The following is a 72,089-nucleotide window of genomic DNA, read 5'->3' on the forward strand; positions in this document are numbered from 1 at the left end:
CCAGCTTTATCTAAGCTCCCTGATAGCCTCCACTATGGTAGTACTTGAGTGCTATCTGCCTGTGTATGTGTGCTAAGGGAAGGCTTGAGAGTCAGTAGTCATCAGTATTTACAGGTAAGTAGCAACATTCAAGTTTATACAAAAAGCGCTGTAGGAAAGGAACGTTTAAGGAAGTCTCCTCGGATTGCATCAAAAGTCACTAGCAATTGGTAGTGAATAAAACCACTGCCTCATGGCTTCTCAATTATCACCCAAATCAGCCGCATCAAGTCTTCCTCTAGGTTGGAATTTTGCTGTCATTCAATTTGAGGTAACATAGTGGGAGTAAGAAAAGCAACTCATACTGTATTAGATGTTTCTTAAGTAGATTTTAAAGGAATACAGAATTCCTTTTGTAAAAGAAGGATGGGTCTTAGCACAGTGCTACCGTGATTTAGCAGGGTCAGTGCAGCACCTGAACCAGGATGTCCTGTTGCAAGACAGTGGTGCTAGGTTTTCGTGAAAATTTCTTAACCCTGTTTCAATAGATGAGCAGTGCCCCTATTCAGTATCTGCGCTCTGTGCATCCCCCTTTGTGTTCGAGCCAGAGGATTTGGAAGCTGAACATAGAAGTCTGTCTCAGAAGTAATGTTATTAGCTTCTTCTTAATTTTATAGGTGTTAAATCTTCTGCCAGTGGGCTGAATTAGAAAGATGTGACCCTCCTTGGAGTATTTGCTTACAATGCCAGAAGAAGATGAAGGCTTTGGTGCAGGATTCCCAAACCTACTGTTCCCATCTCTGTGGCATAAAGACCTTAGCTCCCAGGCAGCATCCGTGTATCTGAGAGTGGTGCAGCCAAGAACACAGGTGAAGATATGTTGGTCTTTTGGTAGGTGATGCACTCAAACTGGGTACACGCAGTCTGCATTCAAATCCCTGTTCTATTTGATTTGAAACAGGAACTTGAACCAAGTGTTTTACTTGCTGGGGTTCATAATCTAGTATATCTAGCATCTCAGGTAAGAAACCAGGGTGAACTGGGTTAGGTGCCCAACTCCAAGTGTATGGTTGAAAATCCCAAGCAGAGGTGAAAGATAGTTTAAACTTCAAGTTTGGTACTTTGGTACTTGCTGGTATACTACTCTTAAGTCCAACTATAGTTCAGTTTGTAGACACCTGGGCCCTTGGCTGTGAACATCACAAGTTTAAGCCTATAGAATGACTAAAGTAGTATGTATTATGAACACAGGAAAGATCAGACCCCAACTTGTGATCATCTGGATGCAATTACGAACCTCCAGAATGACTTTTCAGATGTGGATTTCTTCTGCACAATAAGGAAAGATATGAAGCAGCCACATCCTCCAGAATACAAAGACAACATTTCACGTAATTGCATCTTCAGCTGTGCTTCATTTAGAAGAGCAGAAGAAACAGACTGTTATAATACCAACTACTAGCAGTTTTCTGAGTAACAGCTATCCAACTAGCAACAGGGTTAACACAGGGTTTGTAATTCAGGAGTCAGTCTTCATATCATGTATGCATTCTATGCTAACTTTTCAGTATTTGGGTTGCTTTGTTCTTTATTTCTCCACTTTCATTCTGCACCTCAAAATGCATCACTTATGAGCTATATTTGATTTCAGGAGACATGGGTACCAATCTTGCCTTGAAAACTTTGGGAAATATGATTCTCCCCACTTTCCTCCTCCTGCTCACAGTCATTTTTTAACACATCCTGGCTAAATACTTTGCTGAGAGCACAAAGCCAGGTTAGTTACATGCAGTTGGTAGCATAAACCTAGGATTAAAAAGGTCGAGTGTAATTTTCATACAGTGCAGTCAAACTCTGTAACTACCACGTGTTTCTGTGACACTGACATTCAATTATGAGCAATGTGTGTTCCACATCTACAAGTAAACAGAATAATTCTTGGTGATTTCCTGTTCACTGTAGGTTGTGAAATGTCAGCGTGCCAGAAACAAGTAAATCTTGAGACACGTAGCACGGAGTATTTGAAGTAACAAAGCCACAAGAAACACACATTTCTGTCTCCTTCCTCTTTAATATTCCAGATATAGAAATGAAAATAACACCTCATGGCGGGTTGCGTTGAATCAGAACAGAGCTGTCTGCCTCTACTGAGCAGGACTGCTCCATGGACTTTCTGCAGAGCAGGGATGGATACCCTTCTAGATGCAACAGAATAAAGAATAACCAAGTTTTGGACATTTTTAGCATAGAAATGTGCATCCTTGGGCTCCTGAGACAAGCACCTTGTGCCAAAATTCAATTCTGTGTACATGTATCACCAAGCATCTAATCAAAGTATGCCAGGTTTTGAACAAAGGAGAGAAAACAGTAAACAGTTAAAAAGAGAGGAAGATAGCATCATCACCAGAAGAGAAGGCAAGGACGTGTACAATGAATCATTCCTTCGCACGCAATCAGCAAGATGTGTGTATATTTTCTTTAGAGGTTTCACTACCATTCCTACACTCACGTGTACAAGGTAGTAAATGCACAAAGCCTCTCAGATGACCTCAAAGCAGTCTTCAAAGGAGCTTCGGTGTTCATTTTCAGTGACACATCTAGGAATTGTTGTGCAATTGTAATAATCACTTTCTCTTTGCAACTTGCTAATCCCAGCAAGTAAAGGCTTGTTCACACATAGGTTGTATTTTCATAATTGTAAGAGCATCGTTAGTGTGTTATGTGTGTTTTCTGTCCCAGTATCTTGCATGGATTCAGCTATAGTGCTGTGAAGGTACCTAGTGCTGGCAGACATGTTCCTCTGGATAATGAGAGAAATAAGTTACTGCGGTGTATGACACACAGCTACTTGCATCTGTATCCACAGGGGGACAGTGCAGTTCTACCAGACAGCCTAAGCAACTGCTTCATCCTAGAAAGGGTGGAAGATCTTCCCTGCCTTGTCCCTCTAAGCCTCACTGTAACCTACCATACAGACCTAGCTCTTTCTGGACATCCTCCCATGCATCAGTTCAACTCATGGAGCAGAAAATCTTTGACTGGTTTTGATAGATTATTTTTCTGACAAGGTATTTAATTTAACAGGGTTATTGAGAGGTGCAACAAGACCTCAGACTGGAGGAAAGTGCAGCAGCTTGTGCTGTTAGTTATTTTAGATCAGTTCATCCCACCTTGTCTTGCTTTGCATAAGAGAAATTTACTCCCTACTCCTTTGGGAGTTTTGTTTGTGCATGTAGGGAGGAGCTCAGTATTTAAATTCAAAAGTTAAATCAGTGCCAATCGGAAAAGAGCTGTTGAAAAGCATGGGGACTGTGTAAAGGCAAATCTCCACAAGTATTTTGGAGGTTAAATGGGTGACATGTTGAGAATTTTGTGAAACAAATTGGAAACTTGTCTATTCCTTGCTCTCACATGTTTAGCCTTTTCTTTTGCATTAGACATAGTATTCACCCCTCAAATCTTTATGCCCCCCAGCAGGGAGTTTTCAATCAAAGAAAAAAAATCCATGAAAAAGCTTTTTGTTAAACTTTTAAGGAGCTCTATTGTCCTGAATAGCATGTAGTGTTCTACAGGAAGGCATTCTCAATTGGACTGTAAGACTAGATCTATGTTAAACACAGAGAAGTGTTTGCCTCTATTCAAGCAAATATAAGAGACTCTTGCTTTCCTTGATAGTTTTAGAAGATAATGTGTTGTTGTTCTCTTCTCTTGAAGCTGATAGGCTTGCTCATGAGGCAGCGTTAGCCATTAGTGCAATAGATATTAGGGCTAAACTTCTGCAAAAAGTGGAAGAACAGCTCTGTAAAATAGTTCAGTGGTTTCTCTTTTCGAGAAATGTAACTCAATACAGAACTGACTGACTTCTTTCCCACTGTTTGCTATGAGAATACCAATCCAAACAAGAACCAGAAACTTTGCCCTCCTTTTCTTGTCTTCTTTGGTACCTTAAGGCTTAAATGACCCGTAGCATCTGAAGAGTCAGGCTGGGATGCCATCAATATGAGAGCTGCAAGAAACCTTTAAGAGCACTTCTGTGCCTGATGCACCCTGTGAACTTTTCTCTTAGAAGACAGAAGGCTCTACTGGGAATAAAGTACTTCAGTCCTCAGAATATTGCAGGGTAAGCCTTGTGCAGAATCAGGAGAAACTAATATACCACAGATACCATGTATCTGTTCCCCCCAGGGCAAAATATGCTGCAGTATCTTAGCCACATCATGTTGCTGGTTCTTTTTACACTCACTTCCAAGGTGACCCAGGGAAAACTTCTCCTCACCCCAGATCTGTTGTCAATACAGCCCTGAGCAAAACTCCCCAAGAGTTTTTCATGCTGCTTCCAAGCGAAGCTGCAGGGCAGCTACAGACAGGCTGTCCTCTGTTCTCCTCCTGGCCGGAGGAAAGGGAGGGGTGTCTTGTTATACACCAGAGACGTCATTTCCTTTCTCACCACCACTGACCTGAAAGGGAGCAGTAAGCTTGGGAAGATGAGTGTGAACCATGGCCCCCACCAAACAGCTATGAGATCTCAGAGAATAAATGAGGAAATAAGAAGTCCTGGCCCACTCTCTTCAGCACATTGCGCAGGGTGTCAGTCACTGACTTGGGTCCTTCCACCTCACTAGGTCCCAATGGACTTCTCCTTGGCAGGTAGACACCATCCCCAGAGAGCTGAATCACCTCCACATTATAATCTTCAAGCAAACAGGAGGAGTTAGAAGCCACTGTGCTGCTTGAAAGCTATGACCCAGTTGCCATTACTGAAACTTCGTGGGATGAATCCCATGACTGAATTGTGGTTATGAGTGGCTACAGGCTGTTCATAAGGGACAGATGAGGAAGAAGGGTAAAAGGGGTTGCCCTCTATGTCAAGAAATTTATAGATTGTGAACAGCTGTCTCTGAAGAATAGCCATGAGTGGGTTGAAAGCTTATGGGTAAGAATTAGAGATGGAGGCAACACAAGGAATCCTGTGGTTGATGTTTACTATAGGTCACTTGATCAAGGGGAGCCTAATGATGAAGCCTTCTTACTCCAGCTATAGGAAGCATCACGCTTGCAGGCTATTGTCCTTCTGGGGGACTTCAACCACCCCAACATCTGCTGGAAAAGTGGCACAGCGAGCTGTATGCAATCCAAGAGACTGCTGGAGATCATTTAGGATAACTTCCTAAGTCAGGAAATAGACAGCTCTACCAGAGAGGATGTGTTACTGGGACCTGCAGGTCACTGATGCAAGTGAGCTAATTGGTGACGTCAAGTTTGGAGGCAGCCTGGGCTACAGTGATCATGCACGGGTGGAGCTTGCAATCCTGAAGGATATGGCACAGGTGAAGTGTAAAGTCAGGACCTTGAATTTTAGGAAAGCAAATTTCGAGCTGTTCAAGGAATTAGTCAATAGGACCACTAGGAAACTGCCTTCAGGGACAAGGGAGCAGAACAGAGCTGGCAATCTGTTAGGACACTTTTCATAGAGCGCAAGACCCCTTCATCCTCAGATGTAAGAAATCAGGAAAGGATGGCAAGAGACTGGCATGGCTGAGTCAAGATCTGCTGGTCAAACTAAAAGGCAAGAAGAAAATGCACAGGCAGTGGAAGCAGGGACAGGTATCCTAGGAAGAGTATAGGGACAATGCCCGGTTGTGTAAGGATGGGACCAAGAAGGCCAAGGTGCAAATGGAGCTGAATTTGGCAAGGGATATGAAGAATAATAAGAAGGGCTTCTATAGGTATGTCAGCTAGTAGAGGAAGGTCAAAGAAAGTGGTACTCAACAACTTTTTTTGCCTCAGTCTTCACTGGCAGTCTCTCTCCCCACACCTCGACTGGATGGACAGCAAGACAGGGAATGGAGAAGCAAAGTCCCTCCCACAGTAAGAGAAGATCAAGTTTGTGACCACCTGAGGAACCTGAACATATGCAAGTCTATAGGACCTATCAAGATGCATCCCAGAGTCCGGAGGGAACAGGCTGATGTAGTTGCCAAACCATCCTCCATGATATTTGAAAGGCCATGGCAGTCAGCTGAAGTCACTGGTGGCTGGAAAAAGGGAAACACTGCACCCACTTTTAGAAAGGATAGAAAGGAGGACTGTGGGAACTACTGACTTATCAGCATCACCTGTGCGCCTGTGAAGATGATGGAATAGATCCTCCTAGAAGCTATGCTGAGGTACCTGGAGGACAGGGAGGTGATTTGAGACAGCCAGCATAGCTTCACCAAGGGCAAGTTCTGCCTGATCAACCTAATGGCCTTCTATGATGCAGTGACTGCATCAGTAGACAAGGGAAGAGCTGGGACCAGTACAGTTTAATATCTTCATCAATGACACAGACAATGGGATCGAGTGCACCTTCAGCAGCTTTGCAGATGACACCAAGCTGAATGATGTGGTTGACATGCCTAAGGGAAGGGATGCCATTCAGAGGGACCTGGACAATTTTGAGAATTGGGCCCATGTGAACATCATGAGGTTCAACAAGGCCAAGTGCAAGGTCCTGCACATGGATCGGGGCAGCCCCCAGTATCAATACATGCTGAGGAATGAGAGGATTGAGAGCAGCTCTGTGGGTACTGGTGGATGAAAAGCTGGACATGAGCTGGCAATGTGTGCTTGCAGCTCAGAAGGCCAACCGCATCCTGGGCTGCATCAAGAGGAGCGTGGCCAGCAGGTTGAGGGAGGTGATTCTCTCCCTCTACTCTGCTCTGGTGAGACCCCAGCTGGAGTACTGCAATTACAGGAAAGACATGGACCTGTTGGAATGAGTGCAGAGGAGGGCCACAAAAATGATCAGAGGCCTGAAACACCTCTCCTGCGAGGAAAAATGGAGAGAATTCGAGTTGTTCAGCCTGGAGAAGAGGAGAGTTCAGGGAAACCTTATTGTGGCCTTTTAATATTTTAAGGGGCCTTATAAGAAAGATGAGGACAAACATTTTAGCAGGACCTGTTGCAATAGGGCAAGGGGTAATAGTTTTAAGTTAAAAGAGGGTAGATTCACACTAGATATGAGGAAGAAATTTTTTTTTACCATGAGGGTGGTGAAACACTGAAACAGGTTGCCCAGAGAGGTGGTGGATGCCCCATCCTTGGAAACACTCAAGGTCAGGTTGAATGGGGCTCTGAGCAACTGTATCTGGTTGGAGATGTCCCTGCTCCTTGCAAAGGTGTTGAACTAGGTGAACTTTAAAGGTCCTTTCCAACCTAAGCTATTCTATGATTCTGTTCTCTGATTTTGTCATACTAGCAGTTTGAAGAGAGAAAACTGGGAGGTTTGATTTCATTAGGATGCTTTTAAGTTTTTTTTTTTGTCCTATGTGACCAGGACTTTTGTCAGCTGTCCTGAGTGAAACATGTGGCCTCTATAACCAGTGCAGTCCATGCAAATACCCAAAGTTAGTGGGGCAGTTACCCAAGTAGACACTAAATACAAATTACTATGATGGGTAGCTGGTGCATTAGCTTTGCTGATGGCTTCAGGAGGCCTCACTTAGGCAGTCACCGTGCACTGTAACCATGTCCCAAAAGAAGCATCAGGACCCCATGCAATGCTGCAGATAGGACCCGGGAGGGCAGATTTGAAGTTATTTTCATGATTAGGGTCTCAGTGAACATCACCCTAACAGACAGCGCTGAGTTCAGTCTTTTGCTGGAAACAGAAATGTACACTTGACCCTTCAATGCCTGTATAGACTCTCCCTGAAGCAACAGTGATGTCTAGGACACTATTTTTTTTGCGTAAGTGGATTATGATTAGTAAAACTAATTATGCAAATAGCTAATCACTGTTGAAGTCATCACAGTCACCTGCCTTTTAGATTTTCAAGTGCTTGTTGAAGTGTTTTCCTATAGACTGCAGAAGTAAGTTTGTTTCAGATGTGCTGTTCCACATCTGCCTGTACAAAAGTGCTGTTTCTGGATGTAAAATATAGAAAGTTCTAGTACTGTCTGGCATGGATGCAACAGGAACTTACATTTAATAGGAGTGGAATGTTTGTTTTTTTTTTTTTGCTTAATTGCAGAGTTTAATTTCAGCCCAAACAAGGTTTTGTATGGTGGGGAGCTAGCCCAGACTATTTTATGTTCCTGTAAAGCAGGACTCTGATGGACTGTTTTCCACCACCACTGCAGAAAAGGAACTCTGATTAAATTTGAGCTCTTTGATTGCTTTAAAAGGAGCTCTGATTTAAAAGAATGCCACTGCTGTAAGAAAGAGCATGCTACTCTTTAAGTAGATCAAAACTTTATGATTGGAGAGCTGCCTGCTATTCTTAAATAAATAAGAGCTATTTTAATTGCTCATCTTAAGCTTACAGCTACACATTTATGCAGCGAGTGGTTAATGAGTACTACGTGATAACAGATACCAACATTAGAACAAAACGATTTAATTGACTCTATCTTTTCTGCTTTATGAAAAACATGTACTCAAACACACTGTAAATTGCTAATTTACAATAAATTACAACTTACAAGGACCAAAGGATCCTTACAACATTAAGAGAGGGAGTTTCCAAAGTACACAAGTAATAGTAGTAGTATACTAAAAAGTATACTTACTAATATACTGGTATTAGCCAAATTTGGCCTATTCATATTGCTAGTGTACAGAGTTTCATAGAGAAAAAGCTTCCACTGGCTCTGTTACACTCCCCTGTCTTCCCTGGACACTTAGCCTAGAAAGAAATTTAAAGTGCTTTCCTCTTCCTTTAACAGGAGCAGGTTTTTTTTCAGTTGTTGAAGTCAAATATCAGATTTCATTACAAAGCAAATGTAACTGTGGGAGAACAAGACCCTGTTGAACCCAAACAGAGCCAGTGGAGTTTCTGAAGAGACCCCAAATACGCTGGAAATTCCGAAACACTCTCTAAGAAACTGTTTGGTGGGCTTTACAAGTTAGATCTTGTTACCAGACACATTTTGAAACATGCCCTGAGACAGGTAATTTAAAGGAGGTGTCTTTTAACCATATGTATAGATCGTAGACTCTACTTTTGCAGGAAGAGATTTTGCATATCCCTGACCAGGACATTACATGAGGAGGAAAGCAAAGAAAGTGAGTCTTACATGAGTAATTACTATTTTTCTACCAGTAGGAATATTGCTCTTAAGGAGGTAAGTGTAGTTGGATGCACTATGTACTTTAATCATACGATAGTTAGCATGAAAGTCCCTTCAGAATTGTCTTTTTATGTGCAATATAGGAACCAGATTTATCATACATACTGTAGTTTGCTAAACCAGTTTGCTGGAAAGTGGAAGAGGTGCTAGAATGGAGATGTCAGACTAGATCAAATACTTCTGATAAGGTGGGGAAACTAATTGGATGCTTATGGGACTTGGTGTCAAAGGCGGAATCTGTGAAGTCTGCAGGTATGGCTGAATCAGCACGGCCCTCATATAGCTCCTTGCTTCTAGGTAAGTCCTTGCAGGTGCTTGTGCTGCACTTCATGGTGAAATTGCGGTTGTGTCGTGGATGCTACAGGGCTCACTGGTGAGACCAAACCTTGGGGAAGCAGATTCTGCTCACTTCTGTGAGGAAACCTGTAGTTCTGCATGGAGGTAGTGGCAGCAGTGCCATTGTCTTGCTCAGAATCCAGTGCAGCAGGTTTTGTATCACATACCAGTCTCTTCCACATATGTTGTGGCACAGCCACACTCATAACAACTTTTAACCAAGACTTTCAAAATATAATGAAAGAATAACATAAGGAAACCCAAGGGCTGTGAAGTTGACTCTGTAGCCAGAGACCATCATGCTACCAACATGATTACTATGTCCAAAATGATATATCAGACTCAGGACATGTCTCCTGCTTTTGGATCTTGGCCCTAAAACTTGGAAGACTTTTGGGAAGGGCACAGAAAAGAGACAAAAGTACTTGCTTGCAGTAAGTGAATAAAGATTGAGAAGTAAGAACCCCTGCAGTACTAGAGAGGGTAAGTGTATCCAAATACCATGTTCTCAGAGGCAACGTGAACCTTGACCACTAAACGCGCCAGCTGTTGGACGCATCTCTGACAGAAGCCAGCAAGGGCAACCAAACTCCTACATCCACCCACTTCTCTCCTTACCTGTAGTACAGTTTATTGCCCAAGCTGCATGTGGTGATTAGCCAAGGAGAAGAGGCAGATAGCCCTGCTGAACTTGTGACCCTGAAAATGTTTTATTCACTCCCTTGAAAGTCTGATTGCTTGGAAAATTGTGAAAGTGAGATATGGGGACTATTTTTGTTATGTTGACTTAGAAAAGAAAACATTGCAAGAGGAGGAACAGTAACTTTAAGTGATTTATTTACTCTTGTCCTATGAAAAATTATGCTGGTATCTCCAGCAATGGCCATTTTGTGATGTTCAGCTGATATCTGCATTTGGATGTAGGCTTTTTTGTTTCCCAGTGCTCAGGTGATATTGTGTTTATAAATAGCCGAGGACTAAGGGCTCTTTCTTGGTTAGCGTTGTCTGTGTTCTTGCTGCTGTGGTGTTTTCTGGTTTTAGTTGTGTTTTAAAAGGTGCAAGGAAATTAAAGCTGCATGTAATTTCCCTCTTAAGTGATACTTAAGAATGTGTTTGTGTTGGCACTGCAATGATATGAACAAAATGTACTCTGACATAAAAAGAGAAAATGCATTCTTCTTTAAATTCAGATCAAGTGAAAAACACATGTTCAGCTGATTAACAGTCTTACACTTGGCTTTTTCTGCGATTGTTTCGGGTCTTCAAGTGTGACTAAAATACAGGAGAAGTGAAAAGATGGTTTATTTTTTTCCTTATTAAATAAAACGTGTTCTAAAATGTTTTAAGATAAATTTTAATTTAGGCTGTAAAAAATTTTACACTTTTCAAGAAGTCTGTTTTTTTTTTTGTTGCAGAAAAATATTTTTGCTTTTTGTGTGAACACTATGCTAAGGCACATGGAAAATAGGGAGGTGATTGGCAACAGGCAACATGGCTTCACCAAGGGCAAATTGTGGCTGAGAAATTTGATAGCCTCCTACAGCGAGGTCATAGCTTTGGTAGATAAGGGATGGCCAGCTGACGTAATCTACCTATACTTGTGCAAAGCATTTGAAACTGTCCTGCACGACACCATTCTCTCTAAACTGAATGGTCAGACCGCTCAGTGGATAAGGAATTGGCTGAATGGCCACACTCAAAGAGTTGCAGTCAATGGTGCAATATCCAGACCAGTGACGAGTGGCATTCCGCAGGTGTCCATATTGGGACTAGTGCTGTTTAATGTCTTTGTTGACAACGCGGACAGTGGCATAGAGTACACCCTCAGCAAGTTTGCTGACGACACCAAGCTCTGTGGTGTGGTCAACAGTTTGGAGGGAAGAGATGCTATCCAGAGGGACCTTGAGAGGCTGGAGAGGTGGGCTTGTGCAAACCTCATGAAGTTCAACCAGGCCAAGTGCAAGATCCTGCACATGGGTTGGGGCAATCCCAAGCACAAATACAGGCTGGGCGGAGAATGGATTGAGAGTAGTCCTGAGGAGAAGGACTTGGGAGTGCTGGTGGATGAGAAGCTCAACGTGAGCTGGCAATGTGCTCTTGCAGCCCAGAAAGCCAACTGCATCCTGGGCTGCATCAAAAGGAGCATGGCCAGCAGGTTGAGGGAGGTGATTCTCCCCCTCTACTCTGCTCTGGTGAGACCCCTCCTGGAGTACTGTGTCCAGTTCTGGAGCCCCCAACATAAGAAGGATGTGGACCAGTTGGACAAGGTCCAGAGGAGGGCCATGAAGATGATCAGAGGGCTGGAGCACCTCTGCTGTGAGGACAGGCTGAGAGTGTTGGGGCTGTTCAGCCTGGACAAAAGAAGGTTCCAGGGAGACATTATTGTGGTCTTCCAGTACCTGAAGGAGACTGATAGGAAAGATGGGGAGAAACTCTTCAGCAGGGCCTGTTGTTATAGGATAAGGGGTAGTGGTTTTAAAATAGAAGGAGGTGGAGTTAGACTAGATATAAGGAGGAATTTTTTTACAATGAGGGTGGTGGAACACCAGGTTGCTGAAAGAGGTGGTGGATGCCCCATCCCTATAAACATTCAAGGCCAGACTGGACTGGGCTCAGAGCAACCTGATCTAGTTGGAGATGTCTCTGCTCCTTGAAGAGGGGTTGGACTAGATGACCTTTAAAGGTCCCTTCCAACCCAAACTATTCTATAATTCTGTGATTCTAAAGCTTACTATGCTATCTTTTGGATGGCAGCACATCTATTTTTCAGGGATTTATATGCCTTTTTACTGGCAATTGCCATGACTGCATGAGTTTTAACTCTTTGTGCTGAAATGCTGTGCGCTGGATGTCTGCCTCAATCTGGCTTTTTTTTTTTTTTTTTTGTCAGGGATTGGTGAAGAGAGAATTTTGAAATGAAAGAATAAAGCTATTTCAAAGTAAGAATCAGAGGAAAAAGCTGTCCTTGACACTATAGCAATTTTTATTTTAAAACAACTTTAAGGTTTCCAGGTTTCCAGGAAGAAGCTTTGCAATCTGGCAGTGGAGAGATTTTTTTTTTATACAGGACTTGTGCTTCTGTGTTTTCAGGACAATTTTTCTTACCTGGGTCAAGCTTATCATATTAAATTTATACTAAAATTTTATGCCTAGGATAGGGAACAGAAAAAAACCTGGACCCTGTTCCTAATGAATGCACCTAAACCTGAGGGAAAGAGGGGTACTGTGAATAAACACAGTACCAAAACCCAGAACTGCAAGGCATACTGCTTGTGTATGTTAATGTTGAAGTGCTTGACAGAAGTTCCCATTGTGTGAGGGCTACATTTTACAGCTTTTTTTTTTTTTTTTTTCTTTTAAGGAGAAATTAAACCTTATTCTTGGTAGAAAGATTATCTACCATTATGTTTCAAGCCTTTTACCCACCCGACCTCTAAAGTGAATATAAAGACATGTATAAGCAGAAGTAAAGGAGAGATGTCAAATGAGTTGCTGAAGGCCGTGCAGTAATTAAGTGGCAAGCTGGAATGAGACTCACAATGCTGTAGCTGCAGCTTAATGATTTGCGTGGGAGACTGTGCCACTTCTCACTGAAGTCTATTGCAATGCGTCGTCCCGTTTGGTGAGTAGATTTGAAACACTGAGAACGAGTTCCCTAAGCAGATGCAGTATTCATGAAACATCGTTTGCTGTACACCTCTGTAAAACATAAATCACAAGGCAGATAGTTCAGATATTGCTTTCTACTACCTGGAAGACTTTTTTTCTTTTTGCTAGTGTAGGAAGCTGGAAAAAAAACTTGTGTTTGAAGGGATTTTTGTCTTCCTTCTCCTGATAAGACAAAATGGAATAAGGGAGTCTGATGTTATCCGGAGCAGTTCATTTACATAAACAATTTCTCCCTCACCAATAAGTATTAACAGATGGCACCTTGTTGCGTTATCTACCCAGCTTCCAGCATCTAAGGAGAATGCCTCTCCTGTCATGAAGTTCAATTATTTGTATAATGGATATTTTAATGTGACCTTTGTTCTCCTTTTCTTAGCGAATGCACATGAAATAGAAAAGCACTGCATGCATTCAGTGAGCATTCAAAATAACACAGTTTAATACTTGGAATTATTATGCACGTTCAAAAGAAATGGAAATACCGTTCCCCTATAGTCCGGACAAAAGATAAATGACACTGGATGTAAGCATAAATGCGAAGTCTCGGTGGCTTCTTGGTAAACAGAAACATCCTGATTAACACTACAGAGAAGCTTTGCATTTCAAATTGTTGATTTTGATAGGGTTGATGGGTCAACACAAGTTTTTCAAGTGGGAGAAAGGCTGAAGAGAAAAGGTTTGAGGTCTGATGATAAGCAAGGTTATCTTTATGTGACCTCTCTTCAGCATTTAAGATGTGTTTTAGCTTCAACTGCAACAGTTAAAGAAAATGCATCCCACTTTTCCTGGTCGTCTGTTTGTTTTGACATATCTTTCAAAACAGGTGTATGAAAATAAAGCAAACTAGGGGAATATTAGCAGTATCTGTTCACGGCTTTCCCTTGGCGAGGTCATATAACTTTGTGCCAGCTTTAACCGGCTCTTGTGATGTCTTCACAGTGTCATTTCATGTAGTGAAATTTCACCCAGGCCAGGGCCAGCTTTGGGCAGTGTGAGGCTGTTTCTGCAAGATGTGAAATTGTTGGAAACTGGTGTAGCATCACGACCTGAATGGGGCCTTCTCTTTTGTCTTGTTAGCGCCTGATCAGTGATCTTCATAGGGCATGTTGGTCCAACAGCTTGTAAACTACTATTAGTTTATAATAGTATAAACTATTATAAGTTTGTAATTCTATTACAAGATCTGCATATTAAGTGCATTTTTAAGCAGCTTCTGAGATGACAATAGTGAGCATAGACTTGGCTTAATTTGACAGGGCTTTTCTGGGTGAGATCTTGGATACTCTCTGGCCCTTTGCTGAGAGCTTCTCCTGGATTGCAGCATTTGTTTCCCTCTCTAACATACATTTCTGTATATGTGATGCAGGGATGGCCCAGGTTGCCTGCTCTTGACTACGTGCCTGCAGTGTAATTAGAACCATACTACGCCCCTGTGTTTGAGTGCAGATATCGGGCAGTGGCCCACCTCCCCAGCTTGGGAGCTGCAGCATGCTTTTGGGGATTTGTGTACAAACCCACTGGGTCCCCTTTGCATGTCCAAAATGGGAATTATAAAGATGAGTCTCTTTTTCAACTGTTTTCTGCTGTTCTTGTATCCAGCCACCTGAAGACCAACAGCCCTGGGCAGCACCTGTGGCCACCAGTGGCACCAGTGTTGTGGCCCCGCCTGCCTAGCAGCAGTAGGGGAAAATGCCAAAATGCCTGAAAACAGTGATTACTTGTCAGTGTGCCTGCGTGCAAGTTTCAGCTAATGTGCAGTGTGATGTACCTAACTGCTTTGGTGTGGCTTTGGTCTCTTCCCTACAAGAAGAAGTGTTTGACTGCTCAGCTTGTGCAGCTCCTTGCTCTTGGGCTTCATGATGGGTGTTCTGGTTTTGTTAGTGAGGGGAGGCCTAAGGTGGCAGCTTCTGTAGGAAACTGCTAGAAGTTGCTCCCTTTTGTTCAGTGGACTCGGACGGGCCTGGGGCGGACCCGCTGCTGGCCAAGGCCAAGCCAATTGGTAGCAGAATGTCCCGTGATAACGCCTCTGCGATAACGTATTTAAGAAGGGGAAAACAGAAAAAGAGGAGGAGAAGATGTGAAGCAGCTGAACGGGGGGCAGAGAGGGGGAGGCGCGAGCCTTGTGGGCCTTGCAGGCCTCACCCTCTGGCCTCCTGCCGGGCAGCAGACTGGGCCCAACTCGGCCCGGCCCAGCTGCAAGAAGTGGAGAGGAGAGGAGAAGTTGAAGTGAATAAGATGTAAAAAGGATCCTGAGAGGCGTCTTCCAGCCTGTTGTGAGGAACGGCTGCAGACGCCAAGGTCAGTGAAGAAGGAGGGGGAGGAGTAACACGGGTCCTGGCCAAGATTCCTCTGCAACTCGTGGTGAAGACCATGGTGGAGCAGGTTGTCCCCCTGCAGCCCATGGAGGTCCACGGAGGGGCAAAGATCCACCTGCAGCCCGGGGAGGACCCCACGCCAGAGCAGGTGGATGCCTGAAGGAGGCTGTGGCCTGTGGAGGGCCTGCTGGGACAGCTGTTCTAGAGGGACTGCACCCCATGGAAGAGATGACCCACGCCGGAGCAGTTTCACGGAGGACTGTGGCCTGTGGGAGGGACCCCACGCTGGAGCAGGGGAGGAATGTGAGGAGTTCTTCCCCCGACCATGAAGCAGCGGCGTAAAACAATGCGTGATGAACTGACCGCGACCCCCACTCCCTCTTCCCCCCTGTGCCACTCGGAGGGGGGAAGGTAGTAGAGATAATGTTAAGCCCGGGAAGAGGGAGGGGTGGGGGGAGGTTATCTTCTTCCCTGAATCATTCTCCTGCTAGTTTTAGAATTAAATGAGTGTTTTTCCCCAAGTTGAGTCTGTTTTGCCCGTAACGGTAACTTCAAGAATTTCTCCCCGTCCTTATCTCAAACCTCGAGCCGTTTTCCTTATATCATCTCCCCCTATTCTCTCGGGGGCGGGGGGGCGGGGAGCGAGAGAGAGACTGCGTAGGCTGGTCCCGATCGGGGCTGAACTACGACAATGGGGCAACTCTGCACAGAGGTAAGCTAGGGCTGGTGGGAGGCAGAAAGGGGTGTCAACATATCATAGAATCATAGAATCATAGAATCATAGAATGATAGAATGGTTAGGGTTGGAAGGGATCTTCAAAGGTCATCTAGTCCAACCCCCCTGCAAGGAGCAGGGACATCCCTGACTAGGTCAGGTTGCTCAGAGTCTCATCCAGCCTGGCCTTGACCGTTTCCAGAGATGGGGCCTCCACCACCTTTCTGGGCAATCTGTTCCAGTGTTCTATAACTCGCATCATAAAAAATTTTTTCCTAATTTCTAATCTAAATCTACCCCCCTCTATTTTAAAACCATTACCTCTCGTCCTATCGCAACAGGCCCTACTAAACAGCCTTTCCCCATCTTTCTTGTAGGCCCCCTTGAGGTATTGGAAAGACCGCTATCAGGTCTCCCCGGAGCCTCCTCTTCTGCAGGCTGAACAGCCCCAACTCTCTCAGCCTGTCCTCATAGGACAGGTGCTCCAGCCCTTTTATCATCTTCGTGGCCCTCCTCTGGACCTTGTCCAACTGGTCCATGTCCTTGTGCTGGGGGCTCCAGAACTGGACCCAGTACTCCAGGTGGGGGCTCACCAGGGCAGAGTAGAGGGGCAGAATCACCTCCCTCGACCTGCTGGCCACGCTTCTCTTGGCCTTCGGGGCCGCAAGGGCGCATTGCCTGCTCATGTTAAGCTCCTCATCCACCATCACTCCCAAGTCCTTCTCCTCAGGGCTGCTCTCAATCCATTCCCCGCCCAGCCTGTATTTGTGCCTGGGATTGCCATGACCCAGGTGCAGGACCTTGCACTTGGCCTGGTTGAACTTCATGAGGTTGGCACAGGCCCACCTCTCCAGCCTCTCAAGGTCCCTCTGGATGGCATCCCTCCCTTCCAGCGTGTTGACGGCACCACACAACTTGGTGTCGTCGGCGAACTTGCTGAGGGTGCACTCTATCCCACTGTCCATGTTGTCGACAAAGATGTTGAACAGGGCCGGGCCCAGCACGGACCCCTGAGGGACACCACTCGTGACCGGTCTCCACATGGACATTGAGCCGTTATGGACCTACCCAGCACAGAGACATCTGAGAGTCTCAGCAAAATTACATTTTTTTTTTTAAATAATGAAATTAGCAGACAGATTTGTACCCAGCCCAGGAGCCTTTTGCCGTTGTGTGTTTCTCCAGCCTGCTTCTCCAACGTAAGTTAGGATGTCACTCAGTGTTTTCATGTCACCGGTGCCAAACGGGTGAGAGTGCTCAGGTCCTCCAGCTGTGCCACCAGCCGCTCATTTAGCCAGGTTGCTGAGTTGATTTGGATTAATCTTTCCCATCTCTTTCTTTTTTGGGAAAGGAACAAGTGTGCATGTGTGGTTTTTCTTTTTCTTTCTTTTTTTAATTTGACCTAGCTGGTTTCATTGGCTGTGCTTACAAATTGGTTGTATAAACCCAACTTGGGTGTCAGGGATAAGCAGCAGAGGAACGTAGCAATGCCATAAACTGGTTTAGTTGCCAGAGATATTGTGACACAAAAAGATTAATCTTTTGTTGCTGATTAATTGAAATAAACCTCTGCTCTTTAACCCTGTCAAATGTCTCCATGCAACAGCTGGACCCAGACTGTATTTCTATGTACCTGCTTTTAAAAGAAAAAAGAAACATTAAAATCTGCAGAAGGCACACAAAAATAACACATAGATGTGATTGTAACATGATGATAACTGTTGTGCGTGCACTTTTACCTGTTTTTCATATTATATAAGAATCTGCCCAGGGACTTTAATCTCTGAAGTGCTGCTTAGATTTAACACTCTGCTTCTTTCAGGTAGATACATGAGTTTTATGGGTGGGGGAACTGAGATACAAGACAGATTTCGTCATTTGCCCAAACAAATCAATGCTGTAACAAATGTTTCTCAACTGAACTGTAATTTGAACCTTCTCCTCTGGAGAAGAACCCCATTCCTGTGCCAGGACCCTCTTCAGCCACATGTGGGAAATGTGGGCTGTGTTTTCCCTGCAGCGCCCTGAGGAGTGGTGGGTAGCTCCAGCACCGAGAAAAAAAACCTGTCCTGTTCAGAAACAAGGAGCATTTGAGGCTGTGTCTGTGCTGGCAGGTGTGAGCTCCTCCATTGTGTGGTGCATCACAGTGGGGCTCTGGGATGACCGGTGCTGGTGTCCTCCCGTGGTGTGTGGCCAGGTCTGGGCTGCCCTCCAGGTCGATGCTGAATGCCTGCGCAGGCAGGTGTGCCCATAAAAATCCTGGGCTTTGATGCTAACTCTGCTTTTAGTTGTTGGTGATATTTTCTGTCCTGTGATTGAGAGTGTGATTACAGCACATATGGTTTGTATGTGAGCTAGCTTTACTTTAACTAATCTGGATATTAATAGCTACAAAATTGCACTCTAAGTTATAGACATCCTCCAGGGAACCTGTCAGATTGCACAGTATTGACATTTAGGTAGGTGTGTATCTTTGCTGCTAACTCCACTGACAATAGCTTCAGTACAGACAGCTACAGGTGCTGCAGCTGTATCTCCAGTTAGGGAATAAATATTACGTTAGTCTGAGGAGAGTTTTCTGAGCCTTAGCAGTAACCCATTGGTTATCCTAATTTCTGAAGTGAGATACAGTATATTTGTTCTGGGTAGGGTTTTATACAGCAGTAAGGAGCATAGGATCTTGAGTATCTTCTGGTTGTGGCTACAGTAACTGGCTCATCAAGGATGAAGTGTGCTGTGGAGAGCTGCTGAAATGTGCACTAGGCTGTCCTGAACCTGAAAAAAGGGAGATCAAAGAGATGTGCCTTCAACATGAAGCAGAGATGACAAGGTTGTGATGATAGTTAAATACCTGGAAAGTTTGTGTCGCTTACTTGAACTAATTCCTGGGGAAGTTGGTTCTTGACCTATGTTTAATGTTTATGCTAGAAAAGCTATAAGCCCTTGTGAAAAAATCTGTAAAGTATGAGCTTTTAGATATTGTCTAGAACCTTTGCACCTTGATAGTTAAGATTTTGAATCCGATAAACAATTGTCCCTCTTTATGGAACTGAGCAGAGGACAAGCTTGATGTGTTGGTGATGGCCAGTGATACCAAGGGTCACTGGTATCACAAAATTTAGGCCTTACCACTAACATTTTTGTGCTCTGGGTATTTGCCATTACTATTTTTGAGAGGGGCCTGGAGGTACAAATAACCGATGACTGATTGTGATTTGCAAGGATGAAAAAGGATGACCCCTTTCTCAGGCAGGCAAGCATAATTTGCTAAATCCAGTAAGAGGGAACATGGCATCCCAAGAAGTACAAAAGCACTCTTAAATGATAAACTGCATTGATCTATGTTAGACACATGCTTCTAGCAAGAAGAGACTGATCTCTTGGTTTAAAAAATTTGCTGTAATCCTTTTCTGTGGCTTCGAGCTTGAACTTCATTTTTCTCATCCCACTCCTCTGCTTTTGCCTTTGTAAATTAAATGTCATAGCCAAATAATGAGAAGCAATGGTACTGATATTCTAAGCCATCTGTTTCTCCTCTTTTATATGGCAGGTTTTTTTTTTTTTTCCTCAATGTCCTGATTACAGTTGGGTTAGAGTTAGTTTTTACCTGAACTGGCAGAGGAGCTGGAGTTTGTGGCACCTGTGGCTGGGGGACACAGCTGGGATTGTTTACTAACTGGCCAACAGCTGGGATAGTTTACCCAAATGAGCCAAAGGGCTCTTCCATACCATGGGGCATCATGCTCAATATATAAAGTGGGGACGGTGCTAAGGGGCTGGTTTTGCTACAGAGGAGGGAGCTGGACATTAGAATCAACCATGAGCAATTGTACTGTAAATTATGTGCTTAAATATATTCTGTTAAATTGTTTTTAATCGCTGTTTTCTCTTCCTCTGCTCTTCTGTTAAATTGTTTTTAACCCAACCCATGAGTTTTGCCTTTCTTTCTTTTCTGATACTCCTCCCCATCCCACTGGAGGGACTGGTGAAGGGGAGAGCGAGTGAGTGACTGTGTGGTATTTTAGCTGCTGAGTGGAGCTAAACCATGACACTAAATTTTTAGGATTAATACTTATGATACAGTTGCCTAACACCAAATTTCTAGCATGTAGAAAGGAAGAAAAAGTAAATATAAAATCTGAAGTTGTAGGTGTCAAAGACCATGCCTACAGAAGCATTTCTGGGCCCACATGAACATCCTTCATAACTATGTTTTCAAGCTAAGTGATCTGATAAAAACAATAATAATTTTGAAGTAAAAGCAATATGCTTAAGGTATTTATGTTGCAAACTATGACAGAATTTACTCAAGTAGGAAAGTGGTTGGTGCATAAATTTATGTAGTAGATAGGACACCTCACTCCAGAAATCAGAGAAGCGATCTGCAGAAACATGGCAACATCTATGCTCCCTATGCTAAGAATGTTCCTTCCCTTCCAAGAAAGGCACCACCAGCTCTCCCTGCTTTATTTTCTCGATGTCTAACCTAAACGGAAGAGGATACCTCTGATCATCTCTACTGTGTGCTGTGCACTGTGTTGCTCTTTCCATGGGATGGAGCAGGAGGAAGGGACCCAGGGACAGAGCCATGAGGGAGCTGACTGAGAACGCGATCTGGATTTCTGTTCAGGGCACATGAATACAGAAATAGGACCTAATGAATGAAGCAGACTATTTGCAGGGTCTATAAAACATTGCAGCAGAAAGGACCTCTTTTTATTAGTGTGGAATAACTCTACTGGTAAAATTTAGGGCAAGAAATTAAAGCTGAGAGCCCAAGGTAGTTTTCCTAAATAAAAACACACGGTACTACTAATTAGATAACTAAATATATATATATACACGTGGATATAAAATTGACTTTTAAAAATACTTGCTGGAGTCAGTTCTTTCTTTAATGTACTTTCCTCTTCCATCTCCATCTGATGTCATCTGTTGTAAGGAAAATGGGTCAGTCACAAGGTCTTCAGAAGAAAAGTAATGACTATCACTTTTACCAGTGCATTAACATTACTTTTTGGAGACCTTAATGTGAACAACTACTCTTAAGTTTATAGCCAATATTTATCAGTTTACTTGTATAACATTAGTTTCTGTTTGTGGGCTCTCTAAAACGGCCTGAGGTGACTCTTACACTCTTCAGTTTTAGGCCTTCACTTATTATTGCCTGGTGTGTGAGGTTTTTTTTTGTGCTTTCTTTATTATTTTTTCCCAGGTCATCTCCTTCTCTTTAAACTCTGTGACTAATTACTGCAATTTTATGTGTACTGCTCCTTGGACTCTTGCTCCTCATTACAAATATTACTGTCTCACTCAAATTGGCAGCCTGTGACTGAGTGTCCTTAATGAACAGCAAATCCTACTGGAGGCCTTTCAGTTTCCTTCAGATTGGAGCTAATGAAGACCTACACCTCTCATCTTTTTCAGCTGGTGCAAGTCCCCATTAATGTTGCAGAAGGTGTATGTTTTACATAAAAACTCATAACCTTTAACCCTCAGCTCTCATAGCCTACTTGTGTGTTTGTCATCATCAATCTCCTTCCTGCATGTGCTTCTGCAGCGAGGTTGAAGTGGCCAAATGAGAAACGCAACAGCCAGCTTGCAGTCTCAGGTTGGCGTTCAACAACTGAGTGTGGAAAACACAGTCATGCCCAGGAGTGGTTATTGTGAGGTCTGGGTAGCCTGATATTTGATTGATGCAGAGCACCATTGGTCTCCACATATGTGTGTTCTCATGTGTGATGCCTGGATACCCAACAGGCCCTACTCTTGTCACAGCCCAGTAAAATCTGAGTGCTGTGTTACTGGCGTGAAGCTGAGTTCAAAGTTAGGCAAAAATGCCTTTTCCAAAGCCTTGAGCTGTGGTCACCTGGGTTTCAATGTGTTGTCTCATAGATTGTCACTGTATCTCCAACACCACGCTGTGTTATATTTTGAAAGAAAACTAAGGTGAGGACTAATATTTAGGAAAAAAAAAGGCTAGATTTTTCAAATTATTTAGTGAGGTAAAGCTGAAATCAAACACGCCAACTGAGGTGTACCTTCTTATCAGACAGACTGAAAACCCCAGGAGCCATGTTCGCCCTGAAGGTACTATGGGTGTCACTGTGGGTGTGACTGAGTATGACTGAGTAGGTTGCTCTTTTTTAAAACTTGCTTTCATTAATTGCTTGGGCTTTTCAGTTCAGACCAAGGGCCTATTAGTTTTTGTGTCTATTTGCATATATGCTTCTAGGCTTTTCTCCTAAACTTGAGCTGCCTTCTCTTGAGTCAGCCCATGTCACCTGTATGAGTTTTTTGAATGGAAAACCATGGACTGGTGCAAGCCTTTTGTGTCTGCCAGCTCCCTGTTTAGGGTTTGCCACAGTCACAGAGGCACCGGCAATGTCAATGGATTTAAAGAAGGGTTAGCACTTGCATTGTGTAGCATCAGGCAAAATGAAATAGTTGTCTTTACCCCATGGCCCTGGTGCTGGAATTGTGCAGAGGGTCTGGGCACTGTGTGACAGAAGGAGGAGTTAGCTAGAAAGCACAGACAGATGCATAAAGCTGGACAAGAAAATGAGGGAAGGGTTCCTTGCTAAGGAAACCTTGCTCTGAGGTCATTGCAGATGAGGAATTGTATCATTACCACATGCGATTGCTTCCACTTTAAGTAAGGCAAGTAATTTTGCTTCTTTGTAAGATTTCACTTCTTTTGAAACGTGACATTTCCACATCCCTTTCTTTTTCAGATGAACCTTTGTGAAGGAGTTTCTGCTGAATGTAACTGAAGCAAACACAGCCCAGTACCATCCCACAAAAACTCCAGAGCCACGTGATGACTATTGCTAGAGGTAGTTCCTTTCCTTGAAGAGGAGGTGGAGAGAGACAGGCGGAAAAATTGCTATCTATTTCAGTTTTCATTATTTTTCTTCAATCTCAGGGAAAGGGGAAAACCCAGAGCAACCCCTTTTCTTTGTGTTCTTGCCCATGTTACATTAAATTCAGATTCTTTGTTTTAAACAAGAAACAAAAGGTCAAAATTAAGCTGTTACTGCATCAAAGACCTGGCTAGTTGACAATTTATTTATTAATAAGCTCTATTTATTTTAATCATGACCCAAGTTCTAACTGTGTATGCCACATTACTAATTACTACTCTGGTTTGTAGCTATGGTAAATTTCACAAGGAATTTTAATTAAAAAGATATTTGAAAAGTGAGTAGATTTGTTTGCTTCTTATTTCAGATAACTAACACTGCAATGTGGCCTGATGATGTTTATTAGTCTATTGTTTGAGAAAGATGGTCCCACTGGAACTCTGGGGTTTCAGCTCCTCAGGTGCAAAAGTCAAGACAATTGTAGCTCTTCATGCTCACAAGATGACAGTGGTAGCAGCATGAATATTTACGTTTTAGTGAATTATTGTATCTTCCTGACCATTCAAGACTTGGCACACTTGACAAGTACAAGAGGTTTCAGATTTTACTTAATAGATTTTCTGAAAAAATAAAATAAGTTATAAGATCACCTGGAATTACTGCTATACGAAAACTTACAAGAACCCCCTTTCAGAAGAGAAAATAAAACAGGAGTAATGTAGATAAAATGATTCACTAAGCAATAGGTGATGAAAGATAAGTGCAAACCACTACCAGCCAAGGCAAGATGAGCTTTCTAGAAAAGACATGGAACAAGGACTGAAGTCTGTGGAATTCTGCTTTTTCTGGCTTTCTTTGCATTCTGATATCCCATATGGAAATAACTAATGCAATTATGAGAATAGAACACTATAGAACTGCTCATTATCCCTCCATTTACTAATGATTTACCTTTCTTTCTCCCTCTCCCCTCTCCAGCGCTGTTTGGTCTCTCTGCCTTTCTCAGGGGACATCCACCACCTCTTCCAGGACAGCCCAAGGACAGCTTGCTCAGCAGGCTGGGCTGGGCTGGGCTGGGCTGGTCACCATCCGAGGGATGACGGTCCATGGCTGTATCCACCAGTGCTTGAAGTGGTAATTGACAGGTGAGTTGGTGCTGTGGACACAAGGAAACACCTCTGAGAAACATGTGGTGGCGCTGGTCTTGACTTTCTGGTTAGAAACTGCAGTCTTGGGGCATTGTTCTTTAGCGGGTTTGATCTACTTCCAACATCAATGTTGCTCAGCTACTCCATCTGCCCCGGCACTGGGGATAGTCCATAAATTGTAAATAAGGTGATATTATTTACAAGAATCCTAGCACACTCCTTTGTCTGGCTAGGCTGCACATGTGGAGATTGCTTTGGGCTCAGTGGAGCAGTTAGGTGGCTCCAAGAGCCTGCACACCAATGGCTGAGTGATGAGTCAGGTGATGCCATTGGCTGCACTACTCATGGAGAAGGGCAGTGGAGCGAGTGGCAGTGTGGCGTGAAGGGGTGACTTCAGCTTATCCGGGGGAGGACTGCTATGAGGAAGGTCTCTTTGGCACTGCACCCATGGCGCACCTCACCAGGACCTGCCCTGGGGTTTACAGCAGGGAGATGTGTTTCCTGTGTTTTTGCTTTGTCCACCAAGCTTGATGAAATACGTTCTCCTGTGGGGCCTCTGGGGGTTCTTGCCCTCTTAATGCTCCTATCAAGAGTGTGGGATGCAGACTCAGGTAAAATATCTCAGGCAGGTATTTTGGAGTTTTTTAATAGACATTTTAGAAAGAAAACTTTCTCCTGAGAGTGCTTTTCCCCTTCATCTTTTAAAGCTAGAAGCAGCCATGTTCACTTGACTAGAGCTAGTCATAGAAGAAAATACTTACATTAATAAAGTGATTACACTACATATACATCTAATTATACATTCAGATGATGACACATTTGCAAATTTTAGGCTTTGTGGAGGTCACTGTGTTTATCCGCAAAAGAGGACAGAACTAAACTTAGAGTTTGTTTCCCATGTGTAGTTAGAGCCATAGACATGTTTGAAGTTCTACTAAACTGTGTGTTCTGGGCACTCTGAAATAACTCTGAGGATAAAGAATGCTGCCTGAATTGTACAATGCTGCAAAATGAAGAAGATGAAGTGGAGCAAAACTTACAGTTTGTCTTTGCTTTCATGGTATTTGTTAGCCTTTCTGGATGGGAAATGAGAAATTCACTAAGTAAGGGCAATTGTATGATGCTCCATAATCTTTAAATTAGACTTCATCTAGTAGATCCTTTTTCTTGGATTGAAAGAAGAGCTGGACTCTACTAGAAAACCACACAGCTCTGTCTTCTGGGGTAAAATAGGTGGGATGTTGAGAACTGGGGGAAATTCTCAAAGATGAGAGGAGATGCTTTATACAGCTTACTTAGAGAAAAAAAAAAGATGGTTTCAAAGAAACACAGTGAGTAAATTTACCCTTTATTTTTATTCTTACTGGAACTGGAAATCTCCAGATTTGTTGAGAATGCCAGTTTCTCCTTAGGGCACTCCAAGACAATTTTATAGCAACAGTTCATAAAATGCTATAAGAAAGTACTGTATTGGTCCAATCCAATTCTCTTTTGTGATCTCTCCTGCAAGCTGTTTATTTTTTTTTATTTCCTTTGAGGCTGTCTTCCTAGATGATTTTATTGGAGTAAGTTTTTATGGTTTCCTGGGCTGGAGGCAGACTGCATACTGTTTCATGACAAATAATGAACTTCACCAGCTGCAAAGGAGATCCCTTGAGGACGTGTAAATGATGACCCTCCTCAGAGCTCCTCAGGACAGTTTGTTTTGTTTAGTTTTTTTTTCATTTGAGATTTTTTTTTTCAGACATTTCTGCTTTTACCCTTGTTGAAGGAGACATTTTTCTTCTGAGCTGATTTCTGAAAGTACTGACCTGCCCTGAAGTCCCAGTTCATTACTAAAACATGTGAATTTGCTGTTACACGGAGAGGAAAACCATGGTCTATGGCCATCTGGACTGGAGAGAGTATAGAGGAAGTGCATTAAACCTGATACATGTGTAGGGGGGAGGGTAGATGTGAGGAAGGAGAAAATGTGGGGTGCAGCTCTCCTCAACAAGAAGTCTCCCAACTTATCTGAGAGAACAAGTGTACAGTCAGTCTTCTCTGTTCTTTAAGGTCCTGGATGTGTATAACCTCTGTGGCTGGATAGAAGTGTTGGTCTTGGTTTTAATATTGATTACCATTACACTAGTTAGAAATCCAGCAAAGTCTATTAGTGGCTGACACAGAGCCCTCTCCTTTTTGCTCAGTGGTCTGCATAAAGCAGTCCCCCTGCCCCACTTCTTGTTTCAGTGCAGTTAGTTCATAGTTAGTTCATCAGCAGCACCATTAGGCAAAAGCATCACCACGCCTGTTATTGACCGGCCTCTGTGTTGCCTGTTTCATGGCGTGCCCGTAAGCCATGCTGCCTTCACACGATTGAGGGCAGAGCAGGCAGAGTCACACTTACTCTGCTGATAAGCAAAGGACTTAATTTCCCCAGCACATTGGCCCTCAACACTAAATGCAGCTGGCCATTACAAGCATTTGTCACAGGTCTGCTTGGAAACAAAGCTTTTGCCAGCTTTCAGCTCTGGCAAAATTATTAATTACATCAGTAGGGCAACTTGGCATAGTCTGTGCAACTAGTATTTTGTCTGAAGTTAACTTTGAATTTTGTGATCCTAGCTTTGTGTTATGTATATTCAAACTTGCAGTTTGTTGATTTCAGCAACTGCTTAAAGGTATTAGTGGAATTAAATGTCCTTAGCAGAAGAGACAACTCAGAGGGCATTCTATTGGCTTTTGCTGACTGTTTTTGTCATACCATGCCAGCTCTCATCAAATCTTTCCGCTGTTTGGACAGAATCCTTATAGCTATATTCCTTAGCACCCAGCATCCTTCTAAATTAACAGATCCAGTATCTTGGCATAACACTTTAGAGATTATCTTGCAGTAGCTGTGCATTTTTACCTATAGAATATATCTGAATTCTGTTGATAAATCCCATTCAACTAACTGCTGAAGTTTTGTTACTGGTTGCAATACATGAATCATACAGTTCCCCCGTAGCAGTCTTTGGATAAAGAACCCCACAGTGCCTTAAAATAATTTTATGTCTTTTTTTGGAAGCTAAATCAATCAAACAGAGAAGGCTCCTGTCAAACTTGGAGACAATCTGTTATCTCATAGGAGCTCAGCTTGTTTATTTTCCAAGCCATAGTATTTTTCCCTCAAAATCAGATTATTTCACAGTGAGGCGGACGGGGGTTAATAATCTCATGTTAATAGCCAGTATGATTCAGATAGCAGCTTGGAATAACTACAGGACCATGCATAAACTGTACACAGGTTCCCTACAAAGCATCCTTGGCTGCCTTATGGCAATGCATACAATGATCTACTGCTGTAGCTGTGCATCACTTCAGCTCCACAGATCTCTAAATTAGTTGGGTGGACATTGGTGTGTGCCCTAATCTTTACTCTCTCTGAATAATGAAAAGGATACCTGAGTCAGAAATTTCCTATGCAGAAAGATAGGTTTCACAATATAGCAGAGTTGGTAACTAGTCTGGATGACAGATCATTCCCATTCAGCCAAGTTTTGTTAAATAAGTGAATGAGCACTTATAATAGCTGAGAGCATGTGACAGCATTACCTGTTTGCTTGCACTGATGATTGCAGTTAGAATCATTCTGGATAATGTTTTTACACTAGTTATTACTATCCTTTAGAAAAAAAAAAAGTTTATATTTACTTATATAAACTTATTTCCAAGTTCCATAATCCTTTTAATGAGTCTTTGGGAATTACAGACGAAAATTTGGTCAAACTTTGCAGAACGGATTTTCCACACCCAGTGAAAACATAGACTGGGCTGCGAAATATTGATAGAGGGAAATATAAATTTCCAAAAGAAACCTGAACAACATGTAAAATGAAGCCTCTCTTCCAAGCAGCATCCTAAAAACTTCCATCTAGACATATGTGGGAGGCAGATGTCTTTTCTTCTAGATAAATGGTTAAAGAGATCATGGTTTCTTGTCTTATTTTGCGGTGGGGTTTTTTTGTGTGTTTTTGTCATTTTGGTTTTTTTTTTTTTTTTTTTTTTAAACACATACACCTTGACAGTGCTTTGCAATGTGCTTTGTCATTTAAGAAAGCTGGACCCTCCTTAGCTGCACAGTGCTGATCATTATGGCTGTGATCAGCAAGGACAGTGAACAATACAGGACACAATGCCCTCTGTTGATCATTACTCTATGTGGGTCACAGCCCTTTTTTTTTTGTCTTGTTTTTTTAATCTTATGCTGTCTGAGTTCATTCATGCTTGATTACCCTTCTTGCTATTGACCTATAACCTTGAAAAATGACAATAAAAAGAAAAAACCCTCAAGCAAATCACCAATAAAGAGCAAATCATCAATAAAGTGCAATCTTCTTTTTTTTTATAAAGAAAAAAACCTATGGGAAACCAAGTTTGCATGCGTGACCTTGGACAACAACCAGTCCATCTTGCTTGAGTAGCTGTCAGCTGTGTTTCTTTCACTCCAGATAGGCACTAGGCTGCAAGCTGAAACAGTTCAGAGGTGCTTTCCATCATGTGTGGACTTACCCCTCCTGTTATGAAATATTCCAGCTTCTTTGTGTTGATGTATGGGGGTGAGGGGAGAGGTGGCCTTTTGGCAGCTGGGTGGGCAGAGGCTGTGGGGGTGCCTGGGGCTGTCCTCTGCAGCTCTGAACCCCTCTGCTCTCAGTCAGGGCTGCAAGGGCGGAAGAGGGGTATGATGCAAGGTGCAGTTTTCACATAGGATTCAAATTCCTGTCCATTTACTAAAAAACCGAAGCTATGTGTGTTGATTGCACACGAACAGCCAGCCCTCTCCAAGAACTGATGCTGCTGCAGGCAACCCTCTGCCTGAAGAACCTTGAGGGGAAATGTGCAGGCAGCTTATCTTGGCAGAGTATGTGTGTGAATGTGTGAGTGAGTGTGTGTGCTCCCTCCTTGGGGCCCTCACTACCCAGCACTACCAACTGTCTGTGCTTTCTCCATCCTCTGGAGTCCCATTTGTGGGTGACCCCTCTCTCCTTTCACGGATGTTAAAACATCCTGGTGCAACATAATGTTATCAGAGAGGAGAACCCAGTTTTGAAAGGGACAGTTAGCTAGTTTAATCCAGTCAGACACGTTAGCATGATGCTTTTGGACTGATTTAGCCTACTTTTAATACCTGAGCTCTATCAAAGGTTGCAAAGTGCTGCTTTCAGTTGTGTGGACTTTGCACTGACAAGCTCAAGGTGATTTTGTCAGAGAGCAACAAGAAATGTTTCTCCCTGCAGGATTGTGCCTGTGTGAAGGAGATTAATGGAGACCAAACCCAGACACCTGAGAGCTTCGGCTCTGCATTTGTATGGAGCCATGTGGCTTGAGCGCAGTGGGTCCTGCTGTCCCTGGGTTGCCCTCATGGGTACCAGCTCTGCACCACCAGCCTCAGGCGAAGTGGTGTGCTGCACCATGCCAAATGTAACACACTCCTGCTCTGTGGGGCAAGAGGCCACCTGGTGGTTTTCGCTGTCTCCCTCTCTGTTTGTAAGCACTCGTGGCCATCTCTACCTGCCCTGGGAAGCAGGCTGTAATCCTGCCTGCATGTCCAGACACACCTATGTGCTGAACCACTCAACCACTATGTGCTTTCCCCTCTCAAAAAATTGTTTGTGAGCATGTAGTGTCTCTTTAGCTTTGCACAGGAGTGTTGTGGTGTTGTGGTTTAGCCCGAGTCACCACATAGTTTCTCTCTCACCCTCACCCTTCACAGTGGGATGGGGGAGAGAATCGGGAAGAAAGGAAAACTCATGGGTTGAGCTGAAGATCCTTCACTAGAATAGCAAAGGAAAATTGCAATAATACCAAAATATAAAGATACTAAAATATACAAAATGAACAATGCATGATTTCTTACCATCCAATGTCCCAGTGACCAGAACAACCTGTCCTGAGCAGTGATCACGGAAATGAAACTGAGCAGCAAGCAAAGGAGCAAGAGGGAGAAAGAAAGAGATGCCCACTTCGGGGACCCCCCACTTATATACTGACTGTGATGTTTATGGCATGGAACACACTCTTTGGCCAGTTTGGGTCAACTGTTCTGGCTATATCCCTCCCAGCTTCCTGCACGAGTGGGACCTGAAAAGCCGGACAGTGTCCTTTGTCCCGTTAGCAACAACTCCCAACAGCACTGTTTATCAACATTCTTCATGTACAAAATCCAAAACACACTGGCTACTGAGAGGAAAATTAACTCCATCCCTGCTGAAACCAGGACACGTGGGAAGGAAGGTGGACACTGGGGTGGAAGTGTGTCCCCTCTGTGCTAGCTGTAACAGTGAGAGGTCTGTGTGTATGTTTGTGAACTTCAAAATGTTGGAAAAAAAAATCCTGTGGTGCACTTGGGTTTCAAAGTAAATTCTTCTGATAGTATTAGGCTGACTTATGCCTGAGCATAGCTGAAAGGGCTCACCCTTAGTGCTGGCAGGAGAGCTTTTGGAACTGCGAGTTCGACTGGTCCAGCCTCCTGACGGAGCTGAACACTCATCTCTAGCCCATGGTCAGCTCAGCCAACAAAGGAGCAAGGGCTGAGGGTAGAAACACTCTCTGGAGACAGCACTGTCTTAGAGAGGCTTATGCTGCCCTGAGAATAGCACTGCAGCCTTTCCTTGTTAATCTTTGCTGAAGCAGTAATGAAATCTCAACCTGATGACTGTTACACCAGGCAGAAAGAGACTCACTAGCTGCTCAATGCTCTGCCATTCCTAAGGGTCCAGTATTGTACGGATGCAGCATTAGTAACCCGTACCTGTTTGCCTGTCTCCACCTCTCTATGACTAGAATTGAAGAGTAGGGACTGAGAGGGAGAGCCACAGGCAGCCATCATTGTGTTGCACCAACCTCCAGCCAAGCCATGCTGTCAGGAAACAGGTCTGCTTCCGCTTGTTGGAGGGTCATTCTCAACGAGACAACGCAGTATCTAGGAGAGTGCCTTTTCTGGTGGAGAAAGCTGATGTTTTAACCCAGCATAGGTGTTACACTGCCCAAAAAACTACTCTGCCCTCTTGCTCATGCTGTTAGTAAAAGCACGTGTGGGGCTGGGCTGGTGCCCCGTCGCTGTTGGAGGACCGGGGTTGTGCTCTGCGTTGCTCAGGGCTCAGCAGTGCTGCTTTAAACAGGGAGCAGTAAAAATTAAGATGGAATGAGGGTCACAATGAGCACAGAGGAGAAAACTGATGAAGTAAGCCTCTGCTGTCTGAACATTAGCCAGTGTGGTATCCTCTGAAAAGCACTGTCTTTTCTTTAGGTCTTTTTGTAAGCCTGTGACAGTGAGATAACTGCCTTATCACCTGCCTCCTTCCCCCTGCTCCAGTAAAGGAAAGCTACTTTTAGTTTCAAAGATGATCAAATTGATACATATCTAATGAAACTGTGATAGTTTGCTCTCAGCTTATGCCTGCATTTGCAATCTTCTATTTCAGATACCAAAAGGAGCTTGTCTACTCTTTGAGCTGTACAACTTAGTCTAATAAGAGATACCACTGCTACCGCGATGCTTTACCGAGAGCCTCATTCATCCGAAGTCCTCTGGGGCTGAGCCTTGTTCTGTCTTCTTTTGGGTCACAGCTAGAGTAAGGCCTGTGTTTGAGCAACGTACATCAAAACAGAAAGAAATGAGTCAAGCATAACCCGCTGCAAACCACTTAACTCTATTGGCAGTTTGAAATGACGAGGCTGCAGCCCTTTCAGTTCTTGTGCTTAGTGCTTGGTAGCAATGCGTTGGCAGCCTGAATAATTGCTATGAGCATTGAACGTTTTTTTCAGAAAAATCCATTGCAACTTAAGTGAGCTTCGTCTGATGCCTTTAACTACTTGCCGCCCTGCTATGGTTCCTAGGGCCCTGGTGGGAATTTCTGTGAGCTGAATAGAAAAATATAGAGTAGATGAGATGATTGCTTTGCGTCAATGTGGGGGTGTGTGTATAAATATACGTAATCACAAAGTGGGAAGAAAAAAGTGACAGAGAAGGTTTTCTTTCTCCAGTGGGTGGCCATAGTATGCATCCCATGTCACACATACTGTCTGGTGCTTGAGGATAGCAGTAAAGATGACAGTTGTTTTAGGACCCTGGCTGCAAATGGAGGCCAGGGCTCTGTTCAGACCCCTGTTCCAGCCTGTGGGCTCACAGCTGCCTGGGTCTCAGAAAACTGCAGCCAGTAGCTAAAATGTCACAGATAATGGGATCAACCTACAAGATGCTTTTTCCTGAGGTGTCCAAGATGGCATCTGGCACAGACGGTCAAGCATTACGCCAGCTCTGTTTTGGAAGCTGCCTACCACGCTGACATAGCTTTGCATCTGGGCCAGCAAGCTGCTCCACAGGGCTGTTTTCCAATGGGCTGTGCTCCATTTTGGTGTCGGGCTGGCTTACGTTTGTCTTTCCAGCAAACAGTACATGATCTGCATTCAGATCTGTCTGCACTTGTTGGAGTAGATGGACATGCCCCAAGGCTGTGACTAAGCAGGAGACTGCTTTTTCCCTGTAAGCCTTGCTCTATCAGATTTTAAAAAATTGCTTTCTCACATGGAGCTCTGCTTCATTCTTCTTTTAGCTTAAGATAAAATCTGTTTTTGGAGTAGGCTAGCTGAGAGTCTTTCTAGCTGTAGAGCCAGTTCCTCTGCTTGATCCCCTCTTCATGTCCTGTGCTAATCTATAAATGAAATTACAGTATACTCAACACTACACTGACACAAGGCTTCCTAAGTAAGAAAAGCTGCATTAGCGCTTAGCTCTGTCCAAATGGTATATGAGTTGTGAGGCAGCTCTTGTAAAAGCCATGTTTCTGGTTTCAGTTTCAGTGAATCCACAGAGCTCTTTTTAATTTCTGTTTCATAACCTTTCACCTTCCCCAGAGTCTCAGTAGCGTAGCTCTGGGAGGGCCGACTGGGCTAGATCTGCCTGCTAAGTAACCTACATAAAGCTTTTGACAGATTGCTTATGTTAAACGTCAGGGATATATTAGAATAGGGATCAATGGCTTTAAAGTTGTAGGGTGATGTGGTGTGTGGCCTGGCTGTGGTGTCAGGAGTCACATACTGGATGGATCCTCTGCTGCGGATAAAGACTGCAGGCCAATGATGAGTGCAACTGCTTCATGTCCTTGGGCGAAACCTTCCCAGGTGGCTCCTGAAACATTTGCTCCAATATCTAGCTGCTAAATGGGATCCTTGAGCCTGACTGCCCTGTATGCATTTCCAAACACAAACCAGTGTCTCTGTTGCTTTTCTCAGTTTCGTAGAGCTGAGCAAACTCCAAGGTTGCAGTTTGTGACATTTCCTTTGCCATTGAAATACAGCTGCCTCTGACAAGTTCATTTTTTATGCACAACTGAAGTGTGAAGGTGTAGTGCTGCTTTCTGTTGATTTCATATTTGTAAACTTATCTTGTATTCATTGTGTGTCAGGGGTACCAAGGACTCTGAATGGGCACCAGCTCAAGGAGATTTTTAGTATGGAAACCTCATAAGTCAATGTATTTGGAGTGGCAAAGAAGGATAAATTTAAACTGAGATTATAGGGAAGATGTTCAACAGGAAAGCCAAGGCGTGAATACTTAGGAATTTTGCTGGGATAGGATTACCTCCACTCTCTTGTAGATAAGACAGTTGAAGGGCTGCAAGAAGTCAGTTCTTCAGTTTCACACTCTTATTTTAAAATCTCCAGCTCTGGTGGTTTCTTTTCCTCTCTTCAGCGTGTTACTGGAGGGACCAGTTTTGCCTACTCAGTTCATGTGCCTGTAAAGGATGTTTACTTTGACTACTTTTTACCCAGTCCGAGAAAACTACACATTCCTTCAATTCATAGCATGTTTCTCTTCTCTTAGCAGACTGTCACTGTGGCAGGATATTTTGTGAAGTGACGTGAGTGGAAGGAAGATTCAGGTCCAGGGAAAGACTCCGCAGGTTCTAAATACGAAGTCACAGCAAAGCTGCTTGTTGTGACATGTGTGTCACAGAATGGTTTTGTGTACATAATAGCGATCCTCCCTCCAAATGAGTCTTCCCTGAGAACAAATTTCCTGTAGTTTTGTATTCTACAAGGTTAAAAGACAATTAATTCATCAGTATGTGTAAGTGATCTCTGGGAAGGCAGAATTATATCGTAGCTTCACAGACTTAAAGCCTGCCAGCATTATGATCAATTTATCTGACTGCTGTAAAGGAGGGGCCACATTTATCCAGAGCTTCCCAGTTTGGGCCCATAGCTTCCAACTGGACTGAGAAGTGTCACCAAGTGTTAGTGCAGCACTGTGAGAAGTGTTGAAGTGGCAGGAGAATGCCAGCTTGCTGCAGTGTTGCTTTCCACTTGTTGCTCTCATTTCAGTACTAAAGCTGCCCAATGCTTTGGCATGACCACTGCTGAGCTGCATTTGGTGTTTGGCTTCCAAGCTTTGCCCAGAAGCCAAGCTGATAGAGAGGCAGAGAAGCCTTGGTGCGTCCTTAGAGTTGAGATTGAAAGGCAAGGTATGCATGTTGCTTCAGCCCATGGGGTGAAGCCAGCTCCTCAAAGAGATGACAGTGCCTGCTGGGCGTGCAGACAACTTCATGTCAGAAGTGATGAAAGAGGAACTTAGCAACCTGCTCTCTCCCTGCTGGTGGGGGAGTACCTAGAGGAGAACATCCTTCTCCAAAGCATATCAAACACAGGGCAGGTCTTCAGCAGGATTTACTCAAACAGCTCATTTCACTCTGGTGAGGTTTTCTTCACCAAAGTATTAGTTGTCATTTTTTTTTCTCTGTCAAGGTGCAGAAAGGCTGAGTCTTGGCATCCCCTCTGCTGGGGGCTATGGGCCATCAGCATGGCCTCACACTGCCCTGCTACGGTCCAGTTAAGCGCCCCTCTCTGGCTAATTGCCAAAGCTCTTGGAAGAGGACGTCTGTCCTTGCTGATGCTGCCCTGCTTTCCCATTCCTCCTTATGCCAATTTTGAAGCTGCCTGGGTTCTGTAGGGAAAGGGTGTGCTTTGACACCTTTGCTTTTGATTGATCCAGTTCTGTGATGGTCCCAGAGGGTCCCACCACCAGTCATGGCTGCTGCAGCTCAAGGCTTTGTGTGAACACGGGTTGAATTTTGTTCTCTGTTCTCATCTGCTTAAGTTTGAAGAGTGTAGGAGTCTCCAGCCTGCAAGCGAGCAGTGGTGTGTACCAACAGCCACCATGACAGTAGCAAGGATGTGCTAAATAATACCTGTGTGCACTTTTGTAGGGCTATTTGACCTACTATAAGTTAAAGCATCTTGCCAAGCGTAGGCCAGTAAAAACACTCTTGTATGAGCAGATACCGAGTAGCACACATTTAACATTTTGGTGGAAAACATGCTCTTTTTTGAACTCCCTAAGACACTACCACTTGTGAATTGTTGTGTCCATGTACGTTTTTTTTAATGTAAATCAGACAAGTTCCTATTCAGAAGAGTGAACTAGTCCAATGGCTGCATTTGCCCAAGGCTGCTGCTCTTCGATCTTTTGCAATGCAAAGTGGAGGCTGCAGGGAGAACCCCTTTGGCAGCACATTTGTTCTCGCTCTTCCTTCGGCTATTGATTTTAAAGCTTTACTATTAATTGCTCCTATCACAGTCTGCATCCTTTTGTGGTTATAGTAGGACCTTTCAACCACTTAAATGAAGCAAACTGATATTGAGGGAGCAGATTTCAGATTTGCTAGATGATACAATAATGGCACATTTCAGAGCAGATCAAACAACAGGACACTTCCTGTTACTGACATGGGAGTGTTTTTCCAGGAAAAGCACATGAAATAGTGTCTCTGCAGTAGAGAGGTGCGTCACCTCAACTTGACCTCAGGTGCTGACGGGGGGCTGGAAATTTGATGTCTGCTATGTCTCTGAACATAGGCGAAACAGTGACGAATTAAAAGAGATTAAATAATGTATGTCTTTTATAGCAAGGGCCCTTGTAAAGTGCAGTCTAGACTGAAAAAAAAAAAAAAAGAAGATGACTTGTGGGATTGATGTAGGAGTCACAGGCCGGCGCTGTAAGGATTTGTGGCTGGGTGGTCTCCAGCCGGCAGAGGGAAAAGCTGTGTGTGCTAATCAAAAGCCTGTCTTGTCCTGTCTTTACATTTTCCATTATTTCTGTCTGCAGCTTCCCCTTTTCCTCTCCTCTTGTTGTATACATATTTCTTGGGAGAGAAAGCAAATGGATTGTAATACTCTCTGCCTCTAGCTAACTCTTAATTGCCCTAATTGCTACTGGAGGGCCAGGCATGGAAAGTTTGAAAACAATTGTGAAGAAATGAAGGGAAAGAAAAAACACTCTTCTGAGGCTGAGGTGTCTTGTGGGGAGAAGCTGCTGGGTAAAACAAATGGGATAGCAATGGGCTTGTGTATTTTACTTCTGGTAGTGTTGCTGCTTTCTTTTGACTGCTTATAAGACATGCTTATTTTGGGACTTTTCCCCTTAGATGGCAAACATAAAGACAGTCTTTATACCTAGAGAAGAGAAACCCACATGTAGAGAAGCGAAACCCTGACCCTGAGAAAGCCAAACTCAGCCCTGCACTGCAAGGCAGATCTGGATGCATCCTCAGAGTAGTTTTTCCTGATTCTGACATCAAAACTATTTCTTTGGCTGTACTCCTTGCAGGAGGTGTATTGGTGGCTTTGTACCTGACACAACATGCTTAATAAAACTGGCTTTTCAACACTTCTTCAGGCAATAGTGTCTCCTTGGAATACTACAGCAGCTGGAGTTCCCGTCTTCTTTCCTACCTTGAAAGAAGAAACCTTGGTAGCTTCCACAGTACCTATCTCACTTCACTGAGAATGAAATTTTAACATTGACTTGCCTTTGAAACTGAAGCTAGAAGAGGTGGTGGAGCAAAGATTTTCTTAGAAGAGGGAAGGGAGAAGTGAATGAGCCAGCACTGTTAACACAATGTTTACAAGATTAGCAGTGACTTAAAATGGAGAAAATCACCCTGAGAGTTAACTAGGTTCAGGTATTAAGCAGGGATGTGTCTTACTGGTAAGACAGTAGTAGATCAAAATTATAATAAACAGAAGATTTTTCTGAATGCTTAGGACAACCTATTTAGGACTTTTCAGGATTAAAGAAAAAAGAAAATGAGTATTTTTAAGGAGGAGGGATGATTGAAAATTGTGGGCATTTGAAGAATCCATAGCTGGCAATTTATTCCATTACACTATTGGCAGTATATAAAAAGAAAGATAAAAACAATCTGGATGTAATGATATCTCTGTGCAGCCATTATAAGGATGGAGTCTACAAGTATTATCAGCAATTTGCTACCAGACATGTGGTGAGCAAATTAAGCCTTAGCTCATCCTTATAATCTTCAGTTTGTTGTTATTCTATGGCTACTGCAATTTGGGGTTACTAGTGAAATATAAAGTTGTTTCAATCTATTAATTTTCTGTTTAGATAATTCAGTCTTGACGCATCTCTGCGGAAACTTGTAAGCAGACTGACCAATGTTTGTTAAATATATAAGAAATCAAGATAAAAAACTGCACTGTACTTTTTAATGTCCTGTTTGTGTGGCTGAATCCAGGCAGGCAGATGACCAGGAGAGAAAACTGTTTAATCCTGCTAGAGAAAGTGAAACTACTGGGTTTTGTTTAGTACACAGAGCATTTTATGTTAAGAGTATCAGATGTCTGTGGTATAATCAGCTGTTCTTCCTCATGCAATACCTCCAAAAGAAGAAAACATTCAAGCTCTAAGTTCCCTGAAAGGTGAAGTTCATATGAGGTTATTTAATATTTGATTGGGATGCTAATTTTTTTTTAATCTTAAGGAGACAAAAGCTCTGTTTTTATTAGAATGTGCTTTTTCTTTTAAGCAATCTGTTTTCATCCAAGATACCATAGATAAGACTATAACTGTTCCAGAGGAAACAATACTGTGCTCTGGAGGTTCATCTGACTGATAAATGTGGCTAGAAATGAGACTATAGCACCCTGGGAACTGTAAGGCAGAGGAGAAAGCTGTAACGAGGCACTCGCATATGCTGGAGTGCCTAATTATTCTATCTGAATGCAGCTAAAGGATTTGATTAGGATATAGGAGGCAGCATAACAGTGGAGCCTGCCTGATGACTATTGATTTTTAATAAGCCCAGAATAATGAATTGTCTTCGGGAAAATATTATCATAAAATTATTTCCTGTGAAGAATTAAGAAATTAAGACAGCGTAACCCTGGGGCTTTCATTTTAACATGTTTTTACTCCCTTGAGCCAGAGTTCCTTCAAAGTCTTGCTATTTATGGATATTTTTTCTTTTTTTTTTTTTTTTTTTAAAAAAAAGAAGTTTCTTTGCTGTCATTAGCAAGATTACTCAGTATTTTCACAGACATTCCTCAATTGGCCTTTTTTATTTCATTTGTACCTGTGGAGCTCTTCTACTGTGGATGCAAAAGTGTACATTCATGTCTTGTGAAGAGTAACGTGCTGCTCTTTCTGGGAAAATGCCTCCTCCTTTCCCAGGGAGTGAGAGTACAGTTTTATTTTTGTATTGGTTCAGCCTCATTCCAAGAGCGTGTGGCTGCTGGAAGAGAGGAGGAGCTGGTCTATGTTGACTCTTAATGGCCACAGCAGTGGGAACTGGTAGTCCCCTTGAGACTGTTGCAGTTTGGGTGTCATGGGAAGCACTGGCTCCTCTGAAGACAGTAAGTTTTGTCCCTGAAATCTGATTTCTAGTGGAAACGCTGTCATGGTCTTCCAGAGGAGCTCCGGAAAGGTTCCAGCACTCCCCAGATCAGCTCTCAACAGCAACAAGACAAGGCTATGTGAACACATTTGCATAAAGATAAAAATAAATATCAGGTACACAGGAGGAGTCTGAAATTTATCAGGAACAAAATTCCTGGCTGTCTGGTTGCGAGAGCAATAGCCACAGGGAAAAATCTTTGGGAAGGTGAGATTGAGATTGTTCAGAGGTTTCTGAAGGGATGGGGAACACAAGTCTTCATTTAAACACCAAGAGAAAAAGAAAATAGATAATCTAGTTTCAAAATTTGTAGAGGATAGAGCAAGAAGTAGTGGGACTCTTGCACTGGGTTGGAGATGCTGTGGAACAAAATGCCTGGGAATGTGGTGGAGGTTTTAGGAACTGGTTGGACAAGCACTTACCAGGAGCATCATCAGCATCCTGCCCTGGGCAGGCAGAAAGATAATCTGAGCTCTTGCAATCCCTCCTAGACAGAGAGATGAGATGAGATGACCTCTTGCAGTCTCTCCCAGGCTGTTACTGTGTCACTATGGGGGGATGCGTGTTGTGGTGGTGGGGAGTGCAAGAGTGTCTTGGAGTCAGCTCCTTTGCCCTGTGAGGTTGGGTGCTCTGTCACTCTGTGCGGGATCTGGCAGTCCCATCCTGCAGCTATAGGTCCCCTCAGAGTCTTCCTTGAAGCCTGTGGGACTCCCTGAGCTCCCTGCTGTGGAGGAAATGCGGCACGAGGTACATCCTTCATGTTGCTGGCGAGTAACGTGGCCTTTGAGACTGTAGGGTGGAAATCCTGTAAATACAGAATGTCCAGCAACAGTGGGGAGGGAAGGGAGCTATAGGGGGAAAAAGTAGCTTGTAGCTATTGTACCCCATTTGCTACTGTTTTGAGCACTTTAGTTGAACAGGACTGGTAAAAAGGCTGTGCTGGTGAGCAGGCTCTCAGTGGTGATGGAGCTGAGAAGATGCACATGCTTTCTTATTGCTCTGCAGAGACTTAGTTCAGTTCCTTCATGTCTCAGTATGGGGTTTTGTTACTGTGGTCCTTATGAAGGTACAGGAAGGAATGTCCTTTTAAAAATATTTATATTTTCAGGCAAGTAAACTGATGTTATCTGTGTGCAAAAAGACCACTTACCACTTCATATGCTTCTTTTAAAACTTTGGCATTTCCTATTGTTTGGCATTCATAGACCGTTATGCCAAAGAGTAACTGCTCTGAGGAAATAGCTCACAGCCACCCTCATGGTAGAAAATGGCTCCTTGGAGCCATTCAAAGGCCGATATTTAGATAACTTGTGGAACACAGGATCAATTTATGAAATAATTAACTGAAATAATCCCCATGACAGACACTGAGCACCAAGTCATATTTCATGGCTATCTTGATGCACCTGTTTTAGTTTGTTAAGCACTTGTTAACCTGAAAATAATTTGGTTTTGGCTGATACTTATGACAGGGAGGAAATCTGTGTAGTGTTACGTTGTCCGTGGCTGCTCTTTAGACCTACACAGCTCCTGCTAACAGTAACAGCAAGGTGCCTGCTGCCTATAAAGGCAGAAAGTTCTAGTTCTTGTAAGCCTAATTTTTTTTTTTTCTCTTTTCTTCAGGAAATAGTTACAAAACAGCTCAACTGAAAACACTAATAATTTCTCAAGAGGCTTCCTGTCAGTTTGGCCAGCCAGGTAGCTGTATGCCGTCTCTGGCTTTTAGCATCTCTTCTCTCTATTTGCTTTCCTAGGAAGCAATTTGACACAATGGGACCTCTTAAAAGAGCCACAGCCTGTAAAAACCTATCTTACTGTTTGGAGAGCAGAGTTCTACTTTACCTCCTGCTCCTCCCAAGGGCTCCGGGGGGTGTATGTGTCAGTGTGAAGTTGAATACTGACTAATATAAATTTTCTTGTTGAAGGATGGCACTAGTACTTGGCTTGCTCACTTTTAATCCAAACAAGCAAAATGTAAGCAGCAGGCACAGGAAAATTTGTTTTATTTTCTTGCAGTGGATTTGCAAAATCACCAACTCCAGGTGGGCACACGTGGTTTTTCTTTTTGTGTTCTGCATATGGGAATGCAGGATCATGCTCCTCTGGACTGTCTGAATTGCCGTCAGGGTGTTACCAACAGGTACAGTCAACAATGAAGGTCTCATCTGACAGCAGTTCCCTGCTTGCTTCTGGAGATAAAGTGGTTTCTTAAGGCTGAGATGCAGCACATGAGAACAGGTATGAGTTGGGCCACTCATGTTCTTTGGGGAAGATACGGTGTTTCCAGAGAGAGACAGTTTAAATAGAATTTGGACAATATATACTAATTATCTATCCTAGGAAGCTAAGTTATGACAAAGGCCCATTCACCACCGCCAGCCGGAGCAGCCTCGCAGCCCTCAGCTCACGGCACGTGCATAGGGACCTTCCTCTGTGTGCCACTTGGCCCTCTGCTTTCATCCAGGCCTCTGCCCGTCAGGACTGCCTGCTCATGCTCTCAGATTCATTTCATTCCTTCCAGGCTTTCTTTACTTTCCCCTGTTTCTCTTGGCAGCACACAGAAGCATGCTGTTGTGTATCAGCCCACTCTGAAAACCTTGTATTTACAGCTGGTTCCCAGAAAAAGACCTAAATCTTTAGTTTGATTTGAGGGCTTTTTTTTTCCTTACTAGTCTTTTCTTGCTCAAGTCTTGAGTGGTTGGTGATTTGAGTGGAGGATTCCCTTGTTTAAACAACCTTGTTGCACAAAGGAGATTGTTCTCCCTAAATGGATGAAGGAAGCATGATGAAGAGGGCCCTTGAGCTCTCGCAAGGTCTTCTGGTTCTCACGGCTGGAATGATGCTTGCAGGTAGTTACTTTCTATCATAGTACAAGTATAATTAGATTCTCCAACTAATCTTAAATGAAATGCTAAATTAATTCTTGCTGCTGTATTTTCTCTGCTGCATCAAATATTTATTTAATATTCCTTTTAAAATAACTTAAGATATTCCAAGTATAAAAGATCTGAGATATTTTTATTCTTCCATGAAGGAAAAATCCTGACTATGATGTTGCTACTACTGTACATGGAGTTCAAGAACAGGGCATGTATGTTTGATGAGTGGTTTAGATTTAGATGAAGTTTGCTAAATATACAAACATGTGAAATAGCAACCAAGCCCTTTGCCAAAATCTAGTGCAGTTTTTGAATTAAGTTGTTTGATGTTGTTTGATGCTGATGATGTTTATTTTTTGGCTGTGATCATAAAGCTATGGGATTTTTCCAGTGAAGTTTCCCCTGTTCCGTTAAAAACTGCATTGATTACTGGTCTTCTCTAAGAGCTACCACTTTTCTTGACCATAAGTAGTAGACATTGACTAATTTTATTCAATCTATGATGAGTTCTGTGTTTGCACATGCATAGAAGATATTGCCAAATCACCATGGTCAAAAATGTAAAGATTAAAATCTTTGCTTCAAGTTTTGCAAGACATTTTCCTCCCTGTGAAAAACCATCACTGGACAGAACTCTGTGTACCAGTACTTTGGTGGGAACTTAAAAGCAGTCACTGCATCTCACAGAACCATTGGTAAGGATGCCTCACATGTAAAGTGACTGTAAAATTAAATGAGGATTATCCCTGAGATTTACTGAGATTTTACTACTACTTTATTGGTTGCCACTAAATACAGTTTGCACTGCATAGTTGCAGAGCTTTTTTTTTTTAAAGACTTAAAATCTGTTTGCAAATGTTTTACTTCTCATGCTTTTAAGAGAGATCAAACAGGAGGTAGATGTAACCTCTGTTGCAGCCTTTTGAATTTTCGTAGGATAAACCTTGTTGAATAACCCATAACATAAATTTACTATAGACTAATCGGCGCCTTTCAGCTTGTTTCTAATACAGTCTGTCTTGACAACAACATAGTAGTTTGTCTTTGTATTTCAAATCCTTGCTGCTCTTCTGTATTTAAAATTTATATTGCATGTGAAAATTCACTAATTGGAACCCAGTAGTTTTCTTCATTGAAGGTACCTACCTGCTCCAGAGGGGTAGGTAGTGTAGCAGCTGGGCTGCTAGTACCTCATGCAGGACCTGGGAGCATATTTGGCTTCATTTGGGATCCCTGGTAGCTGGGGTCAGGGCTGGAAATGTCCTGTGCTTGTATTTCTCTCTGCCACCAGAGAGCTGATTCCCAGATCTTATTTTTCTTTTAGAGAAATCACTTTTGTTGCTGGGTTCTCAGGAGGACTTACTGTCATATGTACTATTAGTGACAATTTCTGTCCCTCGTCAGGAACAGTGTTTATCCTGCAGGGATTTTTTTTTTTTAATTTGGAAAAAAATCTCTGCAAATAAAGACGTCACACTTTTTCTTAATTTTTAGGTTGTTTTTTTTTTTTTTTAAATCTGAAAAGCTTATGCTCTCACACCCACCCCCAGCAATGCTGCTCACAGCCTGCATGGAGTGGGGAGCGTTGTGGCGGGGCAAGCAAGCCTCTCTGCTTCCAGCACCTCTCTGCTCCTCATGCTTGGGGTGGCCCATCTGGCAGCGCTCCTCCTCCGCAAGTGTTGATGGATGGTCTACGTGGCGTTGCACTGAGGCTATGGCTTTCCTGAATCTTGCTCAATTTAAAGCATATTTTTAGGGTCTTTTTCCTGAATTGATGTCACCTTCAGGAGATGTTGCTGTGGGACGTTTCCATACTCCAGTGCATTTTGGAGGGGTTGGGTAGCTTGCCTGTGCAGCAGGAGCGATGCACAGAAACCACAGCAGAGGCGCTCTTTCCTTCTGTTTAAAGGCTGAAATCTCTAGTGGCATGGAGTGATATAGTAAACATATAGTCTAAGCTCAAAGATTCCTAAGGTGAGGCTCTTTCTGCCTGATAAAGATTTACTGGAATAAGTTTTGCCTATCCTGTTCTGCAACTGATGTGGCAGAATCCATACTGGATTGAATAACACAGGTTGCATAACCTATATGCCCCCCATAACCTCACCTCTCTTCAGGTTCTGATCTGATGGTCTCAAGCCAGTGAAAAGCCACCGCTAATAGGTATGAGTTTTTCCAGCATTATAAAGTGTGTTACTTAACAATTTTGTATCATTTGGTCTACATCTTTCTGTGTGAACAATTTAAAGAATAGTAGGCTATAATAGTATGTTTCTGGATACTACCTTTCAATGATCTCTGCAGTCTGAAGGGAGACTATCAGCCATGACCTTCAAGTGGTAGTGCTTGCCAAATACTGATTTCACCTTGCTTTTCAGAGATGATGTAGATATCCAAGGCTCTGAGAGGCTTGATTGAAGAGGAAGTTATTGGACTGAGTTCTTGCTTGAGGACTAATGGAAAAGAAGAGACATCATGTATAGATACACTTCCTCATCCTTTTGTGGTACATGGGAAGAGGGAAAACAAGATACATCTGCTAAACTGGTCATATTGAATATTTCTAGTGACTAGATCAGCAATATAAAATTTCTACAGTAGCAGCAGAACCTGCAGCAAATTTCTGTAATCAAGGGCCTGTATATTTTTGCCTGTGGCTAGAGCAACATTTTAGAAAAAAAATTAAAAGTAATAAAATAAGAGCAGTGTATGTACCTCCTTCTAGTTTAAAACCATTACCCCTTGTCCTATTGCAACAGGCCCTGCTAAAGTTCACCTGCAGGAGAAAAAGCAAACTGCATGTTAAATGGCAGCTCTGCCTTAGGTGAATTTCTAGGCCAGGGTAAGTGTGAAGCGACATGCCGTATAATCTGGGCAAGATACTTGTCCTTTACCAAACCAGAGCCTTTTTGCAATTTAAATAAATTACACATAAAAAACCAAACAAGCCAGTTACGATCTGGGTATGTGCTGAATACTTTCTGTCAGGTGCTCGTGATTTTCCTTCATCACTTTGGAGCATCTTCTAATGCCAGGCTCTAATTGTTGTCAAAATAGGATGAAATGTGGCTTGAGAGAAAGAGTGTTAGCCAGGAAGTAGGTTCTTCAATAATGGCACCTTTCTTGGTGCTTGCTGAGCAAGCAAAAAGCAGAAGCAAGCTTCCCTTCAAGTCTCAAGACAGATGTTTCTAAGTCAGCTTATTTCTGAAAAGTTTGGCCTATAGGTATTTATGTGTATATACACATATATTTCTTATATAAACACACACAAACACATATATATATAAAATGTATATTTCTATCACATGTCATTTATTTCACAACAACCTCCAAATGGAATATTTTCCCCTCTGTCATAGTTCAGCCCCAATCGGGACCAGACTATGCAGTCTCTCTCTCACTCCCCCCACCCTCCGAGAGAATAGGGGGAGATAATATAAGGAAAAATGCCTCAAGGTTTGAGATAAGGATGGGGAGAAATCTTTAAAGTTACCATCAGGGGCAAAACAGACTCGACTTGGGGAAAACTATTTATTTATTTCTAAAATTAGCAGGAGAATGAGACAGGGAACAAGATAACCCCCCCCACCCCTCCCTCTTCCCGGGCTTAACATTATCTCTACCACCTTCCCCTCCCCAAGCGGCACAGGGGGGAAGAGGGAATGGGGGTCGCGGTCAGTTCATCACGCGTTGTTTTATGCCGCTACTTCGTCATCAGGGGAAGAACTCCTCACATTCCTCCTCTGCTTCAGCATGGGTTCCCTCCCATGGGCCACAGTCCTTCGTGAAACTGCTCCAGTGTGGGTCATCTCTTCCACGGGGTGCAGTCCCTCTAGAACAGCTGCCCCAGAAGGCCCTCCATGGGCCACAGCCTCCTTCAGGCATCCGCCTGCTCTGGTGTGGGGTCCTCCCCGGGCAGCAGGTGAATCTCTGCGCCTCCGTGGGCCTCCATGGGCTGCAGGGGGACAACCTGCTCCACCATGGTCTTCACCACAGGCTGCAGGGGAATCTTGGCCAGGACCCATGTTACTCCTCCCCCTCCTTCTTCACTGACCTTGGCGTCTGCAGCCATTCCTCTCACAAGAAATATTCTTCACACCAGGCTGGCAGATGCCTCTCAGGATCTTTTTACATCTCATCTCTTCTCCACTTCTTGCAGCTGGGCCGGGCGAGTTGGGCCCAGTCAGCCGCCCTGCAGGAGGCCAGAGGGTGAGGCCTGCAAGGCCCACAAGGCTCACACCTCCCCCTCTCTGCCCCCGCTCAGCTGCTTCACATCTTCTCTTCTTTTTTTTTTTTGTTTTCCCCTTCTTAAATACATTATCGCAGAGGCGTTATCACGGAACATTCTGCTACCAATTGGCTTGGCTTTGGCCAGCAGTGAGTCTGCCCTAGGCCCCACTGAAAGAGGGGAGTGACTTCTAGCAGTTTTCTACAGAAGCTACCACCTTAGGCCACCCCCCCAAACAAAACCAGAACACCCTCTGTTGCCCGTTTCACTCTCCGGTACCATTGCCCTCTCCTTGGCTGACTCACCACCTATCTTAACTACATCCTGTCTGGCATGTACTGCCCCTTGGGATTTTCTGGACTGAAACTCAGTCCTAGTTTGTAGACTCACATCTTACCCTTTCAAAGCCTCACTGATGACTTGTGTCAGGTCTATGACCTGTTCTTACCTCCTGAGCTGCTTACTACTGGAAGAAAGGGACTTTGTGTACTCTGCTTGAGCAACCTTGGGCTGGTGGAAACAGTATATCTGAACTGAGAGATTTGGCATGTTGTGATGGTGAATGTAAATTGTAGTTGTCTTTGCGTTAAAATGATCCTAACTCATGGATATGTCTCTCTCTTTTTAAAAAAAATTAATTATTCCAGTAGTCAAGGAACCTCAGGAGCCACAGCCCCATGTTAGTAATTCATACATGGAAGAAAAGGTGGAAAAATTTTCTCTCCCCTTCTTCCCTCTTGGACTGTGAGGCTGCATGTCCAGAGCAGACTTTAGTTGCCTTTGCTCCAGAGAAAGCCTGAGCAAAAGCAATCAAATTTTTCTTGGTTTGGTCTTCAAACCCTGAGCTGCCTCTGGTTCCACTTGACATTCCTTGCAATGCTTTGTGAACTCTTTAGATCTTCAAGCTTGTAACGCAGCTGGCATGAGCTTGGGGCCTTGTCTTCTGATGTGTGCAGTACTGTCACCCAAGTCCAGCAGAGCACTTGTGTACCTATTGTATGTTAAGACCATAAATAGTTCCAGTACAGTTGGTGGGACTATTGTCAGGCAATAAGCTACAGACACACTGCAGGATTAGGGCCTTTGTGTGGTTTGGAGACTAGCGTTTCCTGCAGCTTCACAAACATTTTAAGTTTGGATTCAGTTTAGCAGGTTTTGTGGCGGGGGGGGGGTGTTTTTTGTTTTTTTTTTTTTGACTGTTTTCATAATATCTCCTTGCAGCAGGAAAGAAAGTAGTTTCATTAGTTACAACCTATTAGTAGTGTAGTCAATACTTGTAGCAGTATTCACAAACTGATGCTGTATAGTTATTATTCTGGAAGATGTTTGCATAGGAAAAGAACACAAAGCAAACCCTCTTAAGCTTACCTTTTCTGGTCTTGTCGTGGTTGAAAGTCCTTCAGGCTGTTAATTGTCTTTATTTTAATCCAACACATGCAGAGATGAAAGTATGAACAGAAGCCTACCCATCCAAGCTTGAGGCACAGCCATTCAATTAGCTCTCTGTTAAAGTAGCAAGTGCTGTAGCACACATTTGTGTCAAGGCAAACGATTACCATTTTTTGTTTATATAGCAGAAATGTGAGTTTAAAGGGCTAAATGAATTATAAAAGATTATGCTTGAACACCCACAGATTGGTATGAGAACGCTGAGGCAAGTCGGGGTGGAAAGGGAAAGAATTTGTTGCTTTTGAGGACAAAAGTGCTACAGATGAGCTAAAATGTCAGCTCCAGATTTTGTGCATTTTTATTTAAGGATTTTTTAAGAAAGGAACATGAATTGAGAAGGAAAGTGAATGCGAAGGGCAATTATATATCATTAATTTTAGGGTGTTTTCCTTTTCCAGTAGGCTCTAGAGGGTGTAAAAATGTGTCTCATTGCTCTTTATTTAATTTCTCTTTTTTGTTTAGAGAGACTTGTGCTTTTGTATCTTTGAGGCAATTCTGAAGACTATGCCTCTATTTTTGGGGCAGACTAAATATCTTAATAAAACATGTAACATTGTGTACTCAGGAACCACCTGAAGCCAGTTGTCAAATTTTACTTTTTATTAGAGACCTTATACTATGTTCATAATGAAGATGATACTAAAGTTCTCAATTCTTCCTTCCTTTCTTTGTTTAAAATATTAGAGGGCACTAGAATGAAACATTCTTGTCCATTGTCATTTGTGTTACCGTAAAATGAGTAGTAATGATTTTAGCCAAAAAATAAGAGATTACAATCCATATATCTTTAACTGTTATTTTAATAGTCAGATCACCAAAATACAAAAATATAATGAAGGATTTAAGAAACCTATAGTCCCTTTCATAAAAGTGAAAAATGCATCCAATATCCTTGTTTTCTAGTTGGTGTATAAGAACTAGGTGTGGACAACAGCTGTTGTAGCGTATTCAGTGGTAATTGGGTAGGTAAGATCCCATTTTGTGTCTCAGCTAGAGTGAAATAATTTAAAACCATATTGGAAACCAGTTTTTTCCTTGCCAGCAAAGCTGAGATTTTATGTTAAAACAGTTATCCTTCGGAAAATTTAATTGTGACAAGAGCTTTGAGCCTGCTTCACGGAAAAAAAAAAATCTCAGGAAAGCCTTGTAACTTAGGAGCATTAATTCCTTTTTATAGACTGAGACTACTTACTTTTATAATGGGCACTTCTCCACAAAAATTGTGCAGTGCTTCATTTTTCTAAGCTACCATAGACTGTGAAAGATCTCTGAAAAACTGTGTAATGATTTACATGAAAAGTCTGTTTTGTCTCATCCAGCAGGAAGTATGCTTATCAATGTGCCTCTTAAACCGAATTTTCCAGGGAGCGCTCCGAGTACAAGTTGATGATCTTGATCCATAAAAGCAGGCTGTTAGACATGACTCATAAACCTGTCTGTAATTCTAATGTGCTCTTCAGTTCTGAATAAATGAGTTGTCCAATGAGTTAAATATGCCTTGTGCTTTTATCTACATCCAATGTATGGTGCTAACCCTGTGGTAGGTAGTTACATTACACTGGGTGGACAACAGGTCTGTTCTACAGTGGCTGGTTGAGGAGTAAGTGTTATAGGAGCATATCCTAATTACAAAGATTATTAATATGAAAACATATCTCCCACTTGTTTAGTTATTTGGTTTTCTGGGAAAATTCGTACAATGTTATCAAAAATAGTTTCCCCCATGTGCATGTAGTGTGTTGATTAACAGTTTTAATGACTTTCAGTGTTTTTATAGCCTTCTAAAGTCTTATCTGTCTTCCTGGCTTTCATGCTTTTTCTAGTCATTTAGAAAATTCCGAAAAGAAGACAAAACAAGAGCTTTTGAGACACTGAAGTGAGACAGCTGATTAGTCCTAAGGAAGCTTCAAAGTAGATAAGCAGACTATGTCAGATATGTAGTAAGGACAACGATAAATCATTTAAAAGGATCATTCATTCAGGAGTACAAAGCATTTGACTGGAAGATTTATGAAACTTTTTAAAAAGCATGCTCAGAAACATTTGGATTAATAAATAACACAGCTGAAGCTTGCTTGGATGTCTTTGGTTCACAGTTTGTTCTTGAAAAATACAGAGTTCACTGAACTATGAAGTTCTGAGAAGAGGGTTTTTTATCTTCTGCCATCCCTTTCCTTTCTGTGTGTAGGATTTTATTTTCTTTTTGAATAACCTAACCAATATATTTGTTTTCAGATTAATGAGCTGCAAAGAATGAGAGATGATGATGGTTTTTTCCACAGTGTGCGCATGCTTTTCAGCAGTCGATCTGTGCTTGTCCACATCAAGAACACAGTGAGTTTGTGGGCATTTTTCCTCCTCAAACTGCATCTCCAGTTGTTCACCCTCTGTGGTTAGGCTGCAACCACATTTTTCAAATGTTACTGCTGATATTTTGCCTCCCCTCCCTGCCTTAATGGCACTAAGCGTAGAAAGTGCCAAGCATCTCTCTGCAAATCTGTCTCTTCAGAGTGTATCAAGCAGTAAGATGGGCAATGTTTTATCTCATGAGTCACCTTTCAATATGCATATCAGCAGGATTTTGCCTAAGGACTTTCCTTTGAATTTAAGGAGCAAGGAGCAGGTACAATTTCACCCCATCTGCTGAGGTAGATACTTTAAATAATACAAGATTTTTGAAATTCTTTAAAAATAAAGTCTTGAATAGAAACCAGATAATGTAATTTTTAAAAGGCATTTTAATGTGAATCCTTCCCTTCCATTCCCCCATGAGCCTCTAATAATCTAGGTAGATGGATTTTTCTTACTACAAGTGGATCCCCTTAGCCATTCTGCCCCTCCACCGCCAAAATCCTAAAGACAGAGCAGATAAATGCATTAAAACTCAGAAATGACTTTACTACCTGAAACTGGAAGGAAAACATGTGTGCCACCAATAACCTTTATTTTCTGCCTACTGAGATGAATTGTCTATTTTTTTCCTCCCTCAGTGATAAACACAGTATGAATCATTAAATCTTCCACTGCAGACAGAGTTGTGTTTTGTGCAAAGAAACCTGCCATCAACAAGCTTTAACATAGGTGTTTTCTAAAGGAGTAACAACTTACACTGAGAACTGTGCCTTTGAAAGGACAGCACTCAACCTCTTTGTAACTCACTGCACTTCCTTCAGTAATGTTAGAGCTGTCCTGTCTTTATTTGAATAAGATAGTATATCTGAGAAAGACATTAGCTGTGCTTAATCACCACCTGGATGTTTTTTGATAAGGATTGCCTGGTGCATAATATTAGACCAGGCAAATTACATTTATGTAACTCCTGCAGCATCAGATCAAATGGGCAACACTTGCCTGACAATCTGTGCATGTACACAAGTGCACATCTGCATCTGAGATGGTCACTGCACTCATTTTATCATCAGCAAAGGAAAACAAGTGCTCAAAGGGTATGGTGACTCCCTAAAGTTGATGTCTACAACAGACTATTTTATTTCATTTAGTGTAAAAGTAGTCAAGCCATCCACCTGGACTTGTGCAAAGCATTTGACATCGTCCTGCACCACATCTTTGTCTCTAAAGTGTAGAGACATGGATTTGATTGACGGACCACTTGGTGGATAAGGAATTGGCTAGGTGGTCGCACTCAAAGAGTTGTGGTCGATGACTCAATGTCCAAGTGGAGACCAGTGATAAGTGGTGTTCCTCAGGGTTTGGTATTGGGAATGGCCATGTTTGACTTCTTTGTCAGCAACATGGTCAGTGGGATTGGGTGCACAAGTTTTCTGACAACAACAATGTGTGTGGTGCGGTTGACATGCTAAAGGGAATGGATGCCATCCAGAGGGACCTTGACAGGCTCGAGGGATCCTGTGCTAGGTGCTGAACATAGGTCAGGGCAATCCTAAGGAAAAATACAGGCTGCACAGAGAATGAATTGAGAGCAGCCCTGAGGAGAGGGACTTGAGGGTACTGCTGGAGGAGAAGCTCAACATAAGCTTGCAATGCGCACTTGCAGCCCAGAAAGCCAACTGCGTCCTGGGTTGCATCAAAAGAAGTGTGGCCAGCAGGTCAAGGGAGGTGATTCTCCCCCTCTAGTCTGCTCTGGTGAAACGCCACTTAGAGTACTGTGTCTAGTTCTGGAACCCTCAACATAAGAAGGATGTGGACCTGTTGGAGAGAGTCCTGAGGAGGGCCACAAAGATGATCAGAGGCCTGGAGCACCTCTCCTGTGAGGACAGGCTGAGATAGTTGGGGTTGTTCAGCCTGGAGAAGAAAAGGCTCCAGGGAGACCTAATTATGGTCTTGCAGTACCTACAGGGGGCTGATAAGAAAGATGGGGACAAACTTTTTTTTTGTAGGGCCTGTTGTGATAGTACAAGGGGTAATGGTTTTAAAACAGAAGGAAGTAGATTTAGAATAGATATAAGGAAAAAATTTTTTACAGTGACTGTGTCTACAGTGGTAGAACACTGGAACAGGATGACCAGAGAGGTGGTGGATGCCCCATCCCTGGAAACATTCAAGGCCAGGTTGGACAGGACTCTGAGGAACCTGATCTGGTTGAAGATGTCCCTGCTTCTTGCAGGGGAGTTGGACTAGATGGCCTTTAAAGGTCCCTTCCAACATGAACCATTCTATAATTCTGTGATTCTAAATACGGCTACTGCTTTTGGTGTTCTAAATTACAGGAGATGAATCCCATTCTGCATGTCACTATTACCCTTATAATTACGCTGGGAATACTGGGGTGTTTCCACAGAGTGGAGTTCACTGAAATACTTTTGCAGTTTGATATTAGAGTGTTGGTATCACTCCACTACAAGAAAACCTTTTCACAGCTAAGGCTGCAAGAAAAACATAGTTATATACATGATGTTCTTCCCTGTGTGAGTCAGATCACTGGATATTGTGTGTAAGCTGATTGAGACTTGACTCTGGGCCTAGGTGAAGTGAGCTGTTGCAGGCAGTACTGCTGCCGGAATCACTGAACCATGGTCGTGCACTCTGGTTTGTGCAAGCCAGAGAGAAGTGTAAGAGAGCGGGCATACTTTTGCAGATGGGGCAATGCAGGCCCTCTGACCCCTTCTCCCCAGGGTTTCCCCATGCCCTCCTTCCCACTCTGTCACTCCTGTCCCCTACCCTTCTCCCAAAGCCGAGCTGTTCTGTCATCACTGGGGTAGCACATCTGAGTTTTGCTGATAGGAAGCACCTGAGTAAGTTCTCTGAGAAATACAAAAGCTTTAAATCTGTTTCCTTCCTGGCACTATTTCTTAATAATTTTCTGTTTTCCAGCGTGTATGTACTAACTTGCAAAGCTTGGGGTGTAGCACATTTCTCTGGTAAATCTAAGGCAACGTTTTTGTTGCTGCTCCTTTAAGGGATGTTGTTGCTCAGGTTCACTTTATAAAGGGCATAGTTGAATGATAACGTACATAACTGCATTCAGATAACTCTCCGGACATATTTCAAATGCTTAAAAATGCTCACAAATGCTCTTCAGTACCTTTTCAGCAGATAGTTCTAGGATGTTAGGAAGCAGGCCAAAATGCTTCCTCCTTTGCTCTGCAATAGTATCAGAGCTTCCGTAAGCTGGCAGGCCTCCTCCAGCTGATAAAAGTGAGGCTGTTCAAGTCTGGAAAGGGAGGAATGGCACTTGATTTACAGCACTGTTTCTCTATCCAAGCTTGGGTTTTTATTCATGTGTTTTTTTAAGTCAAAGGAACTCCTAGCCTTAAAGAAGCTCAAGGACTCTTTTTCTATAGTGTGGTTTTTTTTTTTTTTTTTTTTTTTTTTTTCTGAGAGCTAAACAATAACGATGTTGTGATTATTTCTTATATTTAGTCCCCCTCATTTTATTTTCTTGCCAGTGTATGTGCATTTCTGAGGGAGATTTGTTGAGTGTCTTACAGACAAACCAGATGTAGTCCAGGGATTGCTGCCAGAGAGATGCTGGCATGGATGGTCATGCACTGGACTTTTTGTAGCAATCTGGCATGAATGAATCTCAGTCTGTTGCTGGGTTGCAATGTATTTACACAGTGTGTCCGCACTTAAGTGGTGTGCCTGTGAGTAACTTTGAGGCGAAAAGAGGAAAGACAGCTCGATTTACAGAATAAATTGTTCATTGTGTTCTTCCTCCATTTCCCAACCCAGAAACAGCAGGCAAATTCAATGTGCCTATCATTTTGCCCTCCTCCCTCTTTCTTTCTTTCATCTATGATAGCTTGGCTTCTCTTTTATGTTCTTTCTTCAGCTTGTAATGTCATTCATACATAGTCAGAAATATTTTATAGTTCACTAGAGGAAGGGAATTAAGTGTGCAGCGTGTTGGGAAGAGGGAGAGGGAGAAAAGGACAAAGAAGAAAGAGATATTGAAATCTCACCTGTGCAAGAAGCTCCAGGTTTCTAAGCTGCTATAATGCAGACATAAGGAGAAACAGATTGTTGTTGCTTTTTGCCATCTGCTCAGTATGCCACAGATAGCTTTTATCAGCAGGGAGCCATTATCACCAGTTAAAAACAGTGCTCTCTTTAAATACTCTCTCAAAAAAAGTGTAACAACAGAAAGATCATTTTCAGCACTTAAATACCTTTGTATATTTTTCTCCTTCTGGGCTGAATTGTTGTGCTTACAGAAGAGTCTCTGTCCCATGTCACACTCTGGGTTGTCAGTCCTTGCTTGTGAGGGATGGTGAGACCTTCCCAGCAGGGCTCAGCCAGCGCCCCCAGCCTGGGCAGGGCTTCTGCTGCTCTGTGCCAATGCTGCTCGTCTTGAAGAGTGTCTGCACTGGCCTGTCACAATATAATTCTGTAGGACTTTGGTTTTATAGCATGCCACTAATCTCTAATTTATAAAGTGAGCTGTGCTGAGATCACTGTTCAGGCACATTTCTGATCTGAGCTATTGTGGAGCTGAAGTTACCCAAAGTGAAAGGCCGAGATGTATGCAACTGAAATGTGCATAAATCTGTTCCCTATTCCCCATTCTTATGATAGCAGCTGCAGCAGTAACATCAGCTGCAACTCATCTCTCCACAGGTACTTCTCTGCTATTTCCCATGAAATCTCCTCTTAAATCCCACTGGTCACAGCAATGCCTGTCTTCATTTTGGGGAGCCTGAATTACTTAACTGAATCCTTTCAGTAAAGCTGTGATTTCATTCCCTGGGACACTAAACTGCATCCGGATGTAGCTCTTCCTCCTGCTGCTCTACATTTTATCTCCCTGGGGCAGTACCCAGCAGCCTGGGCCAGACAGAACTGCCTCACACCTGGCACTGACTCAGTTTCAAATGACTCTGTTTTTCCCTGCACAAAGAATTTTTTGGTTTAAGTTAAACATCTTATTTTCATGTTTATATGTATTTTTCAGATGCTCCACCTTAAATTTTTAACTGAATCCCCTTGCAAACCTTCTCCTAGAGCTTTCTTCTTGCTTTCCACGTATGTACACTGAACTAAGTGCATGTGTACTTTAGTCTGCATACCTTTTAACAGGTTGTTTCTCCAAGTGGTTATTGTTTCTTTTCCAGTGTTTTAAGTGATGATCCTACCCCATTTTGAGGAATTGTATAATTATTAGCAACATGTTTTTGAATGAAAATGATGTTAACTATATAGAAAAAGAAAGGAAACTTTGTATTTGCTGAATTTTTGACAGGACCCTCCAGAGATAAATTCATCTCAATTTATCTTCATCTTGCAGGACCTCAGACAAAAAAAAAGAAAAAAAAAGAAAAAAAAATCTCATTATGTTCATTGCTGCTTGTCCTGACAATCAAGGCATGGAAAACAACAATAAAAAATATTCCCTTTGGCTTTATAAAAGTCTTCTATTTAATCTCTTGTACTTATAGAGAAGTCCTCCTTCAGCTATTTTCTTTTGGGGTATCATATACTGGGCATGGGATTCCAGCCAAATATGGTAGAAAGCAGTCTTTCCTTTTTAACATCTCTTTATGTTATCTAGCTTTTAAAAAGTAGGAAAGATGAGGGTTCATGAGGTGTAGACAACAGTTCTTGGATGGATGAATGAGGCGGTTTCTGGTGACGTACTTCAGAAGATAAAGAAAAGGAAGAGCATGAGATTGAAGAGCTAAAAATAGCATTTATTTGGGAGAAGGGGGAATATGTGATGGATCTGTCATGAATGATGGGATGATGAAGAGAATTAAGGGCTAAGAGAAAGCTAGTATGGTTTTGTTTGTTGACTTTTTTAGAGAACAGTGAGAGTTGGTTTGATCTTATCTACGTAAACTGGACCTCTAGAGACCATTTATATAATTTGTAAGTTTGTTTTTTTTTTTAATGTTAACTCCCTGCTCCTGGTTCGAACATTCATCAGAGGAAGTTGCATCATGCAGCCAAAGTGAATTTCTATGCTTTTTGAATCAGTTGGACAATTCAGTTCTCATAACAACATAGGCCCTGTCCCACTGGAACTACTTTCCCTGCTAATGAAAACCATAATAAGTACTTTGCAGAGATTTATTTTTGATTGGTCTCCTCTATTCCAGGAATGTCAGCACTGTGGATTAGTGAAGATATGTGAAAAAAAAATCCATTTATTAGAAACATACTTCTATGAGATAAGATTTTTAGAGATTTTACTCCCAGTTATTTTTATGTCATAGATTTTCTGGTGTGGTCACTTATTACTACACTTTAAAAAGAGCAACATTAATTGCCAAATGTGATACAAATCTTAAGTATATATTAACACTAAAATAATATGTTGCTAAGATTAGAAATTTGTCTTTGTCCAACTTGCAGGATACGTATATAGGATTGCTCTCAGGCTTCTTATTCATGGATTTTTATAAACATGAAAATAAAGTAATTCTGATGGTGAAATAGTATAAATGAAATGGTAAACATCCTTTTTTGAAGGAAATTCCAGGGTAAGAAGTATAGGAAGGTAGAAGGCAAAAATATTCTGGTTTTATTCTTGATTTTGATGCATTTCTGTAGAAGACTGGGACACCGGTACAAATGAGAGCAGCTGGAAGGCTACTGTTTTATGGGCAGCATCTGGCACCAGTGTGCCAAGATGGAAGACAACATTAGTTTTGGAAAATAAATGCTTTGGCCTTAGGCTGATGTGGGATGTCTGAGTAAGAAGCTTCCTCCTGTTTATGCAAACAGTGATTCTACCTGTGATGGCTATGCCACTGACTTTGGGGCAACCGATTTGGAGAACCAGGACTTGGCTTTCACAGAGCAGATTTGGTTGGGAGTCTTTAGTCAGAAAGTAGGTCCCTGATTGTCGTAGCTTAGCCCCACTCAGGACCAAGCTATCCAGTTTTTCACTCACTCTCCCTACCCTCCCAGGGAATGGAGGAGAAATAATACCACAAAAAAACTTGAGGTTTGAGATAAGGACAGGGAGAGATCATTGAAATTACCTTTGTGGGCAAAACAGATTCCACTTGGGAAAACCTATTTTTTATTTATTATTAATAAAACCAAAACAGGATAATGAGAGAGAGAACAAAAAACAACTTCCCCCCACCCCTCTCTCTTCCCGGGCTTAACTTCATTTCAATTATCTCTACCTCCTTCCCCTCCCCAAGTGGCACAATGGGGAATGGGGGTTATGGTCAGTTCATCACATGTCGCTTTACACCTCTCCTTGCTCCTCATGGGAAGAACTCCTCACATTCCTCCCCTGCTCCATCATGGGGTCCCTCCCATGGGCTACAGTCCTTCTTGAACTGCTCTGGTGTGGGTCGTTTTTCCACGGGGTGCAGTCCCCTCAGGAACGGCTCCCCTCCATGGGCCACAGCCCCCTTCAGGCATCCACCTGCCCCAGCGCGGGGTCCTCCCCGGGCTGCAGGTGGATCTCTGCTCCTCCGTGGGCCTCCATGGGCTGCAGGGGCACAGCCGGCCTCACCATGGGCTGCAGGGGAATCTCTGCTGGGAGCAGCATTACTGCTCCCCCTCCTTCTTCACTGACCTTGGCATCTGCAGCCGTTGCTCTCACAAGAAATTCTTCACAACTGCCTCAGGCAGACGCCTCTCAGGTTCTCTTCACATCTCATCTCCTCTCCACTTCTTGCAGTCGGGCAAGGCTGAGTCAGGCCCAGATGGCTGCCCAGCGGGAGGCCAGAGGGTGAGGCCTGCAAGGCCCACAAGGCTCACGCCTCCCCCTCTCTGCCTCCGCTTCTGCTTCTTCAGTCTTTCTTTTTTTTTTTTTAAAGAAAATATATATTTTCTCCTTCTTAAACAGAAGAGGAAAATAACAGAGGTGTTATCACTGTTGCCAATGAGCTCGCCCCTGGCCAGCAGCGGGTCTGCCCTAGGCCTGGCCGAGTCCACTGGACAAAGGGGAAACTCCTAGCAGCTTCTCACAGAAGCTGCCACTGTAGCCCCCTCTGCTGCACAAAACCAACACACTGATCTAAACACTGTCTTATTACTTTTCTGCTCATCTCAGCAGATGTGCTTAATTTATAGTATATGACTACCGTAGTGGGAATGACACTGAAGCAAAACTTTCTCATTGTGAATATGGAAATTTAGTATTACAAAGCAAAATGTTGACCCTGATTTCACTAAATGACATATAAGGTCTTTTCCAGCTTGAATCATTCTGTCACTCATTTTTACTTTGGGAGCTGTAGTGGAAAAAGCAAATGCCATATCTGTCTGTTCAGTTAAGCCAGGCATTTCTTGGTTGCATCACTGTTTGCTATTTCTGGAGAACCTCTGACCTTGGCTGATCACTAAATTAATTTGTAATTTATTCTAATGTTGTCTTTGAGCATGCTACCAACATATTAGCTGTAATTTTCTTCCAAGTTTTAGTTACTAGTCCTGTAAGGCCGATAGAAATAAGAATTAAATAGCACTCTGTCTTATATCAGTATTGTGTTTGCCAAACTCTATTCTCCCATTGCACATACTGCTGCCTCTTCCCGTCATCTGCTGATAAGAGCTGCAAGGAGGCCACTATGGGTTAGGACCATGTGAGAGAGTTTCTCCATGAAGTCTCTAAGAAAAAGGTGTTTTGACTAAGTGGCACAATGTTTTTGTTTATTTCTTGGGATCCTGTTTTCATATTCTATTAACAACCAGATTATATATTATTCTACCAGTTTTAGAGGCCATCACATCCACATCTGTTTAACTATTAATTTGAGGGTATTTGAGACACATTATGTTGTTTTCTTGCATTACAGTCTGTTCTCTCTCTGTTTGTTTCCATTGACAGTTCTTTTTTTAAGTTACGCTAACTCTCAATGGATGCCAGAGGTGGTCACACTACACAAAACAAACTGAAATATGGCAGCATTCCCTCCTCTGAATGATTAAGCAGTAATGATGACAGCAGATCTCTATTCCACTCCACGCTCTTCCCAAATCATAGAACCATAGAATAACTTAGATTGGAAAAGACTCTCAAGATTATCAAGTCTAACAAACGGTGAGCTTTTTCCTGAGTCTCCAGGATGGTTTGCAGCTGTGCCGGCAACCATGGTTGCTGTGCCACTAGGCATCTGCAGCAGCGTTTTGGGGCTTACAGCTCAGGTCATTTTAGGACAGGCCTTTCAGGTCTATTGCACCAAACATTGGCTCTCTTTCTGCTAGCATAAAGAACATGTTTTTTCAATAAAGTATTTATAAACCAGACTAGATTTTGTCTTCATGTGAGACAATAAAATATTAATCCTGCCTCTGTGCTGCTAGAGTTGAATGTGGCTGTAAAAATCTTTAGGGCAGAGCTGAGGAGAGGGCTGATGCGGAGCCCGCCTCTGTGACAGGGCGTCCCCCTGGCCAGTGCTGTCTTGGCCCCAGCAAGGCCTTTTCAAGCTCTTACCAGTACGTCTTGCAGCCGCTTACGTTTCCTTTTGTGGTTGTGTTGTTCTGAGGATGGGAATTGTTTTACTGAGCAGTTTGTCCTAATGTAGCTTTAGTAAAATGGCAGCTAATCTAACATCTTGCATCCAGTTGGCCTGGTCTGACGTGCCATCCTATCTTCTTATTCTGTCTAAACTCTAATGCTGAAATGCATGGACAGCTGATGTTTATGGCAGCATCCTTGTCTTTAGGTACTTCACATGAGTGGTGCCAAGCATCCCTTGCAGCTTCCATCCTGCCCTGCCGTTATGTCTCTGCAGTGCTACATCTGAATCTGTGTTTTATATACCTCCTATAAAGGAGGAAAAAAGGTCTGTTAGCTTTATTTTTGGCAAAGACCTGACAGGATTGCTACTTATCCTAAATCCTGGAACTCTTTCAGGAATGGTAAATGTTGATTTTGGTCCCCAGGAGAAGAGTTTTGTTCTTTTTAGAAGGATTTCTCAGTTTTGGAGAATGGAGATGATAAAGTGGGAAGAAGAATTACTATCCATGCAACATTAACATTTGTAAGTCCATATAAGCATCCAGTCTCCTCAACCAGAGGCCTACATTAGCACCATCGCATCTATCCAGATAAATCTCTAATGGTTTCTCAGCATGTGTTGCAACATTTGCTGTGCTGCCACTGTTTTCAGGTTTTAGTAATGCCAGTATGCAAGGCAGCTTTTGGCCTGGACTTGCTCTCAGATACATGCCTTAAGCAATTTCTGGCTGCTATTGTTGGTCTGACTGAGCTTTTGACTAGAGAATTTCAAGGAAGGTATTTTTAAAATATCTGAATAAGAGGCTTGTGAAGAGGGAGACTAGAGAGTTGAAGAAAAGAAAGAGGGATGGGTCAGAGGAAAATGAGTTGAAGAAGAAATAGTAGAGAGGATTTGCTAGAGGTTATGGAGAGGATTAAAATTAGTTTCCAAACAGTGCCATGACAAAAATCTTCCAGATATTAAATAGTTTTACTTCAATGGACTGGTATGTGCTTGAGTGAGCAGCAAAGACAGCAAGATCTTGCCAGATCCAAAAACTTGTTGGAACAGATGTCCAAGTAAAAGTGCAGATACCATAAAGAGGTGTCCACCTGCCCTGTCCAGTGAGCACAGATACTTGAGGGGCTGGTGCCTTGTCTTGGGGAGTCAGGGAGCAGTGGCCTTCTGTTTCCTGCCTTCAGGATGCTGCTCTGAATGGTCCTGGTGGGTCTATTTTTGCCTTTCTCTTTCGGCAGGTTTTGCAAGTGTATTGCACTAGTGATGCCCTGTGTCACAAATCCAGCTCAATGCTGCTAGGACCAGGCTTGTAGGAAAGCCCAGTTCCTGCTGAGGGGGAAGTTTTCAGCAGCAACATTTCTTAGACCAGATTTTCAAAAGGATTAGGTATACAACCTGCTTTTTGTCATTTGAAAACAAGTCTCAGCCGTACGTGCTGATCCTGACTCAGAAGGAGACCCTGGGGTCCTGTGTTATCTTCTGTGTTTCACCTCTGCAAGCCACAGTCCCTGGGCTGACATCTCACCATCTGTATCTTCTTCACAGGTTTCACCTTCTCCTCAGTAGGTCTGCCTCTGCTTAAACACTAGGCTTTCCTGAATTTCACCCTCTGTCTCCCTACATGGGTAGGAAGGGAAAGTATTGTGTTTAATGTAAAAGCTGACAAAAGCATATCTGAATTAAGAAAAAAAACATAATTAAGAATTATCATTTGTGTGTGCAGGGGGCAGAAGAGAAGCAGATGATCACATGAACTGTTATTATTATGCTTGTTCTTTTGTTCTGATAATTATGGGAACAAACAACCAAAAATAATTCTGGTGCAAGTTTTTGTGCTGGGGTGCTCAACTGAGGCTCTAAAAATCCCTCAGTGGATTTAATGGAATGAGAATTTTATACAGTGGAAGAGACTGTCCAAGCCTTAAGTCTTATGGCTGTGATGGATACAAGTCAGGAGGTCCATGCATAGCTGATGTAATGAATTGATCACACACAAAGAGTTGCGTAGTGCTCCTCACCTTGGCACATGCGATTCTTCTGTCCTGAGCAGTACACATGTGACCCTTTCCAACAGAAAGCCAAGGAGTACCAAACCTACAGAGGTCCATAAATAAAAGCAATGTAGTCTAGATCACTGGCCCAAACTACCCTTAATTCCATGCCCTGCATTCTGTGGGTCAGCAGGAGTTCCACACGTTAACCCCCAGCGTATGACCACTGCTGCTGAATTAGGATAATATTACTCCCCATGGCCATTTAACTACTAGCTTGTTTTGTTTAAAGAATTCTCTTGGATTTTTCAAGGTCATTCAACTATCTGTCATAATTTGGCTTTGTATTCAAGATTTTTGCTGTGCAGAAGGACTCCATGTGGGTTTTATTTATGCCATGATTAAAAATGGCTATTGAATTGGTCATTTAATACTGGCGATGAACACCATCAGGATTTTGTTAATCCAAAATTTCCATAGCAAAGCCTGTCCTTCAAAATTGCATGGGAGTACATTTTAAGAACCTGTGTGAGTACCTAGTATGACAGTGGTAGCCTCAGCATCCTGACCGGATCTAGTTGAATGTATCCCCGCTCACTGCAGGGGGATTGGATTAGATGACCTTTAAAGGTGCCTTCCAACCCAAACCGTTCTATGATTCTATGATTCTATGACCTTTGATAGGCTTTGATAAAGGCCAAAGACTGTGGCCTGCTTTTTTGGCACCCCTTTGCTTTGGGGTGCCAGATGGTGAGTGTGAAGGCCCATGCTGCTGGTCCAGGAAACCGCAGTGCTGTGGCAGATGAAAGCAGTCCCTCTTCAAAAGCACTGCCAGCCAGACAGTTCAGATGAGAGCCTGTGGAGCTGCTTTCCACATAAATAAAGCTGTGATCCTTAACCTTTCTGGTTGTCAGCGCCTTTTCCAATCCCACATGCCCTTCTTTGCAACACTTAAGGGGTTAGTTGCTTCTTTTCTTGCACCTTTCCCTAATCACATTTTGGTCCCAGGAATCTTCCTGACTGCAGTAACTGTGAGAATATTAGGCAGTTGCTTGACCAAGCAGGCACTTGTTTGCATGAATCTGTATACAGTTATTACTCATTAAGTGGTGGTTAATGATCTTACATATACATAGGACTTGAGTTTGCGAGGACACCCCTTTTGGTTCTGATACTGCTTCTTTGCAAGTCCTGGATGAAACCTACTGAAAAAGACCTTCAGACCAGTGAAAGGTAGCATCTTGTGATTCCTTCAGAAGAGACTTGAAGACAACATATACATTCCAAATTAATTTTTAAATCAGCTTTTTACTTCCCTCACTGTGCTAAAATTTTCTTTTGAACATGAGAATATGTGCAAACTTATACTTCTTGAACATGACTTCTTGATTGTAGCTCTGCCTACAGATTGTAGTCTGAAGCTTCAGTAGTTCGTCCCTTAACGTAACACAAACAGATTTAGTGTGTGATGGGAGTGCTGAGACACGTTGAGAGAGATCAAGATCAGAAGCTGGAAAATGAACATCATGGAGCATTCCTGGTGGTATGTCTCGCCTCTGGGCACTGATAGCTACATGTTCATCCTGTTTCTTCAGCCCCCATAAAACATTTGACACTCTTTCCCATGCTCAGACATTGCAGATGAAACATCTTTTTTGTATCTTTTTTTTTTTTTCATCTGGATAGTGTCACAACTACGAGAAAAATTCAGTCCCTTCACAGATAACTGGATTTCCTTGCTAACCACTGCCCACTAATGTGCTAAAAAGGCTTTTGGTTGTAAATGCTAAATGGCACAGAAACTTCGTAAACCAAGCTCTGGCCTCTGTCATACCAGCAGCCATGGAACTAGGATATGGATAGGTAAAGAAATGCCACTTTCCCCTTCAAGTCCCTTAACACATCTGCAGAGAAAACATGGACTGTCCCATTTTCCTTTAGTGGTTTATGCCTGATGATGATTTTGATACATATTTCAATGATAATTTGCCATTCCTATTAATTTTTCTAACTTGTAATGCGTAAGTGATACCTGTGACTTTCAAATAGCACATACTAATTGCTAAGGGGTGTTTTTTTTTTTTTCCTGCCAAGTTCAATACAATTTTGTTTTCATAGAAGAGCAAAGAATTTACAGCAACTTACTTCATTTGCATGTATTTGACTGTTTCAGAAGCTAAAGAGAAGCCAGTTCAAGATCAACTGAGAAGCTTAGATTGGATGTTGCAGGTACATTCTTAGAGGTCATCAGTGCTCCTACTGCTCCACACCTTCTTGGTGTGGGTTGATGCTGTGGTGCTCCCTTGTCACAGCTGGAGGCATTGGCAGAGCTGTGCATCTTCTGTGCTGAGGGCTTTTCTTAGAAATGAGCCCATTTCCAAAGAAAAGTGGTATAACTGGAGGAGCAAAAGAGAGACTTACTTAAATGCTGTAGACCTTCTAACTACACTAAGTAGTTAAACAGCCTGACTTAACCACTTCCTGCACACTTCAATAAAAGATTGAAGAGGGTGATAGCATCAGCTGCCATATCATAGTGTGTGAGCTGCCTATGGGACTCTGAGGGATTTTCTAGAAGAAAACAGTCATCAATACGTAATGTCACATCCTGGGCTTTGCAGAGACTTCTAAGGAGGAAATTGCTGCCCTTCTCCCTTAGCTGTTTTCTTTGAGATGTTTCCATTTCCTTTTGCTTTTAAGCTAATTAGAAACATTGCTAGGAGTCTGTTGAAACCTCACTGAAAAGTAGTGAGGTGGTCAGAGAGACTGATAGGCTCTTTCTCAGAATGAGGTGGCTCTTTCAGTCCCTGAAGCATTTCTCCTTCTATAGCAATGATTTGTGAAAATCAATGAGCACTCAAAAAAGAGGCAGAAAAAAAAGAAGCAAGAGTATAGCCCAGTCTCCTATAAAAGAAGGAATATAGCCCAGACAATTATTAGTACAATTACTAACAAGATGGCCCTGGAAACAAATTGGAAGAAGGGGCTTTTAGGCTCAGCACTGCCAGAAGGGAAGTTGGGGCCATAAGCAGCCAGTTGTTTGATGCTTGCTCCTTAGAAGATTACTAGGATTTCCTACATTTTCCATACAGAACTAGGATTGGATGAGTGAAATACCTTGAATCCATCAATCTTTTCCTCCTAAACTAGCACTGTCTCCTGTTTAATGATGTCCAGTGGGCTAAAAATAGCAACGTGCAGCCAGGTCTGGGGTGTAGTGGGGAGGTTTCAGATTGAGCTCAGTTAAACTGGCAAAACACTCACTCTTTTTAGAATAAACATAAATAAATCATTAAGTCAGGCACTCCTGCTCATCTCCTCCAGTTTGCAGTGCGTCACCTTCCTCAGAGCTGCTCATGCTGTGTCCAGAATGGAGCACATCTAGGGTATGACCCTGCAGCTGCCACCACCTTTCTGATGCTTTCAGGTGGTGTTGGACCACCTCAGGGTCTCAGCACTGGGACCAAAACACCCAGTGACTGAGGCAGACACTCCTTGTTGATCCTAGCCCTTGCCGGATTGCTAGGCATGAGGTGGGGTAAGGGAGGTTCAGATTTTAACCTCTGCAAAATTCCCTGTCTGAAAGTTACCATCTAAGCATCATGCCAAAGTGTGGGCCAGCTCTCAAGGAGCTGCATAGACTCCACAGACAAGAAAAAAGAGAGAATCTTAGTCAAATTTGGAGCTGATTTTTCTAGTGACTCTGAAATATTCAATGCAGTAGTCCTTAGTGTATGCAGGCCTCATGTCTCATCTGTGCTTTAACTTGCAGCCCAAAGAATTTCCATTTGATAACTGAAACCACATGTGAAAGCAGCTTTTTTTTTTTTTTTGCATCCTTATAATCTAAAAATGAGCAGTGTATGTATAACATAGTCTTTTCAATTTTTTTTTCTGAAAATACATTACTTCTGGCTTGATTTTTCTTCTGCCAAAGCTTTGGGTCTGAGACATTTTTTCAGCTGGAGCTCTAATCTAACCCCATTAAAAATTTGTTTTAATATTGGAAACATTGAGCAAATCTGAAGGCAAATGAGACTACAGTGCTGTGTTATATTAGGAGATGTTGAAAAAGGTTTTTTTTGATAGTTTTATTTTCACATCAGAATGACATGTGAAATTCTCTATGAGAAAATAGACTTTTTATTTAAATAGAAAAAAATTATACAGGGCAAAATTCTGCTGTGCTGTCCCTGCATATCTGAAATTAATGGCATTGGTCTAGAGTCACCTCCCCTTGTGTGAGTGTTCCCTAGCTGTGTTAGTGCATAATTTATACTCTGCCCATTTCTAGGCAATGTGTCCTAAAAGTTACCCATAAATATTAATAATAAAAACATTTCTGGGTTTAATGTAGAGATTTAAAAAATACAATCCTCCTTAGGATTCCATGCAAAAGCTGTATGTGTTTATGTGTAACTTGCCAGACACTGTATGCAGTTATCTATGCATGTGTAATCTTCCGAATTGCAGTTTGCTCGCAGTCCTAAACTTGTATTTTCTCTTAAAAAAACAAAACTTCAAAAGAGTTTTTGCAACAACGCCCTTGTTCTCTTGCAACTTATGTGTCACTTTCAGATTCATTTTTGAAGCTGAAGGACTTTCGAGTTGAGCCATGCTTTGAGAGATCCAGGCATGTTTAGCGACTACTAATCTATACAAACAATTGCAGTGTGTTGTACAGTATAAAGGTAAATTGGAGTGTAGCTGCTTCAACAAATATATAAATGGACACAAGGCTGGAAATGCAGTGATTAGGGGTAATTGTTTTCTGGGTGGCTAAATTGATTAATATTGTAGAGTTTACCTAGCTTGCCCTACAAAGCTCTGATAAATGTATAGTTGCTGGATGTTTTTTCAGCCGGATGATCCATCTTTTTGATTATAGTCCCTTATGAATCATATTACCATGTGCACTTCAGTTGTTTTTGCTGATACTGTGTTTTGGCTTCTATGGTAGTAATCATTTTAAGTTCCTGGGGTTTTTAAATGAATATTGAGTTACAACAAAATATTTTCTCTGAGTTAAAACAACTTTTAAAAATCCAATAAAAAGCATGTGCCTCTCTAGTCTCAAATAAAATTAACTTAGAAATGCCCATAATTTGGGTAGCAGCGTGTCTTTACAACCTCTCAGCCTGAATTTATGAGATGTGATACAAACAATGCAAGAGGTAGGCACAGATACAGGGAAGAAGAGTGCAAATTTGGGGTGGAAGTGGGGCAACAGGAGTGTGGCATTGGGGAATGTTGTGGTTTTGTTTAGTGAGGGGGGGCCTAAGGTGGTAGCTTCTGTAGGAAACTGCTAGAAGTTGCTCCTCTTTGTTCAGTGGACTTGGCCAGGCCTAGTGTGGACCCGCTGCTGGCCAAGGCCGAGCCAATTGGTAGCAGAATGTTCCATGATAATGCCTCTGCGATAACGTATTTACGAAGGGGAAAACAGGAAAAAAAAGAGAGAGAAGAGAAGATGTGAAGAAGCTGAGCGGGGGCAGAGGCGCAGAGGGGGAGGCGCAGGCCTCATAGGCCTTGTAGGCCTCACCCTCTGGCCTCTTGCCAGGCAGCCGACTGGGCCCGACTCGGTCCGGCCTGGCTGCAAGAAGTGGAGAGGAGATGAGAAGCGAATAAGATGTAAAGAAAATCCTGAGAGACATCTGCCAGCCTGTTGTGAGGAACGGCTGCAGACGCCAAGGTCAGTTCAGAAGGAGGGGGAGGAGTAATGCGGCTCCTGGCCAAGATTCCCCTGCAGCCTGTGGTGACGACCATGGTGGAGCAGGTTGTCCCCCTGCAGCCCATGGAGGTCCATGGAGGAGCAGAGATCCACTTGGAGCCCGTGAAGGACCCCGTATCGGGGGAGGTGGAGACCTGAAGGCGGCTGTGGCCTGTGGAGGGCCTGCTGGGACACCCGTTCTGGAGAGACTGTACTCCATGGAAGAGATGACCCACGCCGGAGCAGTTCCACAAAGGACTGTGGTGTAGGGGTGGGATCCCACAACAGAGCAGGGGAGGAATGTGAGGAGTTCTTCCCCTGACCATGAAGCAGCGGCGTGAAACAACGTATGATGTGACCCCCATTCCCTCTTCCCCCCTGTGCCGCTTGGGGAGGGGAAGGTCGTAGAGATAATGTTAAGCTTGGGAAAAGGGAGGGGTGGGGGGAGGTTATCTTGTTCTCTGTCTCATTATCCTGCTGTTTTTAGTAATAAATGAATAGTTTTCCCCAAGTCGAGTCTGTTTTGCCTGTGATGGTAACTTTAAGGATTTTCTCCCTGTCCTTATCTCAAACCTCGAGCCGTTTTTCCTTATATCTCTCCCTATTCTCTCGGAGGGTGGGGGGAGTGAGAGAGAGACTGCGTAGTCTGGTCCCGATCAGGGCTGAACTATAACAGGGAGGAAGTCCTGGAGGACTGATAGGTGTTTTAATTGAAGAACAAACTCTAATTGTTTTTAGTGGAGACAGCCACATGAATAAAAACACAAGCCTAAGTGAAAAAGGTGACAAAATTAAGATGCAGAGAGTAGGTAGGCTGTGCAGCCTGTGACAGAGAAGCGCAGAGGGCACACGGGCAGACTCCCCATCTCACTTTTGTGTGGGAGCATGAGAGGTGAGTGTGGAGGATGTGTGATGTGCGGGATGTGCAGAGAGATGGTACTGGCTCTTGGCTGGTCAGAAAGATGTGACCGTGGTAGTACAGAGCTGAGCCCCAGCCAGAGCTGCATGTTGGGCTAAGCAAGGTTTGTGGGTTTTGGGGACCTGGAGACAGGCAAGTATGCTGCTATGTCCCATGTAGATCTTGTCACCATAATGGGCTGGTAGGCCACTAATCCAGTACAAGAGAGGTGTTTTCAGCCATAAGTTTAGAAAAAAATTTTTCTGTTAAATACAGTTAGTGAAAGATGGTAAGGAAAAATGAGAAGACAGGAGATGCAGCAGGATACCATACTACGAGTGGGGAGAGGATGAATGAATAGAAAAAAAGTTGTTGGGGCCTGATGCTGAAGATCAGACATTATTGTGGACAAAACTGTGGGGCAAGCATTCCCCTATTGGGTGTATCTGTATTGACTTGCTCTTTTTGTTGAGTTGAACAGAAACACAATGCTAGTGTTCATGTCTCATGCAAAATATGTATCAGTTTCCTTTAAAAGTGCATTGAAATGAACTGAGATTATGACAATGTCTTGGGTTGTATTTACTGAAAACAAGTATATCTTTTTTAATGTAAAGAGTGAGTCTGATACCCTCATCTCTCCCAGGATGATAATGGTGAGAATCTCACCATGTTGGCTGGCTCTGGATTGCATAGCCCTACTGGGCAGAGTCCAAAGATGGGGGAAGAAGGCAAAAATAGAGTTGAACACACTCAGTGAGTGCTTGGAAAAATGACCAGTTTTGAACTGGTCTGGAACAAAGCTGAGAGCCCAGAGCTAGGGGAGGAAGGCTGCTCTCTGGGTTGTCCAGATTTCTTGCCTATAGGCTTGGAACAGCCTCTAGTTGCATCCTTCTCCACTGACTACTTAGTGAAACAAAAAGATAAGATCTTCTCCACATGATACAAAGAATGAATGTCTCTTATATGTGATGGAAAGTGTTTCCTGGATACCTTTTTATTTCCCTCTCCTCTGCTGCTCTGTGTGCAGAGCAACAAACTAATGACAGATGCCAGGGGTACAGAGGGAAAAATATAAAAATCTTAGAAGGAGAGGTGAGAGCCAGTGCCAAGCTAACAGGGTGTTAGATGCGGAAGGAAACAAGTGTCTCAGCTCCACCTGTGTTCCTGCTGATCCTGAAGCTTTCGGTGCATTTGCCTCAGAGGGTGAGCGTTTAGCCAGAAATGTGTATTGGAAGGCAGGAGAAGAAGAAAAATAAAAAAGCAAACAGAAAATTGGGCAATACAGCTGAAGCTCCCAGAGGGCTGAATTCTACAGGTTTTCTTGTTTCCCAGATTTCCTGGTTTAATTGGAAATGAAGAAAGCCTCTGCAGGGAGGAACAGGGCCATGGCAATTATGGAAATGTGGCATTAAAGAAGAAATTTGACATGCACTTAAATGAATAGTGAGTAATAAGAGGAAGTTGTTTTTCAAGGACCTTAAAACTGAGGTGTTTGATTAGAATCATTGTGGCAGTCCTAAACCCATACTGTTTATGCGGGGAAATGGAAATTCATATGAAATACAATATTGCATTTACCTGCCAGTTTTCATTGCTATATATAAGAGAACTGCATTACAGCTGTTGAAAAAATCACAGCTTTTTCATTTTTTTTGACTTGGTGTATTTTAAATTCATGATCTTTAATGCCTTTTTTTTTTTTTCTGAGCTGTGAATTTTAATGGCTGGATCTTAATGTTGCTGTTTGAACCCCATGAAAATATAGTACATTTTCATGTGTATTTATCTTTATTCAACCATATTTATTTGTTTTCTTCATTTCTTTGTTTGCATCCTTATCTATCTGGCTCCTTTTACTCTAACTTGGACTGTGATTTATATTCAAGGGAGCGAGAATGTTATGTAAAGGACATTTACATTTAAAAACATTTATTCTCTACAGTGGCTGTCACAGCAGGTAGACTAAACACAAGACAAATCTCAGGCATCACTTAACATCCTCTGATCTCTATCTGTGAAATGGGAGCAATAATGCTTATCATCTCAAGGAGGCTGTGAAAATTACTTGGTATTTGTAAATGTGAAGATTGAATTCCTGCCCAAAATCTCAAGGGAGTTCTCTGGTGTCTGGGTGGGCCCTTCATGTCATAGGTCCCAGCCTTATTGAAATGTTTTCTGCTTTTCTTTGTCTGTGTCAGTGGCTATATACATTTTTTTTTTAGAAGTAACAAGTGTTTTCTAAGAACCTAGACATTTAATAATTGCTTTTTTTCATCTTCTTCTTATGGCTATTTTATTGTTTACAGTTCCCTACACAGTCATCTTGAAACCCTACTGCTGTCACTATGGACTTAAGGTGTGTTTGTCTTTATGGAAGCAGAAAACCAGAGAGCCAGCACAATAACGTTTGAATCCAGTATTAAGAATCATTGCTTGCTTCCTTTTCAAAATGATTTTTCAACAGAGAGGGAAAACATCTGGATTTTGATGACTGCTCTTTTGTATAATGAAGAAAACAAAAAGAAGACAAAGAAAAGGAAAAGAGAATAGGAAAATTTCATTGGAGTCCAAAAGGGCAGTATACGATTATTCCTTCAACTGCTTAATGTTTTCCATGGAATATTTTGAGGATAGGAAAAATAATTTTCCCATAACCAGCAACCTCATTACCTCTGGAATAATCCATCTGCAGCAGAAAGTATCTTTGCTTTACAGTTGTGAATTCTGTAAAGCAACTTAATTTAACCTCAGGTGGTTATTAGTCTAGCATTAAAATAATTCTCCGTCTCCATACTGTCAGCCCGTAGCTAGAAGCTGATGTTCTTCATTACTAGTCTGTGTTAAAAAAGAAAAAAAAAGATGGCCAGATGTTGGAAACCTGTTGTGGCATAAACATCCTTCTCTCCCTCACTTTGTGTTGACAGCAGGAGAAGTAAAGACAGAGTGAGGGTGACAGTTTTGATAGTATTGCCAGCATGGGTGCTGGAGAGCTTCCCACTGGGACTGGTCCCACAAACTGCCCCGTGTTTGTAGCATGCAGGAGTAGACCCAACCTCCCTTGAGAAGGGAAATCCTTTCCTTGGGCAGACTGCACTCATCTGAGCTTTGGTGGCCTTTAATGCACCACACGCAGCATTTCAATGTGGCATTTTAGGCTGTTCATCGTTGCAGAGAAAAAAAAAAAGTAGTTTTTTAATTTGGCATGGGTATTCTAACATCACAAATGCTATTTTCTAACCCCCTCTACCTCAGCCATAGAAGAGGTCAGATACGTACTTGAAGAAAGGAAGTAAACAGGAGTTGTTTTGACATGGAAAGATGAACTAAGAGAGAGGGAGTAGTATGAATATAGGGAGTAATATGGGATAGAGAGGGCAGTGAACAGGAACAGTGTTTGTGGCTGGGCAGCAGATTGGGCATGGGAGAGAGAAAAGGGTTGTTGAGTGGGTCGTGCTGTAGGGACAGGAGTCCTGAAACCACCATCCAATAGTCTCTGGAGACCCTGGACCTGGCCTCCGAGAAGGAGACAACATGGACTTGTCTCTCACCTACTCAGACAGTTGTGGGATTTTGTCTTGTTCCATTATCTAAAATGCCAAGCTTGTGGAGCCACCGAAGTGCAGAAGCTGCTCCCACGCAACCTGTGAGCAGCCTGTTTCCTCCATCATGGCGCTGCCCTGCCCTTTGAAGCTGTGTGGGAAGCAAGTGACAGTAATAACCCACTCCTTGATGCTCTTTGATATCCCGCTCCAGCTGAAATTCATCCTGGCTGGGGAGGCCTGTGTCAAGCTGTCTGCACTGCAAATATTCGGTGCAAATATTCACCCGGTGGTGAAGGGCTCTGCATTGCAGCTGAAGCTAGAAACTCAGGGTTTTAACCTTTTCATGAAACAACAGACTTCACAGATGAAACCATAAATTTTATTCTTATTTTCCCGGCTAGTCTGGAAAAAAAAAGCATGATTTTAATAACTCAGTTCATCACCTGGGTCACTTCACTAGACTTAGGGAGGATTCATAATTAATGACTCAGAGTATGCTCCTTTTTTTTTTTTCAGTTCATGTTTTTGCTTTGAACTTGGCATTTTTTCCCTATTACAGACAGCATCATTTACATAATGAACAACTGGCATATTAATCTTCTGGTGTGGACCCGTGCTGTTTATCAGGTTTCTCAGATTCTTAAACCTGTCTGTCTTCTCATGTTTGTAAAGATATTAATCTTCAACAGAGAA

This window comes from Chlamydotis macqueenii, chromosome Z, assembly GCF_036417535.1.
Source record: "Chlamydotis macqueenii isolate bChlMac1 chromosome Z, bChlMac1.mat, whole genome shotgun sequence".
Classification (NCBI taxonomy): Eukaryota; Metazoa; Chordata; class Aves; order Otidiformes; family Otididae; genus Chlamydotis; species Chlamydotis macqueenii.